Source organism: Tinamus guttatus, unplaced genomic scaffold (assembly GCF_059628265.1).
Source record: "Tinamus guttatus ecotype Peru unplaced genomic scaffold, ASM5962826v1 Tinamus_guttatus_pri_ptg000098l, whole genome shotgun sequence".
Taxonomy (NCBI): Eukaryota; Metazoa; Chordata; class Aves; order Tinamiformes; family Tinamidae; genus Tinamus; species Tinamus guttatus.
In genome coordinates, this window is record NW_028288632.1 from 1,195,809 (window position 1) to 1,259,231 (window position 63,423).

General features: G+C 42.2%; 2 protein-coding genes across 2 annotated transcripts; both read left to right on the forward strand.

Annotated features, from left to right (window-relative positions):
- Positions 1–13,230: 13,230 nt before the first annotated feature.
- Positions 13,231–14,428, forward strand: LOC104565653 (olfactory receptor 10AC1). Its single transcript, XM_010212351.2, has one exon. It carries the CDS (start codon positions 13,379–13,381, stop codon positions 14,426–14,428), a length of 1,050 nt encoding a protein of 349 aa, XP_010210653.2. The 5' UTR covers positions 13,231–13,378.
- An 11,350-nt stretch (positions 14,429–25,778) lies between these two features.
- EPHA1 (EPH receptor A1) lies at positions 25,779–60,683 on the forward strand. Its single transcript, XM_010212347.2, has 18 exons — positions 25,779–25,953; positions 29,126–29,193; positions 41,512–41,787; positions 43,416–43,806; positions 49,052–49,207; positions 49,403–49,735; positions 51,351–51,475; positions 51,574–51,733; positions 53,596–53,692; positions 54,284–54,339; positions 54,597–54,719; positions 54,821–55,006; positions 55,443–55,504; positions 55,861–56,070; positions 58,101–58,250; positions 58,922–59,115; positions 59,413–59,568; positions 60,136–60,683. The coding sequence occupies exons 1-18, from the start codon at positions 25,860–25,862 to the stop codon at positions 60,212–60,214; spliced, it is 2,916 nt and encodes a 971-aa protein (XP_010210649.1). The 5' UTR covers positions 25,779–25,859; the 3' UTR covers positions 60,215–60,683.
- Positions 60,684–63,423: the final 2,740 nt, after the last annotated feature.

Consider the following 63,423-nt stretch of genomic DNA (forward strand, 5'->3'; position numbering starts at 1 on the left):
ATGACAAAATGGTACCATTATAGTGAAAAGTACTAAGATTGCAGCCAATGAAAGCCCACATGTAAATGGTGATTTGTCTAAGGATTTTCCACACTGCAGCATTGCACTGTTTTAATTTAGGACTTCCCTATACTGCTAAAAGCTAAATAGATGCAGCTTTTTCAGCAGAAATCCTGTATCTCAGTAACCTGTGAGAGTATGGAATATGTTAACAGAACTAGTTCTGCTCATGTAGTATATCTCCCTCAGCTACCCAAGGAGACAGAAGTGTTTTGTAGTAGGGCACAACTATGCTGACCAGGGATGGATTTCTTTCTTATTCCTAACAGGTATAAGTATATTCCAGAATATGAGTAAAATCCTCACTCTGTGACTGACCAATAACCCAAAACAAACAGGGAAAAAGAGAGAGGCAAAGGGCGAGATGATCCTGAAGCTCAAGAATTATGTAGGCTGTAACTCATTGATCTCAGCTGTTGCACAGAGAACTGACTTTATAGGGCACCAGGAACTATAACTGTTCAATGGATTAATTGGTGCAAATATTTCTTCCTGAGTTGATCAAATGGATGTGAATATCTTCCTGAGATTAGCCATATCAACATGAGGGAGGTGTACGTGTGACTCAGCCCAACATAAGGTATAAAACCCAAACAACTAACAATTTCTGAAGAGAGCAATGGGCATGAGCTGGCTATACATTTCTTCCCGGTGACTGGGGACACCCATTATCATGATGATGAGTGTATTATAGACTTTGGTAATGGTAATCACATTAGTATTGCTATTGAACTGTATAAGTGCACACCTGTACTGTGATTTCAGTGTATTGGCTGAATTGTGCTGGTGAATATAAAAATCCTATGTAAAATCAAGTATCTTCAAAATAAACCTTTATATTAAACCTTGCACTCTCCGTATGTGTGGAATATCAGAAAGAATCTGATCAGAGAAAACTAGACTCTGAACCACTCTGACTCCCTGAGGGTAGCACAGGATTGCCACAAGTACGAAGAGAGGCCAGGGAATCTCAACCCTTGGAGATTACCTGGACAAGGCCCTGAGAAAACCAATTTAACTTTGCAATCAGACCTGCTGTGAGCAGGAGATTGGACTGGAGACCTCCAGAGGTCTCTTTCTACCTTATTTTTTCTGTGACTCTGTGATTCTGGACTTAAACCATCACATTTACTTGGTTCAAGCTAATTTTTCAGCCGTGTTTTACCCCTTTTTCCAACTACTCCACCTAAATGTAAAGAAAATTACAGCCCTACAAAGCTGTTACATCAAGAACATCCTGTGTATTTTCCACAATAGCATTTGGATTTCTTAGAAATTTTATTGCTGTAGATCTGAATTTGACTTTAGATCTTACTGCAGAGCAAAAACCATATCTTTAGAGCTTTGAAGGATGTCTTTGTCCAGGGCAATTCCTGCACAGAGGCAGACAAAAATTTCAGCATAACCAAGGTTGTTGTTTTCTGGATAGATACTTGAATCCTTGTCTAATGCTATCAGCACCATCAAACATTAAAGGCTCAATTAATTACAGGGAAAAACTCCTACTTCTGATTTGTTGTCTAGATTTTCAGACTTTAGATGTCTCCTCCTCACTGAATTTCAAAAAAAAAGATGTTGGTTCACTTATCTGCCTGCTTTTAGCATGTTATGCTGGCTGTTCAGCTTCCTCTGCAACCAAGTTTCAAAAATTCCCATTTTTTCCCCCAGGATTTCCCTTTTAAAGAAATACCCCATGAGATCAGTAGCAATGCTCAGACTCGCTCTGCTCCCAGTTTCCCCACTCTCATTTTCCCTTTGGCCTGATACTTTGAGGTATTTACAAATCTTTGTTCCCAGGGACTTTACTGTTTATTTTCAGGGTGTCCTTTTCGTTTTTCGTGAAATTCTCAGTCCTTGCACAAGGAGAGGCATACTTTGTATCTTGTGTTCTACCAATGATGTAGCATTTCCTTTACTCTGTAGTCCCCCATTTCTGTCACTAAATGGATAGCATTAAGTCTAAGATGAACAACGCCCCTTGAAAGGAAGTCTGTAGGAAAGCTCTTGGGAAAACAATGGTAATTTTGGGAACAGCCTGTGAGACTCCAGAATCAGGCAGACTTTATAGCTTCCTCTCAGACATTTCTAGCTGGAGTTTAAAGATTGCAGTAATTTCCTATTCTTCATGAATGGGCTATCCACATCATAACTAAGGCTATATGCAAGCTGGGGAACATTGGAATCACATTCTGCTGATTCAGCTTCATTATATTTTCCATTCATCAGACTGAAAGAACATTTGAGTACTTTGCTTGTAAATTTTCCTTTTCTTTCTTTCTTTCTTTCTTTCTTTCTTTCTTTCTTTCTTTCTTTCTTTCTTTCTTTCTTTCTTTCTTTCTTTTCTTCTTTCTTTCTTTCTTTCTTTCTTTCTTTCTTTCTTTCTTTCTTTTCTTTCTTTCTTTCTTTCTTTCTTTCTTTCTTTCTTTCTCTCTCTCTCTTTCTTTCTTTCTTTCTTTCTTTCTTCTCTTTCTTCTCTTTCTTTCTTTCTCTTTCTTTCTTTCTTTCTTTCTTTCTTCTTTCTTTCTTCTTTCTTCTTTCTTTCTTTCTTTCTTTCCTTCTTTCTTTCTTTCTTTCTTTCTTTCTTTCTTTTCTTTCTTCTTTCTTTCTTTCTTCTTTCTTTCTTTCTTTTCTTCTTTCTTCCTCCCTCCCTCCCTCCCTTCCCTTCCCTTCCCTTCCCTTCCCTTCCCTTCCCTTTCCTTTCCTTCCTTCCCTTCCCTTCCCTTCCCTTCCCTTCCCTTCCCTTCCCTTCCCTCCTTCCCTTCCTTTCCTTTCCTTTCCTTTCCTTTCCTTTTCCTTTCCTTTCTTTCCTTCCTTTCCTTTTCCTTTCCTTTCCTTTCCTTTCCTTTCCTTCCTTTCTTCCTTTCCTTTTCCTTCTTCCTTTCCTTTCCTTTCCTTTCCTTTCCTTTCCTTTCTTTCCTTTCCTTTCCTTTCCTTTCTTTCCTTTCCTTTCCTTTCCTTTCCTTTCCTTTCCTTTCCTTTCCTTTCCCTCCTTCCTTTCCTTTCCTTTCCTTTCCTTTCCTTTCCTTTCCTTTCCTTTCCTTTTTCCTTTCCTTTTCCTTTCCTTTCCTTTCCTTTTCCTTTCCTTTCCTTTCCTTTCCTTTCCTTTCCTTTCCTTTCCTTTCCTTCCTTTCCTTCCTGTCTCTCTCTCTTTTTTTTTCCCTCAGGCTGTTGCTGGGTCTTCAGGCGATACTCCTAAATTAGGAAAAAAACAGCTTTTCAGCTTTTTTTTTTTTTTCCTCATAAAAGTAACTTGCTAAAAACTGAATCTGTAGAAAGGTTTTCACACTGTTTGAATAAAAATGAATTGTCATAGATCCTCTTCTCGGATAGCACGTGCTCTAAAAGGAGTCTAAGTCTCAGACTTTGAATTTCATGAAAACAAGTCTTGGAAAACATTAGGGTCACACAGAAATATTCAGCAGCTCCACAGGTATCACAGTGAGGGTCTTCCATCCAAGACCTAGTTCTGCAATACTGGTGAGAAAACATGTGAATATGAGCTTGGTCTCTTGATAAAGGTAAATGTGCCCACAAGGGCCCTGGAAGGGGTTTGGGACCCTGACAGCCACAGGGTATTTGTCAGAGCTGCAGATGCCTGCCACACAGGGCTCTAAAGATCCGAGCCAAGCACAAGTCCTGTGTTATCACCATATCGTCACTCACCATCCAAGAAGATGTCCTCCTATTTGCCCTGTGTTTGCAAGGAAAGTTCAGTTTCATTTCACCTGCCACTCAATTGCAATGGGGGAATTCCCAAAATAAAACTGAATTGAAATGGCTGGTAAAGCTGACTGGTTTAGTTTGGTTTCTCAGTAGGAGAATAATACATCTATTGTTCCCTTCTTCTCCTCCACGTCTCCATTAGCATGTCTCAACATACTTCACTATGCCGTTGTGCTATGCACAAGGCTTTTCTTGCTCATCGAGAGCTGTGAAGAAGTTTAATACACGATATATCTCTAGGCCAGGACCTCCGTAGGCTGAGATTCCTATCTCCTGTCTCTAGCAGGTCCTCATGCAGTTATTTAAACTCTCTCTCTTTTGTATTCCCTTGTCTAGAAACTATTTTCTATTGACCTGTGTTAATGCAGATCTACATTAGTATCATTTTAGTGCAACTAACTCTTCATTCTGCAATAGTGCTGCACTATTCAACTTTGTATTATAGAACAGAGACTTGTTTTAATTTTTGCTCTTATGCCACATAAGTATAGAGAGACATGGTAAACAGGTAAGCAAGAAACACTGAATAATGGCAGTGGTTAATATGCATAACCTTGTGTGAGAGAACAAGTGTAACAATGTAGGCAATGCTGAAGTCAAGTGCTGAGCGGCTCTTTGGTCAAGTTTTTTTTGTCACTTGTGGATTCACCAGCTATTATTTGATACAACAAGCAGCTCCTTAAGGTTTCTAAAGCACACCTTCTGTCCACCATCAGTGACATATTGACCTTTTACCTTCTCCACATAACTTGCTCTATGAAATGTTGCTGAAATAACCTTTAGAGCTGAGAGTTGGTTTTTCTGCTTTCCTGGTTTCCCTGATCACACATACACTGAGTATCATAGTCACTCTGTCTAGATGAGCACCAGCTCACTTGGAGCTTGTGCACTCAGTTTGCAATGTTGGTTGCCTTGGTTTACTTTCTGCAATGGTCTTCTTTGAAAAAACATGTAGTGCAAACAGTTATGTGTCTGACTCTCTGCAAATTTCATGAAAATGAAAAATATTTCCATTTCTTGGGCTCCTAAGTTGCATACATCCAAACACTAACCTACATGGCCAAATGTGGGATGGAAGGAAGAAGAAATGAACAGTACTCTGACTAGGTACATCAGAGTAAGTAAGGTGTATGCAGCTTCATCTTGGGGTGATGTCTCCTGTAGAAAACTTCATAAGAAAAAGAGCTCCATTCCTCCCAGGGGCTGCAGTTGCATCAGATCAAACTAAGTAAAAACAAATCATGTTCCCAGGTGAACTGCCTCAGCCACTACCACCCTAAGGAAGAGGTCAGGTGGGACAATACTTCATTTGCAATTGCACAGGAGGCAATCATCATCTTCAGATGTCAACATCAGTGCATCAGTGGGTTGCAGCAAGACCCCATGGTGTTATGATCCCAGTCCCAAGAGGGACTGAGTACTGCTGAGCTTCTGCAAAGACCTCTGCAGTTGCTCCACTGCTCTCCAGATCAACCCCCTTGGCTGAAGGTTATCACCTGCATGTTACAAAACTTTTAATTAGATCCACAGAGACAGTTATAGGGTTGTCCAAATAAATCTAAACTTGCTTTTAACCACACAAAAGTTTAACTCCTCAGGTATCTTCTCTGAAAGCCCACTAACTCATTTTGAACCCTCGGAAAAAACTTCCAGCATAGCAGTGAAGGGCATTGCAGCTGTCCACTAACATCCTCTAGTGGGATGTATACACTCTGTTCTCATGACTGGGGCATGCTTTTGCAGTTCTCACTCTCTCAGTGGTCCAGCTCTCCCTTTCCCTTCTTCAATGTTATTCCAGTATTTCTAAGGACATTGTTACTGCACTGTCATTTTTCTCATTTTGTCTATTCTTAGTTCAGATATGCAACTATATTATGCTTGTCTTGCTGGCCTGCAGCACTATGAGTCTTTGTCATTCTGTGTCATTCAGTCCTGCCATTTTATTCTCATGAGATTATCTTTCTGAGGGCTTCAATGTCAGAGAGTGGTCAAGATGTGAAATCTAATGTGAGGGACTGTCACATACTGAGAGGAAGAGTTGAAAAGGACAGCTCACAGGCACCCCAAGTTTTTTAGAATTAATTAAGAGTAATGGATTCTCCTTAAAGGTTGTGAAGAGCTGAGAACATGGAAAGAAGCTAGATGCCCAGGCTAGATGCTTCAAGATAACTATGAAGCAAGTTCTCAATCAGATAGGAAAATTTAGATCTGTCTTCAAACATCAGTGTTCCATATTTCCATTACTCTGTTTTTGGTCTTCAGGGATTTAGACTAATATTTTCCAATACCTGTAGGTTAATTTTCCTGTCTGTCATTTTGAAAAATTTCTACTTGCTGTTTTCCTTTTAAACCTTTTCATTCTTTAAAAATTTGATCTATTTATTTATTTATTTATAGATGTGTCCTTTCTCTCTCTAGCATTAAAACTGTTATCTTTTTGTGACTGCATTTTGTTCTGACTAGGAAAAGCTTCCATTGTTATTATGACTATTAACTAATACATATAATCATTTTCCTAGTGCAGATGCACAGCAATACCTTTCACTTGGCTGGAATACGGTTAGGTACAATTAAATGAAAAAGAAGCCTTTCCTTTAATGAAGTAAGAGGACAAGTCAGCTTCCGGGCTGCCTACCAGTTCTTAGAAAAATTTGTTATTTGGTTCAACATAATTTCTCAGCCAAAGTTTTTCAAGCTACACAATAGATAATGAGAGCAAGGAGATGCTTTTTCTCATAAAGCCAAAAAGTCATTTCACTGCTATCACTCTGGCCAGCATCAGTTTCACAACAAGCTATGACCACGACAGAAACAGGAAAACACACGAAACTGCTTATCTTGCTGTCAATATCTTGCCTCTGTGAGAGGCAGTTTCTCGACTCCTGTTGAGTACAGACAGAGGGATAGAGAAAAGTGTCTTTATGCAGTGTCTATCTCCTCATGACACCACATCCTGATCCTAATCAGCGTACAGGATATTTTTGGCAGCCAGTCTTTAGGCTGCCGGCCATTAGTGAGCATGCTTGCACAGTGTGTGAGAGATGCAAGCCTGATTCTTCCTTCTGCCTGGAGAGTATCAGCCATGGCTGGGATCTCTGCAGAACAGAGCCTGGGGTCATGGTGAGGAGAAAGATGAACATGAGCCAGGAAAGGGCCTGTTCAGAAAGGGTGACTACTTGAACCCTGAGCTGTACCTGCCAGCAAGAGAAGGCAGTGAGGTCCTCCAAAAATCCCTTCTCATCTAAATTTTGATATGATCTATGTTATTTTTAGTTAATATTAGCTAATTTATTATGATATCTTTCTTACTGGAGGAAAAAATCTGCTTTCTCAGATGACTAGCATTTGTTTTTAAAATATCATTGCTACATTGCCATTGCAATGAATCTTGCATTTCATTACTCACTCAGAACAGCTCAAGATAATTTTCCTAATCGACTAAATCATTAAAACAGTAGCTTCCATTGGGGAACATACCTGCAGCAGAATGTTAGGGAAGTTTCTAAAGCCAAAACCTCTGCTTTCTACAATAGAATGCCTCCATATTGATACCAATGTGGTTTTTGTATGTAAAGACGATTTTCTAGGCAAGAAAACAACTTAGATGAATCTTGATGTGATCCCATTGTAATTGCCTCTCTTAGGAGACAGAGTAGAAATGTGTCAAACAGCCATGGGATACTCTACTCAGAGACCAATTTCCTTGTCTTTTACTGGAACCAACAGTTCCTCTCATCCAGAAGTCATCCACTCTCATCCTGATATGTATGCTAGGGTTTTTCATTTTTGCACACATTATGATTAGCTTCACAGTCATACCCCCTTGGCCATTTTATTATTTTCTTGCCTTCTTTGGAGCAGGCTGGTGATTCACAGTTGTGGATAGGCAAGCCCAACACAGTTCTTGTTTTGTTTTGTTTTGTTCTGTTTTCCTTTAGGACTGGGAGGAATGCCCCCTGAAGTATGTTGCAACTGTTGACAGAACATGGTATGATGTGATTCATTAACTATACCTTGATTCCAAGAAACTCTTTATTTAAATTTGTGTTAAGGAAGTCCAATTCCAAAGCCTCGCAGGTGCGTAATGAGAAAAAATAAAAAGAGAGAGAGAGAAAAAGAGATCACAAACACAGCTACAGAGAATGCGGGGGAGAAGAGCAAGGCCAAACTTAACAGTAAGGAATAAGGGACTTACCTCCATCATGCTCCAGACTCAAGAGAGATAAGCATTAACGCTAGCAGGCAGCTTTTATTAATCTATCAAGAATTTGTCTGTAAACTGATGTGATGAAAATGGGCTAGATATGGGCTAGAGAAGGAAGTAGGGAACCACTTCTCTATGCACATTCCCACCCTCTCCTGCTAGGTGTTTGTCTTGATACTGTATATTCTGGCACTGCAATATTATGTATAATATTACTTACTCCAGCTAACTCTAATCAGTCAGTGAGCCATCTTCTGGAGAGAGTACGTAGGCGTGTGTTGAAAGGCTGTGGAAAGGGGCAAGTTACATGTTAGTGAGTGACAGTTAACCTGCACAGACACAAACTGAACAATAATTTGCTTTATTTATTTATTTCAGAAAAAGGCTACATACTACAGTTAAAAAAAAAGAAAATTACTTCATATTACTGCTGACTGTGTGGTCCTGGTTACTAGGTTTATGCTGACTCATCTATATTCACCTCCAGTCTGGTGGCAGAAAAAGGTCAGCTAAAGATAAGAAAGTACTAAAGAGTAATCAAATTAGTTTCTTGCAACTATTTTTATATTTTTACCAGGGTAGCAGATTTTCTTCTATAGTTTGGATTACAGAAAATAACTGAGAGAAAAAAAATAGTTTAGATCATAAAGAAAACCTAAGCATCAGATTAATGAGCTGATGTTTTGAAATTCTCTCAGAATTTGCTAGATGAATCAATCTTACCCCGTTTAACACTGCATGAAAACTGATTCTTCACTATTAATATTTGCTTTCACTTATGCTTTTCCAGATTTGTCAGGTGAAATTTGTTCTTGCTCTTGTTACAGTTGCAGAGACAATAGGCCATGGAGAAAGGCTTCAGAATTGATGTTTTATTTGTAATTACACAACAATATCTAGAAATTTTAGACAGATTCAGAAATTGATTTTGTAAACACTGTTAGGATATTTCCTGTCCAGTATAGTTTGCAGCATACTAAACAGTACGAGCATAGAGTGAAAGTTGAAATAATAATAATAAATACATTTGAAAGTTAAGGAAGAGAACTGAGGTGCAAGAAGACAGATACCACCGACATATCTTTATTAATTCCAAGAAGTCATGGGACAGGAGTTACTCTCTTTAAAAAGAGAGTAAACTTTGGCATTTAAGTTCTGCCTAATACAAAAATTATTACGCTACAGCATCCCAGCTAGGGCCTTAACTCTACATGTATTCCAGTCTGTGACAACAAAGTTTCATGAAGCTTTCATGAAGGTCATAGATTCGTAGAAATATTTAGGTAAGAATGGACCTCTGGAGGTCTTTAATCCAATCCTGCCACTCATGTCACTACTAACTCTAGTTTCTGTATTAGTATTAGTAATTTAGTAACTGGCATTTGTTCTCTCTGGGAAGATTCACCTTGATGGACATTTTCTGACATTTCACTGCACCCCTCTGAGATGGCTCTGCTTCCTTGTCTCTGTAACTCCCCAACAGATAGTGGAAGTCATCAGTTACATCCCATTCTGGCCTCCTCCATGATGAACAAAATGAACTTCTTCCACCTCTCCTTTGACATCATGTCCTCCATCCTCCTTCTCATCTTTTTGGCCTTGTTGCCATCTGTTTTGTATGGGGGACTCCAACAGTGGACTCAGTATAACAGACGTGGCCTTGTGTGTCAAGTAAGGGGGAAGAGTCACTGTCTTCACCTGCTGGTTAATGCAGCTCAGTATGCAAGTAAACATCCCTGCTGCAAAGGTCCTGGGTCACATTCATCTTTTCTTCATCATTCATCTGTTCTGCAGAGCCTCTCTGAATGCAGTCATTCCCTAGACTGTACTGACATATAGGATAGCTTTTTTTCCAAACTGATTATGCCATATAGATAAAATAGGATAGAAAATTACTTTAAAAGGTAGCCTTCTTAATCATGTCCTGGGAAACATTTCAGGGTATCATATTTACATACTTCTGCCAAACTGGTTTAACAGAAAATAGTTCCATTTTAGCAGCCAAAAAAAATTGATTTTGCCTCTTGTTTTCTACTTATATATAAGCCTACAGGTCTCTTTAATGATTTTAGATTAAGTGATCAGGAATGGATGTAGCAATGGTCATAGACATAAATTTGTTCCAAATAAGCTCAGTCTAATCTGTTGGTGAAGAGCGATTTCATCTGAGTCAATAAAAAGTAATATTTTTTCTAAAGTAGTGAAAGCTCTATACTAATTGTACAGATTGTTTAGAGCTTTTTATATCAGTTTTCCTTTGTCTGTAGAATTATTCACTGAGTTCGACTTACCTAAAGATCCTCAGAACCATCTTAATTTAAGAGTACCAGTGCATTCTCCTAGGCAAATCAATTGCTGTTTATGGTACACACTTGTCCTATGAATGATCAGCTCTTTCCAGATGCTCCAGCGGAAGGAGCTAGAATCTTTCAGGGATGGTTCTTTAGGAGGTACGCTCACATTCTGTTGCTTGATTCATGGAAAAACTGTAACCTCCCTTTCCTTGATAGGGATGGAACTGCCTGTCATTCATGCAGGGTGGGCAGAAACAGCAGGAGAGGAGGAAAGAGCTCTATTTTATATTGTGTATAAGGAGCTGGGTCTTGTAGAGCAGAAGTGAGAATGTTTATGAAAAGCTAACAGAAAACTTAGGCTCTAGGGAACACTCACAACCAAAGGGACCCCAGAGTGGCAGAGAAACAGAATCTCAGCCAAGACTGAACTGGGCGTATCATCGGGAAGGACTCTGTATTTCCCTGTCTTCTAACCCAGAGAAGGTAAGTTGTCATAGATCAGCTCCAGGTGAAAGGAAGAGAAACTCCTCTTTCCTTCCCCTTCCTTAATCTTGTCCTGTTTAGTCAAATTCTGTTAAAATCTCATTACCCGGGGTGAGGGAACCACAAATAGAAGTCTTGCGATTACGTATCTGCTCTTTACTCCTGTTTCCTGTTAGGAACTGTTATTGCATACAGTGAATTACATACAGTGTCAAGAAAGTTTTATAACCAGACTTGTTAGCCTAGCTGTCAACGGGAGTCCTGGATCAGTAACAGACTAAAGTAGGAGTTGGCTAGGACTTTACAAGCACTGGGAAATGTGCCAAGCCCTGTTCCTGTTTGAGGTATCTGCTTTTGTGGACCACTGCTATTCTCTGACCTATTCTCTGACCCTTTTGGTCTTCACCACTCCCTTTTGGTCTTCACTGAGCATCCATGATTTTGTCTTTGAGCTTATGGTAAAATTTCTTGCTAACATTGTCATTTGCTGGTTTATGCTACTGCAGGACAGAGATTTAAGTCCTAGTTTTTCATGTCTGGTAAAAGAATTGTAGATGTTTTCATTATTCTTCTGAGTCCCCAAACGTTTTGAATCCTGTTGGGATATTATATCACAGAAAAACCTTGAGGCAAAAAGTTCCAAGGATTGCAGTGACAAAAATAATGGCCACAGTCTTTAGGCCTATCACATTCACCTCCACTACCTTATTTATTCCCCTCTCAAGCTATTTTGAGATGTCTTCTCCTCCAGGAAAATCTCTCTCACCACTATTATTTTTTGTCATCAACTTCATACACCTTCTAGTTATCCTTGATGAAATGATGATAGAATGCTTGAGATAAAAGAATCGAGAGGATTTAAATAATATCGCTGGAGTATTTAATGTATTTTTTCCACCTGCTTTATCTAATCATACTGCTGTATGATTAGATGTAAGCAGAAGTTTTCAAGGAATCTTAGCTCTCATTCCTGTTTTACAGTAAAGTATAGAAACAGCTGAAATTATTCCTTGTAGTAAGTATTGTATTACATGATACACATATGAATAATGAGCACTGACCACCTGTGACCAGTAAATGTAGTTAATTATCCTGTTTTCTATCTTTACTAGATATCTACAATTTTAAAAGTTTACATCACTCTACATTCCTGTCCTTCATTATTCTCACAGTTTTTAATCAGTACCATGAGCTCTTGCTCAAGAGCTAATCAGTGTTCAGATTTGGCCAGGTTTTCATTCAGGATAGAAATTTCTCTCTCAATCTTGCATCCGTTCTTGAAGACATACATAAATCATGGCTTAAATCTTGTTGTCACTGTGGGCAAAGATCAAATTTTGCAGAGGAAAACCAAAGTATAATCGGTATGGCAGTTAAGAGGAGCAGGGTCAGGAAAAAAAAAGAGGAAAATACCTGGGGACCTGAGAATGGTAGTGGTGATGGTGGTGTGGAGTGGTTCCTGCTAGAATCTAAATATTTGTTATAGTTGCTCTAAGAAAAACTATTCTTCCCACTTTCTATTTGGTCCATTTTATTTTTCCACTGCTCACTTTTCCCTTCTGATTGTTAATTTCTAACTTAATCCCTTTTCAAATAATTTCAGATCTATCCTCAAACATTCCTAAGAATTTTGCATCCCTCCTGCAAAAACCACATTCTCCTTCTCTTTAAATAGAGGATATTAGTTTTGTATTTTTATATAAAAAAAGTTATACAGACTCTCTGTTTTTGATCCTGGAAGCATGTTTGCTTTAACTCTGATGCCACAAGGCTGAGCAGAGCATAAATACATAAGCAGCAAAAATGTCAAGTTAGAGCTAAGAATCCTCATGGCTAAACCACACTGATCCCTTCCCTTCGAAGACATGTCGAGTGTGGACTCTGAGGCAGATCCATGATGGGGAAGAGGAGTCCATCAGTGAAGATCTGAAATCTTTATTAAATGAGGCCAGAATATAAACCAGAAAGCTCCAGCCCAATGTCTGCTTCTCCTTGCAGATCTCTGGCACAGATAGAAAGAACTGCAATAGGAACGTTAATAATGGTGTGACTTGAGAATGAATGGGTCTGATTGAGAGTGGAAGTGCCAGAAGGAACAGAAATGGGAAGTGTGGAAGAATAACAGGTGCTGATGACACTTAGATTGGCAGGTCAAAATCCAGGCACATCCAAAGGCAGCTTCTTAGGACACTCAGATCAGGACAGAGAGAACAATGAGTAAATTCTGATGACTTTCAAAGACAGAATAGGACCGAAATACAAATCACTGTGAGCTCCTAAAGGGTAACTAAGGCATAATCAAAAACTGTATGTGTTTACCAACCTCAGAATAATCCAGAATCCATAATCATGTCATGGTGAAGAAAACTGGGCAGTTCATTCAGACACAAACATCTTTCTGGTTGTAAGAATCATGTGAGGGTTTCCCTCACTACAAATGTGAGGGAAATCTTTTTTTTCTTTTTAATAACCTTCCTCCCCATAAGGGCATAAGGTTCCCAATTATACTTCATTACACTGTTGCTACACTTCTGCAGCATTATTTCCAACATGGAGTTGGCTGCCAAGCATCAGATCAAATTCATCTATCTTCCTTCTGTTTCTGTCCCTACAGATGCCATGTGAAGGCTGTGCGGAGAGGGACAATGGAAGCACTGATGCAACCATGGGATTTCTCTTGCTCGGCTTCTCTGAGCTGCTCCGTCTAAGGGCCCTCCTCTTCCTTATCTTTCTTACTGTCCATCTGGCCACACTGGCAGGGAATGTGGTGATTTTCTTGGCAGTGGTTATGGAGCCTTCTCGTCCGCCCATGTTTTTCTTCCTTTGTCAGCTCTCTGCCATAGAGCTCTGCTATAGCTTAGTCATTGTTCCAAAGACACTCCTCGGTTTGACAACGGATGGCAGCACTATTTCTTTCATAGGCTGTGCTGTCCAGATGCACCTCTTTGTGACGCTTGGTGGAGCTGAATGCTTCCTTCTAGCAGCCATGTCCTATGACCGTTATGTTGCCATTTGTCAGCCTCTTCACTATGCGGTAGTGATGAGTGAGGGGCTTTGCCTCAAGCTGGCTGGTGCATCCTGCTTGGGTGGCTTTGCTGTTGCTCTGGGATTGACAGTGGCTGTTTTCCACTTACCTTTCTGTCAGTCACATCGTATCAATCACTTCTTCTGTGATGTCCCAGCAGTGCTGCACCTTGCTTGTACTCAGAATTACACCCCAGAGCTGCCCTTGCTGGCTGCATGTGTGCTCCTCCTGCTCCTCCCCTTCCTGCTAATCCTGACTTCCTATGCTTGTATTGCTTCTGCTTTGCTGCGTGTCCACTCCTCCTTGGGAAGAGGGAAGGCCTTTTGCACCTGCTGTTCACACTTGGCCATCACCTTCCTGCACTATGGGTGTGCCACCTTCATGTACATTCGTCCTAAATCGAGTTACTCACCAGCTCGTGACAAGATGGTATCTCTGGTCTACACCAATGTCACACCATTACTGTATCCCCTCATTTATAGCCTGAGGAACAAGGAAATCAGAGGAGTCCTGAGGAAAATGTTGATGAGCAGAAGAATAGCTCAGCTCAGCTGGGATACCGTCAGGACTGTGATGTGTGGGTGTCACAAATTTTGGAAGAACAAGAATGCGTTTGGTGGAAAACAGCCTTATGACTAGGTCAGGACCAGATTCTCTCTAGACTTCACAAAAGACTTCAGCTGAAGTTACCAACTTGTGAGGAGGAAAAACTTTGACCAGTTTGTAATCTTATTTCTGTGATCTGCTCAGCATGATCAAAAGATCAGCATAAAATTATTCAAGCTGCTGTATTGTTTTCACTATTTTTCTATGAATTTGAAAGTAGATTTCAAACTGAGAAGATGATAAATATTCTTAGGTGGATAGGAATTTGACAAGAATATATCTTTACTGTGTCCATTTTGGAGAGAACAATCTTTTTTTGGTATGGGGAGGTATTTTTGATATTTTTTGATATTTTTGAAGAAATTCAAATTTGTTCCTATGGCAGCATAAGGTAAGATACTGGTCTCATCACATTACTTTTATCAGGAAAGACTGTATCATGTAAGTAAGGATGCCCAAAGAGTGTTAGAATCTATCAGCATAAGTCCACCACAGCTGCCAGTTATTGTAATTTCTTTAAGAATACCAGTGAGAGAAGTATGCTAGACTGCAGCAGATCTATGAGCCTGAAAGGTGTAAGGCAGTGTTATGTTTTGTTTCTTACATTTATGTGGAACAGGATGATTCAGACAAATTGGTGAAGAACAGTTGTGGACAAGAACAGGGAGAAGAAAGAAACTTCACCATTTTATTTAATATTTAATTCCCCAGTAGCTCTTCAAAGCACCAAACACATCCTATAGTTCAGTGTCCACTTTGTAACATATCAATTATTAAGAAAAAAAATAAAAGGTTTGCTTCTGTTTCTCTGTCTAATTCAAAGGAAATTCAGCACCCCAGCTGCCCTCAGATCTTCCTGTTGGCAGATTGAGAGAACAGAGTGATATTTGCTTTCTCTGGGCTACAATCATTAAAAATTATGGTAAGTGGATTTGACTAATGAAAAAAAATTGGCACTGTAACTGAGGAAGTTAACTTGGAGCCATCTGACAGAAGAGAAATGTAAAATTTAGATCGCACATTAAAAGCAGTCCTACAGTTGACAGTCTAGCCAGGCTAAAACATGAACACAGAATATTGGCTCTCATGTCATGGATACTTAATTACTGCTATGAGCAAAGCTTGAGCTGTGTTATTTAAAATGATCAAAGTTGTAGTGAATATTTTAATCACCTGCCAGGTCTGCCAAAAAATGAGAAGAGAGAATCTCACCAAACACATTAGAAAACTACTTTGAGGCAAATAATTATAGAATTTAAAGATCGCGAATGATTTTAATGAGTATGGAACAAAATTGTAGCCTGAAATCCAAACCTTGGCTTCTATTGAGCTTTGAAGCTTACCCCTGCTGTAAGCAGAGAGCTGAACTAGGATATCCAGAAGATTATTGCAGAAATTCCTAATTTACCTTGTAGAAGCTATTGATGTGTTCATATACAGGACAATAAATTAAGAGAGGAAAAGACACTGAGCTCTGTAATGCTGATAAGGATCTTGGAAGGGATCACAGAATTGCACAAAATCACAGAATGGCTGAGATTGGAAGGGACCTCTAGAGATCATCTAGTCCAATCCCCCTGCTCCAGCAGGGACACCTAGAACATTTGGCACAGGGTGGCATCCAGGTAGGTTTTGAAGATATCCAGAGAAAAAGCCTCTACAACCTCTCTGGGCAGCCTGTTCCAGGGCTCTGTCACCCTCACAGGAAATAAGTTCTTCCTCACATGGAGATGAAACTTCCTGTGTTTTAATTTGTACCCATTACCCTTGTCCTGTCACTGGCCACCACCGAGAAGAGTTTAGTCCCATCCTCTTTACATCCTCGTACGTTTCTGTCAACTCTGGGAATTGGGCAGCAGAAATGCAGACATTGCTTTCTAGACTGCGTGGCTGCTGCTAGACAGAAGAGGGTAGCAGGGCTTGTCTTGAACTACAGATGTTCCTCAGGGACAAATGCTGGTTGAGAGCACTTTAGAAGACCTGTCCTCATTATGAAGATGTGGATGATCCCTTGGGCAGAGATGACATGGCTGAAAGCGTAGCCACGCTATATTCCTCACTCTTCAGTTCTGAGATACTTGTGAGGAGCACAAGAAGGAAAGGTCCATCCAAGGCCCTTGCAAATGAACTGAGGGAGGAGATATTCTTCAACCTAAGACCATCACCCCACCCTATCCCAGCCAATATTTCCACACCCCTCCACAGCACTCTCAGTTTCTCTTCCACGCCCGGCAGGGCTGAGTGCAGGGTTTTCTGTATAGATTTACAGTGAAGATCAGGAGAGAGAGTGGCAGGATAGAAATTTATGATTCAATAGCAGCACCTAGCTTATTACTTTCAGGAACTACTTTCAGGAACTGTATCAGAGATCAGAATTTCTCTCTTTTTAAACATCTTCTTCCCAGTTCCAGAAGTCACCTAAGATCTCTTTCCTCCAAACCTCCTTTACACTTGGCCAGTTCAGTCCTGTTGACTTCACACAGTATGTTGAGAGCTGGAGAGATCCTCTAAGTGGAGTAAGACAGGAAAATCCCTCAGGTGCAACATGAGCACAGGGAAAAAAAAATAAAAAAAGAGAAATTTGAAGTCTTTTTTAGAATTTCACAGGAAACACCAGGTTCCAGTCAGTCTGAGGACACTGATAAATTGGCAACCAGTCATGCAGTGAGTCTGACTTATGGCAGTGATACAAGTGTGTGTTTCCCTTCCAGCCAAAGGTGGATAGGGCAGAGTCATCTGTCTATGGGCATCATAGTTGTATGGGTTGGTTAAGGTTGCAGGGCTGCCAAGGGTATGAGTGTGACTGAGGACTTGCATCCCATAAAAGATCTTGTCCTTTCTTGGATGGAGAGTGCCTACAATCACAACTATGCACAGGCTGAAGATATGTCAAACACAGGTGTTACAGGATTGCCTTGTGAAACCAGCTGAAACCCCCCCCCCTGTAAACCTCCCTAAAGCTTTAGAGATCCATGCCAATAGAGAGTTCATCCTTGCAGTTGATTTTGTTAAGGTGACCCTGGATAAGGCCTACAACTGCATGAGAAGACAGATTTCGTCGGTGTTTGAGTGGAAGAGCAAGGGCTTGTAAGCCCTCATCAGTGTTGCCCATGTGTTCAAAAATGAAGAGAGTTTGGAGGATGATGTCAAACCTTGAGTACCACTTGAAGTATTCAAAGTCTGGGGAAATATCCTCTTCACTGGTGTGAAACCTGTGAAACCTTCCCCATATCCCCATCCGGCTTGTTTTGCTGGCAGTCCAGGCAAGATGTTTCAAAAAATGTTTCTTATACATAATCTTCTTCCTGAAAAACTTACATATATTTTGGGAATTAGGGAAAAAAAACCACAACAAAACAAAGCTTGCTTTTCTAGGAGCCTAAATTCAAAAAGCTCAGTAAGAGGATGTATTTCTGTTGTGGGTTAAGAGAAGTTGAAATTCTTCTGGAAATCTAATTTATCAAGTACACTGAGGAGATTTTCATGCAATCATCTCCCTTATACTAAACGATATTGTCACAGCCTATCCATCTTGGTTTACATGCAAAGTGAGTCCACTAGTATCCCTGTTTTGCATTCTTTAAAAGCTTAGGAAACCTGCAGATAATCCTACAGTTATCCAAACTTAATTTTTTTTTTTTTTTTTTTTTTTGTCCTTCCTTCTGAATCAGGAGGAAAGCATCAAGGTGAAACTAATCTAGATATTTACAACAGTGGAAGGGAAGCTAATGTAAATGGATGCATGGCTAGTATTAAATCTAGACAGAGGGCCTTGCTATGATGATGGTTGAAATCTGCCAGAGATGGTTTTGCTATTTAGAGAAAGGATTCTTGTTTTCCATATGCTTATCATCTGGTGTGCATTGAGAAGTAGCTATATTGGCTTTAACATGATGAAAACTAAAATCCTATAGGATTTCCTGTGAAATCTTGCACATACATAATGATATGGTAGATAAGCCTGTCCTGGGATTGTTTTGTACTATAATGTGAAATTACCAAGCGTATAAAATCTGATATGATCTGACAGAATTTCAAAAGACAAAGACGTGTCTTTGTCTAAGCAGTCTAACAAGGAACAAATACGCTTAAAGTTTCTGGCCTTTCCCTCAGAATCAAAAATGTCCAGACTCTAAAAGCTTTTTATTTTCCAGCTAGGAGATTGTGCAGGCCTTCAGATCTTAAATGAATGGACTACCTCAGGGAGCAACTAAGAAGATGGGACAAGAAATAGTCAGGAGACCAAAGCGGAGTTGAGGAAGGAGGTGAATGAAGCTCTGCCAGCTGGTTTGTTTCAAAGGCAGTTTCACACATCTCTGAAAGGGACCCCAGATCAAAAAGCCAGCTGAACTGGTTGGTGATAATTCCAGCATTGTATCTCTAGCCCAGTGCCAAAGCTCTTGGCTTGAATTTAATATGTTGCCATATTCAGTTACTTCCTAAACAAATTAAAGAGAAAGTGGAGATGAAAAGGTCAAGATCCAGCCAGTTTATACCCTAGGCTTGACCCGCATAAGCTCAAAAATAGAAGACTGTCTACAGATTGCTACGTAAAGCTGATGGAAGACTAGATGGCTCAGCAGCATTTGGCCTTCAGCCTTGTTACTGCTAAAAATCTGGACTCCCAAGGCCTGTGCTGTGTTCTGCTTTGTTTTTGGGTTGCAGGTGCTTTCAGCATTAATTTCTGTTTTCATGGTATAATTAAGAGTTCAAGCCTCAAAATTCAAATGGGAAGCTCAGCTGGGAAGAGAGATGATGCAGAGCTGGAAAAATGTTATTATCACAATCAATTCCCTCATCCTCCCTGCGAGAGAACAAGGTGTCTGATTCAAATATTTTCCCTTGATATCAATACTGAAACCATTTAGGATGAAGTAAGGTTCTTTACACAGTGCCCAGATGCAACTACTTCATTTATGCACATGACAGGAAGGGTGGCAACACTACAACAAGATTATGCTGTAACATCAGATATAAGGGCAAGCTTATTGTGTTTAGATTGTTGATGCATCTGTAATTCATCAAGAAGAGGACCATAAAGATAACCTCAAATTTGAAACAGAGATAAACATAAAAAAATCTAATCAAGAAATAGAAATAAAAAGCTTCATTAGCTCACACCTTTAACTATGATCACAGAAACAAATAATTAAAAATTACACTATCAAACTTATATGGCTCCTTGCTGCATGTTATAAATGCTAATGGTTTTTTCCAGTATGGCAGAGATATTTTTGCATTTAACTCCAAGCATAATTAATCAGAGAGTGGGGAAGAATAGACAGAAAATATGAACAAATGACAAATCAGAGGTATGTACTTGCCATGCAGAGACTATTTTTGATATAATAATCTGTGAATCAATTCACCCCACTCCTAAAAATGATCATGATCATTTCTAGTAGAAATCAAAGTTCTCTGGGTGAGATCTCATGTGTTTATGGTTTGCATGCTGTTCTGTTAGTAATGCTCAAAGAAAAAATGAAAAAAAATATATTTGTGGGCAGTAATATAAATAGCAAAATAAGAAAATGTATGCCGCCAAGATAAATAAATATCTCAAATATGTATAGAAAGCAGATGTGATCAAAAAGAAGTAAGTGCAGAACTATACTTCTTGGTTTATATGTGTATATATATTATGTGCTGTAAGATCTGTTGGAAAGTAACTAATTCTTGTGACCTAGGTTTTTTCCACTTGGACAGTTTTAAGAAATGAAATGTGAACATTCATTTATTAGGCTATGTTATAGTTAGATTTAGTTTGTCTTCCTCTGTTTCCCAAAATGTAGCTGCTTAACACAAATAATGCTCTGGATATTTACACTTTTTAATAGATTCCCCAGTCCCTCAGCCTGACTGTGGCCAAAAAATGCTAGTTTGGAACAAAACAAAATCATTTATTTCACCAGAAGAAGAGGATTACACCACTTCTAAACATTACTGATGAGTGGGTTCCTCTCTGCTCCTGATGCAACACAGGCATTAAGAATCATTAGGGCTCTAGATGCATTCTACCACCAGAGGGAGCAGAATTGGTATATAAAGGAAATAGGATTTTTTTCAGGCGCTGCTGAGAAGAGAGGTCCTCCTCATTATCAGAAAACTACAATAATTGAGCTTATTCATGTTTTGCAAGGTCAATAAAAGCATGACATAATTGGTGCAGGAGAGGTTATCAGGAGACAACAACCAGGGTACCTGCATTTAAACCAAAAGCTTTAAAAAAGCCTGAGTTTGTGTATGAAAAAGTCACAGAATCACAGAATGATTAAAGTTGGAAGGGACCTTTGGAGATTATCTAGGCAACCCCGCTGTGTAAGCAGGCTCACCTAGATCATGTTGCTCCACAGCCTCTCTGGGCAACCTGCTCCAGTGCTCTGTCACCCTCACAGTCAAGATTTTTTCCTCACATTCAGGCAGAACTTCCTCTGCTTCAATTTGTGGCCATTGCCTCAATGTCCTATTGCTAGCCAACACTGAATAGTTTGTCCCCATCCTCTTGACGGAGGTATAAATACCTCCCTTAAGGTATTTATATACACTGATAAGATCATCTCTCAGCCTGAGCTCAGGGGTGAGCTCAGCCCCTTCTCATAGGACAGATATTACAGTCTCCTAACCATCTTCACAGATGACCACAGATGATACTCTCTCTAGTAGTTCCCTGTCCCTCTTGTACTAGCGAGCCCAGAACTGGACACAGTGCTTGAGATGTGATCTTAACAGGACTGAGTAGAGATGGAGGATCACCTCCCTTGACCTGCTGGCTAGACTCTTCCTAATCCAATGGAGGATACCATTGGCTTTCTTGACCACAAAGGCGCATTACTGGCTCATGTTCAACTTGTTGACCATCAGGATGCCCAGATCCTTCTCCGCACAGCTGCTCTCTAGCAAATCAACTCCCAGTCTGTACTGGCGCACAGGGTTATTTCTCCCTAGGCACAGAACCTTACACTTTCCTCTGTTGAATTAATGAGGCTCCTACTACCCAAATCTCCAGTCTGTCAAAGTCCCCTTGAATGGCAGTATAGCCATCTGGTGCATCAGCCACATCTCCTAGTTTTGTATCATGAGCAAACTTGCTGAGAGTGCACTCAGGCCCTTCATCCAGGTAACTGATGAATAAACTGAAGAGAATTGACCCAATACTGATCCCTCGGCAGGGATGCTGCCAGCTACAGATCTCCAACTAGACTGCACCATCGATCACAACCTTCTGAGCTCTGCCATTCAGGCAGTTCTCAATCCACCTCACTGTCCACTAATCCAAACTCTGCTTCCCAAAGTTGCATATGAGGATGTCATGGTAGATAGTGTCAAAAACCTGCTGAAGTCAAGACAGACAATAGCCCCAGCTCTCTTCTCATCTATACAGTTAGTCATCCCATCATAGAAGACTATCAGATTGGTCAAGCCTGATTTCCCCTTGGTGAATCCAGACTGAGTACTCCCAGTCACCTTCTTGTCCTCCACATGCTTAGAGACAACACCCAGGATGTATTCCATCATCTCTCCAGGGACAGAGATGAGACTGACTGACCTGTAGCTGTCTGGGTCCTCACTGCCTTTTTTGAAGACTGGCGTGACATTGGCTTTCTTCCAGTCCTCAGGCAACTCTTCTGTTCCCCATGTTGTTTCAAAGATGTTTGAGAGTGGCATAATAACATCTGCCAGCTCCTCCAGCACTCATGGGTGCATCCCATCAGAGCCCAAGGATTTGTGGGTGTCAGGTTTATCTAAGTGATCTTTAACCTGATCTTCCTCAACCAACGGCAAGTCTTTCTTTCTCCAGACTTCCTCTCTTGTCTCTAGAGTCGAGGATTCCAAAAAGCCGGCCTTAGTAAACAGTGAAGCAAAGAAGGTATTCAGTAACTCTGCCTTTTCTTTGTCTTTTGTAACCAGGGCATCCACCACATTCAGCAGTGGACCCACATTTCCTCTAGTTTTCCTTTTTCTACTGATGTATTTAAAGAAGTTCTTCTTGTTGTCTTTGATATTCCTTGCCAGATTTAATTCCAAATGGGCTTTAGCCTTCATCACCACATCCCTGTATACTCTGACAACATTCCTATATTCCTTCCAAGGGGCCTGTCCATGTACAAAATTTAACAAAACAAAATTTTAAATTTTCAAACCACTAGATGGGAGTGAGTAGGAGTCTTTTCTGCAAAAAGACTGCTCAAACCCAGTTAGTTGAAATATTCTAAGATAATTGCTGGTGGGATTAGAGCCAGAAAACTTTCCAGTTTAAAAAAAAAAAAAAAAAAAAGGATAACCTGGAGGGGACAGTGTGTTTGATGTTTCACCTGCTGTAGAGAATTAGTGTCCTTTCTTATTTTCACGTCCATGAGCATAGTTTAATTTTTCTAGAGTGTCCCCTACGTTCCAGGGCTGTCACTGAGATTTTTTTTTTTTACAGTTCTGGAATTAGTGGATAAAAGGAATGAATCAGAGGCCACAGAATAAGGGCCTGGTTTCTTCTCCCAGACATCTCCAAGGAAATTTCCTCTTTTAGAGTGAAGTGGGTCTGAAGTGTTGCAGAATGTGGCTGGGGCCTTGGTGCACTGAGTTATTTTTTACTATAATCTCTTACTGAGAGACAGTTCAAGATGCACGGATTCAAGCTAAAAATATGAAGAGCTGACTAATGTAAGGATGCTTTGTTCACCTGGGAAGTAATATCAAGGGAGGGCCCCCAGAGATTTTTCATAGGTTTAGTTTCATTCATCATCTTGGCAGGCATTTAACAGTATGTTTTTGAAACTCACAGCTCTTTTAAAAATGTGAAGAAGTGGTGTAAAAGAAACCTAAGAGTACTGCAGTCCATAAGAAGCACCTCCCAGCTGCACCCCCAACAGGACATCAAAGCAAGACCACGGTGCATACAACTTCTCCTCACTAATACTACCACAAGTCCACATTTCTGTAGGAAGAAAGGCCAGGTGTCTTGCGTAGTGGAGTATTCCAGAAAGAAAGCTAGCCTCAACAATACATGAAACAGAACACAAGGGATACAAAAGCAAGAAAATTTGCACTACAATAGAGAAATACTCAGAGGGATTAGAAACAGAAGATGGCCCAAAGAAACATTGAGATGAAAACATGCAACTATCCTCATATCACCAAATAGTATCCCAGAGAAAGTTAGGAAGAAGTGAAAATGAAAGGGTAGTGGAGTGTGATGATTTTTTTTTCATTAGACATGCAGGGAATTAGCTTTGTCCAACAGTTTACATGAAAATCCAATCTTGTCATGCACATGCAGAAATGACCTGTCAGTGAAATACTTAACAGAGCTGAGCAGTGATCTCACCTGTATTATTCTAATTTACTGGGCAAAATCTCTGGGTAGAGGGTCTATTTTTCCCACTGGATCTGCAGTTCAATGCATGGGACAGATGGCAAAGCAACACAATGGAACCTTTCCAGGTATCAGTAAAGTTTCAAGCATCTGGGGTTTTTTGGATAATTCCCATTTGTTTATAGTCTTGCTGCAAATCTTTGTTTGCTGTGACATTAGAACTCTTTTTTTCCAGTTAATCTTGTGCATATTCTACGAGGAGCTGAAATAGATAGCAAACAAAAAATGAAGACCAGCCCACAGAATGATGAAATGCTGTATATGATTTCTGATTCCCATCAGCTGGAATACCCGCTCAGACAATGCCAAAGGAGAAAAAAGAGGAAAATATATCTTCTTGAAGCCATCCTGACCAATAAGGCCTAATAATCTGTCCCTGCATATTGCAAGTAGCTTGGACCAAATGTGTGGAATAACTGACAATTAATGAAATGGAGATAGAAACTCCTCAGGTTCTTCACCTGAGGTTTTGGCACTTTAGATACTCTACTGTATAATTAAAGATATATGCAAACTCTGCTAGCCCTGTGGAACTGCATACAAGTGCTGAAGTTTCAAGCCTTTAGCCTTAGAAAGACTGTAGGTTCTTCAGCTATCTCGGAACCTTCTCTTCATATTGCAAACGTTTCTTTTTTTTTTTTTTTTTTTTTTTTCCCATTCCTATGTCTATGTGGGCTTTATTGCCCTATCATGAAGAAGAAGTAGTTAGCTATATGTCCATCTGTCAGAGTGCTACCTAGTAGGATGAAGAAGGCCTAGTGTTTCACAACTTAAGACTGAAATACGTATATCCCATTAGTGCAGGCTTAAGCTATAGGATATGGATAAGGAAGCCTTATACTGGTGCTATGATGGAAGTGGTTTAAATGGAGAGGCATAAAAAATTGAGACTAATATAACACTGCAGACGAGAAAGAGCTTCAGATAGGATTACATTTTAGATAGGATTAAACAGGAATCAATTTAAGGCATAACTGCTCTGAAAGACTTCAACATCTGAATTATTTGTATTTATTATCTTACTTTGTGTGTTATATTAAACTTAAAGCTTAGTATTTTGACTGTTTCAACTGAAAGGATCCTTAAATTCTATTGCTTATGTTCGACCTGCTTGGAGTAGAGGTTTTTTTTTTTTTTTGCTATTGTTGTTTGATTTTTTAAGAATGTCCAGTCGTAGATTCACAGGCTTTCAGAAAGAGTTAGGTGCAAGGGATCTCTGGAGGTCTACAGGACCATCCCCTGCTCCAGCATTAGATCAGGCTGCTCAGGGCCTTGCCCACATGAGTTCAGAACATCTCTAAGTGTGGAGATTCCTTAGCCTCTCTCAGCAATTTGAGCTCTCTTCTTTGATCTTCCTTGAGGAAGAGGAAGAAGAGAACAGGAGAAATAGAGTCCAACAGCAAATGTGGGAATATTACCATGTCTGTTTTACCAGAAGGGGTGCATGAGGGGAGTAACATCCTTGACAACAGAAAAAACGCTGGAATGCAGAAGAGCTACCATAAAAGGCAGTAGTTTCATACTTATGTCCCTCAGAGAAGAAACCTGAGGTTCCGTGAAGTATTCCTACAGAGAGGGAGGACCCTGGAGGATCCAGGTGCTGGATCATCCTCGGCTGAACTGTCTGTGGAGCTGGGAGCAGAGTTTGGAGCACTGGGCAAATCTGAGGAGCCCTGGCCAGCCATGGGGCCAGGCCCAGAGCACTGCTCCATGGCAGTCGGCCTGGAGCAGGCGCAGGGATAGTAGCAGGGGCAGCCCAGGAGATGGCAATCGGGAGCCTTTTACGGGACTGGAGCAAAGGTAGAGGGAGGCTCCCAGGAAAAAAGGGTGGCTGCCTTTAAGGTGGGTTTATTTGCCTGCCAGATGGGAAGTCTGTGACCAGCCCCTTTAAAACAGGTAAAGGCAGTAAGGCTTCTCCACCCACTTGCCTTGGTCTTTCATCATAACTGTGGGCCAGGCAGGGAGGTTGTGCAATGTGTGCGCTCCAGTCAGAAGGGTGCGGGAGAGGTTCATGCGCTGGGAGCAGGAGCCAAGGCTCAAGGCCCTGAGCCAGGAGAGCAGGCAGGGGCTGGAACTGAAGCCCCTTCTACAGCCAGCATGGAGCTGAGGGCCCCTAGAAGCAGCATGGAGCTTTCCCTCAGCTTCCTTCTCTTTTGGGCTCTCCTTCCTCCTGAGGTGCCGGGGAAAGAAGGTAAGCCAGGGACCTGGTGGTCCCTCTGCCTGCAGTGCTGGGACTGGAGCGGGAGGGCCCCACCAGGGGAGGAGTCCTCCCTGAAAGGGGCAAGGAGAAGGCCCTGGCCAACTTGTGTGGGACCCCAGGGGCATCACAACCCGCAGCAGCACAGCTGGGGAGGCGCTGCAGGGGCCCTGGTGTTCACGGAGGGCAGGAGTGTGTGGGCAGTAAAAGGCCAGGAACAAGCTCCATTTGACTCTTGGTGGCTCTGTGTCTGCAGCTCCCGTATATTCCCCCCCTGTCTCCACTCTCTCACAGTTGAAACACAAATGCCTTGTCATAGCCAGTGATCCAGGAGAGGTCTGCCTCTGTTTGCTTTTAATACAAATGCTGCAGCTAAAAAGTTTAAATGCAAACTTGGAAGCTTCCTGCAGAACACCTCCACATTTTCCTCAAAAAAACATAATGAAATTATCCCTTATGAGCAAGGACAGATTTTTTTTTCAGAGGCTGGGAAGGTGAGCAGCCTCGTTCAGCTATCTCAGTGTTAGAAGGCAGAGCTGAGCTTTATAATTTCCTCCTCCACCTCATCTCTTAAGCCTCCCCTGCCTCCCTTCACTGTCTCACTTAGTCCCTTTTGTTAGACGTAGTAATCTTTTTTTCTTCTGTCTTGGCAGTTCCACAGTGGTTGTGAAACTTTCGGTGAATGAGAATTTCAGTTGAGAGATGAGGAAGAATAAATCTCTGTTATTTTCCCCACTTTCTTGTGCAGTTAATTACTGCCAGAGACTTCTTCTCATAACTCTGTTTTGCACAGTGAGAGAGGTTGGGGGCTTTTCCATCCCAAAGGTGGTTCTCTACTTTGGCTGCTCCAGGTCTTCAGTCTAGAGGACTTAGTCATAACTGGCAGTTTAGCCATGGGCTCATCTCAGACTTTGTATGCTGAATGCTCTTTTAAAGTGTTCTTGATTAGCATGTTTGTATTAAGGATTTGGCTAAATGAATGCAGATAAAAGATATTGTGGAGAAGGCCAACCTAGGTGAAGAGTATTATAAGCTGGCTCCACACAGACTCTGGTTTCCAAAATTGTGACCAGTAGTTGGCAGTAACACTCAGGGACATCTCCCTGGCAATCTCTTACCCATCTCAACCATCTCGTTTTGTCTGTGGCTATGATCTGCTTTTCCTGAATGTGTCTAGCAGGAAGCAGTCCGTTTTCCTGGCACCTTCTTTCACCTGAAGTTTTTCTTCTTCTGGGGAGACCTCCTCCCTTGAGATTGGATAGTGTGATTCCTAGGAGTGAAGCTATGATCCAAAGAGCCAGTGACCCTAGAGTGCTTATATTTTCTATAATCTCATAGTCTCACTGACTTAATCCTCCTTTCATTGCAGTGTTTCTGCTGGATATTTCACTTTGAGAAAGCTCTTTCTTGGGAATGGATTTTGCACACCCCAGTTACTTGGTAGCTGAAGGAACAGCTGCATGGCACATGGGCCATGGGAGATTCCCCTCCCTGCCTTTCCCGAGTTTCTTTCCTTTTGCTCTCTACTGGAACTTGCCATGCAGTCCCTCTCACTTCCATATCACTGCTTCAGGTCTGAAGTACGTGGGATAGATACTATCTGGGTGATGGTTCTGGAAGGACAAGCTGCCTCACCCTGAGAGTTTTTGGAGTTAACAACACAAGAGCAGTATCTCAGACATCTCAGAGAGATTGAAGAAGGAGCGAGTGAGGAGCCTTGCCTGGACAGGGTGTCTGTGGCTAGGAAGGTTTTGCCGTATGATCATTCTGGGCAAATGCAGCAAACCTGCAAAACCTGGATTCCTGCCTTTCCTTTCTACCAATCCTGAGCGGGTGTTTCAGAGGTGAGAACAGCAGTGCAATCCCTCTTATCTCTAGTTCTGGGCCCACAGCCTGCTTCCTCATTCCACAGGACTCTTGCTGATTTGCACTTTACACTCTATTAGTTGGCAGGCAGTATTTGGAAAGCAGTCAGACAAGGAGGAAATCTGGTTATTCAAATGCCATCTAAATATACGCCTCCTACTTTTTACCCCCAAATTCTTTTCTAAGGTATTTTAAAATGACCCCTGTGAATATACCTGGAAGAATCCAAAAGGAAATCCAAGGATTTTTTCCCGTTTCCTAATTTTCCAATAGGGCTGCAAAAGTGCACTGAGACCAGTACTATGTACTGGCAACACTATGTTTAGGGGGGACCCAAAGCTGCACATCCAGCAGTACAATTTATCCCAACTTCTCTCCCTTTTCTCTGTTGTCCTAAGAAATGTTAACTTTTAATTTCTTTTTGTGTCAAGACTTCAGGGCAAACTCTGATCACATTCTCAAATTTCTTTAAGAGATGACAATGAACAGAAAACTGATTTTCTCTCTAGTTGTGTAACTCCAGCAGCCAAATCATAACACACAGGCAGGCAATGCAACTCTGCAAGAGGTGGTAAGGCTGTGCCCTGGAGCAGTTATTCCCTTGCTGTGACAGGCAGTGGCTACTTATGGGGATGGCGAGGTGGATGGGGAGTGAAAGAATTTCAAGGCTGGGATCAGATGATGCACAGCCTGAATCAGATGTATAGGGGTAGGCAATCTGAGAAACTGAAGTGTCTCATGGCTTTTGGGTACTGTGACACAGTGGAAAATCCCTTTTTCACTCAATTCTCTGTACTTTCCCATGTTTTCAGCTCCCCAGCACTGAACAATACCTTTAGGCTACACTGATTGATCTTTTGCATTGGTAATTTATTTGATCATCCTCCTCTTACATTTTTTTTTCCTGCTCCTCTTCTATGGCAAGGAAAGATTTGTTCAGCTCCTAATATTGGATTCCCATGTGATTAGGTTTTAGCCTCCTGCTGTCATATGGGGCAGCTTTAGAAAGCAGAGTAGATTTCTCAGGGCTTAGTCTGGAGCTGTGTTTTTGAATATGTGTAGGCTGTAACTTGCTTGAGCAGAAGATAGAAGGCAGAGTGTCGCATACATTGGGAAGAACTTTTAACTAACAGCATTGTCGTATTTCTTCCTCAAGCTATGCTGTTTGACAGTAAAAGAAGACATTGGATGTGGGGTTATGAGATCTGAGAGGAAGTACAGGCTTTGCTTTGTGTGACAAAAACAGGATATAGGCTATATGAATTGGGTCCCTGATTTGGTTTTCCTTTTCTGTTTACAGTGAACCTCCTAGACACAAGCACTGCACAGGGTGAACTGGGCTGGCTTCCAGATCCTCCAGAAGTGGGGGTGAGTATATACATTCCCAGGAAGGGGAGAAAATGGGAATGTGATGGAACTCAGTTTCCTCTCCTCTCCTCTCCTCTCCTCTCCTCTCCTCTCCTCTCCTCTCCTCTCCTCTCCTCTCCTCTCCTCTCCTCTCCTCTCCTCTCCTCTCCTCTCCTCTCCTCTCCTCTCCTCTCCTCTCCTCTCCTCTCCTCTCCTCTCCTCTCCTTTCCTTTCCTTTCCTTTCCTTTCCTTTCCTTTCCTTTCCTTTCCTTTCCTTTCCTTTCCTTTCCTTTCCTTTCCTTTCCTTTCCTTTCCTTTCCTTTTCTCTCTTCTCTTCTCTTCTCTTCTCTTCTCTTCTCTTCTCTTCTCTTCTCTTCTCTTCTCTTCTCTTCTCTTCTCTTCTCTTCTCTTCTCTTCTTTTTTTTTTTTCTATTTTTATGATCAGCAGCTGAGTGAATAAATAACTGTAAACAGATGAGGTAGCAATGTGGCCTATTGGGTAGATGTCAGCATTCTGGGACTTATGTCCAACCCTGATACTGGATAAGTGAAGCACATTTGATGAGTGAAGCATTTCCTTTTGTTTCTTGGCTGTAAAATTGAGTTGAAGGAAGTGCTTCAAAATCTATTCCTGAAACCCTGGCAAATTTGGATCCGAAGAGGCATATGAGTTTTCAGCTATTTTTGCTCAAGTAGAGACGAGTAGTCCATCCAGCATTGCAATTTATGTTAGTGAAAAACAGAGTTTGAAAGACGGCTTCCTTCAGACTGTGGCAACGGAAGAAGGAAGGCACAAAGAAAAAGGGAGCTTGGGCTATGTTGCACTGGTTAGAAAGAGGTATGTTAATACATAGTTCCAGTTCCTCATCCATGCGCTCATCTGTTTAGCAAGCCCAAGCTCTCCTAGGGAGGAAGAGCTTTGCCTTGGCTGCTCATACAGTAATCCTGTGTTCAGCTTATTCCAAACTCATTTTCATAACTTTTCTCCAATAATATGCTGTGGCTGGTTTGAATATGCCACAGCCTCCTCCTACTGCCAGCAACCTTGCTGGGTAAACTACAGACAGATAGTGAGGTTCTCCATAACTGCACTTGTTTCATTTCTGCAGCTGTTTTGGGTATTATTACATCCTACCCAAAACAGGTGCCCCAGTGAAACATATACATAGGTCACATTTTGTCCATCGTTTCCTTTGTTGCCATCATCCATCTGTTTGGTGATTTTAACCCAATATTAGATTCCAGGCATATGCAGGATGAAGTCCACATCCTGCAGACGGAGAAAGGAAAAAAGACTGAAAAACGTCTTGTTAAAATAATATGATAAGAAGACAAAACTTTTATTATAGAGCAAGTAATTTTTGCCAAGTGGGTTTCCTGTGGTGCTAGAATCTGTAATACACCTCTGCTTATGCTATTTCTTTTTTTTTCTGCTTTTTAATAACTATGTTTAAAACACACTTTAACTGAGGATTGTAGAAGATTCTAGAGAACATGGCCTGAGAGCAATCTAAACTAATACATCAAGATACTGATGACAGATGAAGAAAATAATGGATGATGAAAATAGATTTATCGACTTCTACTGGGCAACTGTATTGTAGAGATTTGTCTAATCATGTCATTTCTCAATAACTGTTAGTTGAAAGGCTGACAAATTGCTACAAGCAGAAAGGGAACAACAGGTGATTCTCTTGAAATAAGAATTTTGAACTACTCTCTATGAAATAGTTTTTCCAGAATGAAGAAATGAATATGTTTGAAAGGGAACTGAGATTAATTCAGAACATTTTCACACGAAAGAGCTACGATTAATACTAAATACTCTGATTGGCCTTATTAATAGCTGTCTGGAAACATCAGACCTCACAGAGCTTGTAGATTCTGTAGACTTTACAGAGTTTGAGGACAATCTGGATTGCAGGTAACAGTGCTACTTGCATATAACCTCAGATGCCAGAGATCCCATCTGTGAGCTGGATTTTTGTCAATATACTTATCACACAGAAGAGGAATGTCCTGTGAGGAATTGTTACGTTTTATCTGGATAAGGGCTTTGAGACATGGTTCAGAAGGTAGATACTTAAGCGGAGACAGAATTACAACTTTGTTTTCTGCTTCGTTTTAGGATGCCATGCCATGTGTGTTCATTTCATGGTCATACACAGTCTAAATCCAGTATGTAGGATACACTCATCTTAGCAAAATCAAGCTGTAACTGTCAATTTTGGACAAGATGTATGATTTTAATGGACATTTAGAGTTCATTTACTGGCAGTGCAATCTTGTCTAAACTTAAAGGTGTGATATAAGACAGAAGTAAAATGTTTGTAGAAGTTTGTTTGGTAAAAGGTCTGTGCTAACTTGTTTTGTAACAGCTGTTTAGAAAGTGTTTCATTTATTTTAGGCTACTATGGAAAACCAGGCCCTTCAAAAGACAGACTGTAGTTCCTGTTTTACAATCTGCCTTACCCCTGCTGCCCCTGTTCCATTATCTAACAAATTCCTTGCTAAAATTTTTGCCTCCTTCTGTCAAATTCTGAGAGAGCAATACCATTTGGATATGGGGAGGTGTATCACAGTAGTAATGATAAATTCCCCTCTTCTAACATGCATTAGAGAGCTAATGATAGATCACCTCTTTGAAGGTGTTGAGAATTCTCACTCTGACATTTCCTTAACCCTCCTCCCACCTGGCAGCCTGGCTTACCTAAACTGTTTTGAAAGATAACTGAATCTACCTAATAGGGATTTTGAAACCCTACCATGAACAAATTCAGCTGCCAGGCATAGTGACATTGCTACTTGGCAGGTTGTACAACAACAGTATAGAAAAATTATCATCTGCCTCAATATTGCTTTCAAGTGTAAATGCATCAGTTTTGAACAGATGGTGATGAGAAGTCTCACATGACTTTCATTGTCTTCTGCATTTTACTTTTTGTGGACAACACGAGCAACATGACCTAAGTTTGAAGCTAGCCTTACTGTGAACAAGAGTTTGAAGTAGCGGTCCAGACATCCCTTCCCACCTAAATCTTTCTGTGTTTCTGTGATAGTTTTGCATTTGCTTATTCATTAGAATCATGAGCTTTCATTTTTGGCCAGGGCACAAAAGAACCTCCCAGGTCTATCAAAGTAAATATTTTGAACTGTGTGTAGTGTCTATCTCTATGGATTTGCTATATCGATTTATATAGGTCTATGATACAAAGCACTGGGCAAACCCTTATTTGTGGTTAGCTGCTACAATTATGCCACTCTCAATTTATGCACCTGTCTTCAGGTTTTTCTTTTATCCACTTATTTCCAGTTTCTTTTTGTGAGAGGGCGAATAGCATTTGCATAATGCAGTCAAATGTTCATGCATATATGTGAACACTTCAGGCTGTGTCTGTTACAATGGCATTCTGTCTCTATGCAGTTGTATAGATTCTAAACTCAACAAAATTATATTCTTTGGTGGCTGACGTTGTCTGAGGAGGCATGCTTTCACCAGTCCTACAACTGCTTTTGCTTGTGGAAGAGTAATTTTTCGTACTTACTTTGTTTTTAACATGGGATATCTACTTTTCCTTCAGAAACCACAAGAGCAAGGCTGCTGTTACTAATTGCCAAGTCATGGCATCTTTATTATATATTAAAGATTCAGCAGTGCTCTGTTCTCAGCTTGTAACTAGTTTATGGAGTTTATTTTTCTCAAATGATATATTGCATGGATCAAAGCAGTACAAAAGTTTCCAGGTGATCTCCTCTCTAGATGGCCATTGTTCTCAGCCTACCGCACATAGCGAGGTGGAGGACATCATTTTTTATTCTAATTCCATACTATTGCCTACCTCCATGCATACTTAAAAGTGTGTCTACTAGCTACTAACTTTCAGCCAAGCCTCCCGGTGGGAATGGCGCCTGACCTGCTCAACTTTTCCAAAGCCTAGCTACACACAGGAGTAAGGATGTGAACATAATCCCAGTGACCTAATGTATCCCAGAGGCTACTCATAAATTTGCTGCTGACTGCAGTTATCATGGCTCCAAAAACATCTGAAGAACTTTGATCTTGATGGAATATTTCCTTGTCTCTGCAGCCCATTGTTTCACAGGAGGTTTGCTTATGATTACAGTGGCTGATAAATCTATGTGGATGCAATTTGAGTGAACCAGTGTGCTTTTTACATCTCTAGTTTTTGAATCTATCCCAGGCATGGCAACAATTCTATGCCGGTCCATTATTTTCCTTAGGTAAGAGACTAAGATAAGGTACCTGTCACCTGTCAGCAATGATATAAAAGTATCATTGGCCACAAGGTATTGTTTACATGCCTTCAGGTTTTGGCAAGGTTAGCTAATGCTCAGCTCAACTAAGATTTCCAAAATGTTAATACCATATGATGGCTGGGTTCTGTTGCCACTGCTCCTATTCAGACCCATATGCCTCGCCATGAAGGAAATAGGCGTTATGAGCCACAAAGCCCTCAACCTGTAGATGCAGTTTGGCACTTCTACTTCATTAAACCTGGGCAGCTTGCTTCATCAGATTTCTTCGTATCTAACTGAGAGTCCAGCCTCGGTCAGTCAGCTTTTTGTAACATCCAAAGATAAAAGTTGAAAAATAATCTTCATCAACATTTCTGTGTATGTCTGTCCCACAGCTACTAAGAATGCATACTCTTTAAGATCTAACTCAGAGGGATGTCAGGACCTCTGAGACCCTTGAATAGAGTAGCATTATATACCTGCTCCCAACTTAAGTATCAGGCCTAGGTGAGTAGCTATTGCAAGTGTTCAGGGTCTGCACAGAGTTATAAGGGACAAACACCGAGTAAAGTCCACAACTAACCAGAAATGGAAAAATCTCTGGCTTCAGGGTGATACCCTGTCACACTTTGCTGCTGTTGATATGCAGATCAGTGGGGAGACTTACTGCTGATATTCTGTTAAGTGAAAAAGTTATCTTTTGTGCATTTGGAGAGAGGGGAAAAAGTTGTAATGCATATCCAGGTATACTTCAGTTTACTCAACTATTGATCAGAAAGTGAGAGGGGAAGTATCAAAAATGAGATGAGAAGTAAGTTAAAAATTTCACAGTGCACCATATTGCATGAGCCACAAACAGATAGCCCAGGGTGAATTTACTGCCCCAGCTTCTCAACTCAGTTCTGTGACTTGAAGGGGCAGAAAAGACCATGCTTGGAGCCAAAGCAAGGACCCTGTATGACCATTACATCATCACTGTAAAATCTCAGGCACTGAAGTAATGACAGCCATGTTGCCTAGCAACTTCAGCAAGCTGATTCACCCTTTTATGGCTGTTGAATGAGAGCGGACTGGGTTTAGTGAACTTCCTTAGATCAACAGGAAAGAACCACAAGTCACCTGGAGCTTAAGACCAAGAGGCTATTTAGAGTTAAAAACAAAACAAAACAAAACAAAACAAAAAACTCTTTTATTCAAATATTGACTGGAATACTTGATATCAAATCGTCATGCAGTTTGCCGGCCGGCAGGTTAGAAATGAAAATGCCTTATATCCCTTTTTCTCTGCTGTGTTGGCATGGGCTCATGCTTTGAAATGTGATTTTTACCAGCCTGGAGATTGAGTTGTAGAAAATTTTGCCCTTCCACTCTAATTGCCTGAATGATTATTTTTGCTTCTAAGGTCTGGATCTTGGCTTCTCTTTGCTTTAAGTACAGGCTGCCAGCTCCTCACTGTGACTTTCATGCTACCACCTGCAGATTCTCTCCCCTAAGCATGTCTGATCATCCCACAGATAAGGCACAATTATGCTATCCCTCTGTGGGATTGTACCAGATCTGGTGCTCATCTTTAACAGGAATTAATATAAACATACAATGCACTGTGCATAACAAGTGTACCTGACATTATAACTGTAACACCATGCAGAGCCCCTTTCCTAGAAAAAAAAAATCACTTCCATTTATGGTTGATAATCTGCAATCAGACTTCTTCGTATCTAACTCTGAGAGTCCAGCCTCAGTCAGTCACCTTTTTATAACATCCAAAGACAATGTGAAAAATAAACTTCAACATTTCTGTGTATGTCTGTCTCACAGCTACTAAGAATGCATTCCCTTTAAGATCAAACTCAAAGGGATGTTTGAGACCCACCCAGCACACTCAGCACAGTGCATGAGTAACATGACAGGTATCAGTTGTTTTATTGGAAATAAGATGTTAGTTATCAATTCTGAAATCTTAAGATGCACCTTGAGGTGGTTTTTGCCTTCTTTCCTTTTTGTAGTCATTGACATTGTTAGTGGGTGTTACCAGAATAGGTGCATATGAAATGAGACTTCCAAACTACCTCCCTGAAATGTTGGACTAAAATATCATTCTTCCTCACCTAGTAGCATCTGTTGCAAGCACAATGGTTTTCCTGCAAAACCTTATTGTGGACAGAAAAATCAGAGAAACAGCAGACAGCAGAACCTGGATTTGATAAACAGGTTATATAATAATGCACCAAAGATCTATCATGCAAACTAGCACCTTATCTTCCTATAAGGGCATGAATACCAGTTAAATTTGAAGCAGGTGGATGGAATGTAGACCTATGTGCTAGTGCCCTAAAGGACAAGTCATTACCTAACAAAGTTGCTCCTCCCTGAAAATAATCAATTGTGGGGAAAAATGACATCCCACCCAGAAAGATATTGCAGATGAGTAAACATCACTTCTATGTTCAGTTGTATCAAAGGCTCCAGGATGATGTGATGAAATCAAACTTTCCTGACCATTGCCAAAAGATCAAAGAAATAAAAGCAGACTCTACTGTTCCTAGATCTAAAGTTTAACGACTCATGAAGTTAAGTGTCTAGGTGTCACCATACTTCTTTTATGATCATAATCTAAATTGTCTTCCACACCAACAAAGAATGTGCAAGAGCACTGAGAAACTTTCAGTAAAGGGTCACAGCAACTTCATTCTGATTTTTTTTTTGATACACCAGTGTTGTGATGCTCTTTTTGATTTACCAGACTAGCATTACCTATTGATAGATTTTTGTGAGATCTATTCAGCTGGAGCCGTTCACTGTATCACAGTAGGTGTCAGCAAGATGTCTCTACTGTCACAATCTTTTCTGTGAGACACTGAGAGAGTACAGCTGAGTCTGTAATGTATGCTTGCCCTTCAACTCTGAATCATAGAATCATAGAATGCTTAAGATTGGAAGGGACCTCTAGAGGTCATCTAGTCCAAACCCCCTGCACATGCACCCTCTCCAGGTGCATGACCTTGCCCTTGGCCTTGTTGAATTTCATGAGGTTTTCACCACCCAGTTGTCCAGTCTGTCCAGATCCCTCTGGATGGCAGTGCAGCCCTCTGGGGTATCAGCTACTCCTCCCAGTTTCGTATCATCAGCAAGCTTGATGAGGGAGCACTCTGTGCCTTCATCCAGGTCCTGTTCCTAAATTGAACAGGACTGGACCAAGGACTGACCTCTGGGGGACACTGCTAACTACAGGCCTCCAACTAGACTCTGCACCGCTGATCACCACTCTGGTGATCCATGCCATCCAGCCAGTTCCTAATCCACCTCACTGTGCACTCATCTATCCTACACTTCCGGAGCTTGCCCAGGAGGATGTTGTGAGGGACGGTGTCAAAAGCCTTGGTGAAGTCGAGATAGACGACATCCACCGCTCTCCCCTCATCTATCCAGCCAGTCATTCCATCATAGAAGGCTATCAGGTTAGTCAAGCATGATTTCCCCTTGGTGAATCTCTCCCAAAAGGCAGAGTTAACAACTCTTTTTTTTTTGGTCATGATGTCATGCAAATGCCATACAAAATTCAAAGAGACTGTAGGCAAAATGTAGTCATTTCTCTCCTTTTTCTGGGCAAACAGAGGGAGGAAAGTGGAGCTGTTATGTGATGCGTGTTCTGCTAGTGGGCTGCAGGCTTGGCACCCAGCAATGTGTCATTGCTGAGAAAGATCGTGCCTTTTGGGCCCTGAGATTTTTCTTAGAGAAGAGCGTGATGAATTTAAATAGCCCTTTGAATGCTGTTGCAAATTAAATGGGAAAGATATAGTTTGCTAAGGTCAGGTAAATTGCAGCAGGCTGTCCTAACTCAGACTGTCTTTTGATCTCAGTACAACTCTCTCACCCTAAGTCAAACAAGTCAGTGTTTTTCAATATATGAACTCCTAACTTTTGTAGTGGAGGCATCTTAGTTAAGGAACTTTAGGCCCACTGGCAAGATATTTTCTTTGTTATTACATTTTGTTAGTCCCTTAAAAGTAGCTTTGTGTCTCTCCCTGGGAGTCTGCAGGCAGCAGATTGGAAGCCACTCTGCATATATAAACTGGAGGTGAATGAAAGCTGCGTCATAGGAGGCAGGACCTTATCTGAAAGGAGACAGGGCAAATTCCTTGGAAGCTGGAGATGTGGACAGCATTACTGCTGCAGTGCACAAGCTCTTATAACTCCTGTCTGAGTCTAAAGATTTGCAATACTGTCACAGTCTGCTGCTTCTGACACTGGTAGCCTAACTCTTTATATCAATGATGAATTTTTTTATTTATCTTTATAATATTTTTTCATAAAAAGACCAAAAGAGACTACCTTACTGATGCTCGCAGAGACGCAGACAGTGGCCTAAAGATGTGCAAATTATCTCCATTCATTTTAATCTTATATCTTAAATGCAGACCCTTTGAAGCTTAGCTCAAGATGGAGGGAGGAATCGTAGGTTGTCCTATACAAGCTTGTTGACACAGTCCTAACTCACAGAAAGCTTATGGTTAGAAGAAATGGAGTAGCCCTTCCTTCATCTCCAAAACTTCAAACTGTAATATCAATTCAGAGTCAATCAACACAGATATTAACAGGGCCCTCTCTTATCTTTGGACCTTTAGCCACAAGGCAGACAAAACAGATACTGCTTACACCACATTGATGTCCTTCCAGTTTGTTCTTCAACTCATTCTTAACTGACCTGCCTCATAATGACAGCTCTTCTTCCCCGCTTTTGTTCATATTGAATTTGACCTGTCTGTGGAAGAAAGTAGCCTTCCTTTTCTCCAAATTTGCAATGTTCTGAGGTCACTGAGATAGTACTTTTGCTAAACTGTCTTTGAGGCTTTCATTCACTTCATGCTAATTGCTCTACTAAGCTGTTGTAGCCTGATTTGCTAGTGGAATTTTTTAGCCTGTATTACACCATCAGACTGTGACTTTCAAGAGCACATTTCTGGAATTAAGTGCCTGTGTTAGTGTAGGGGTTGATGAGAAATACAGAATACCTTTTGACCTCAACTCATTTTTAGGCTTTTTAGAAAGTCAACCAACTAATTTGTGGCTCTCTTGAACGCATTGTCCTTTGCTTTTTTTGCAGTTGTTTAAAAATTCTAGAAGCTTAAGAATTTAAAGAGTAGTTTAAAGACAGTTTAAATTTGAACTTAAGAAAGAATTTCAATGTAAGAGAGTTTAGGAGGAGTTTAAATAATAAAATTTAAAGAGTTTTAAGAACTTTTTAGCTTGCTTGGAGAAGGGGATTGGATTAGATGATTGCTAAGTGTCCTTTCCAACCTAAATCTATGATTCCAAGTCTTATGAGAAAGTTTTCTGTAGCATCATAACCACATTTCATTCACAGCTAAAATAAGAGTCTGACTCCTTCTCTCCCCACACTTTTTAATCATTTCTTCACATCCTATGACAAAACTGTTACAGTTGGAATAAGGACACAGCATAGAAGTTAATGGGTTGAAAGTTGAATATTCAACGGAGATGGATTCGATATTGGCAGAAAAGCTGGAGAGTCAGGTAATTCATATTGATTGAGCCAAACTGTCACAGACTTTCATTAAGAATATTACATTAAAAATCAGAGGCATACATTTTGATTTTGCAGCAGATTCTTTGAGGATGTGAGACAGTTGCCTAGACTCATCACCCTTTCATTAAGTCCTGTATGTAACTGTTTTTATCCACTACTTTGAATTTAAAAGCTTCACTGGCTAATGAAGTCACAAGCATATTTAATAATCATTTTGTATTGTTAGCATAAATAATATCCTCATTTTATTTCCTATACCCATCAGCAGCAGAGTCTAAAAGAACCAAGTGTGTCTCCCTTGTTATTTTTTTGCACCACACTACATATGAGACTGCACAATCAATAATGCCCTGAAGAGCTCTGTCTGGAAGAAGCTGAGCTGAGCTGAGCTAAGAAATGCAGCAGTTGGCAGTTGGATTTTTTCCAGTAGTAGAGTTTATAGTTCTTTTTCTGCTAGAGATGTAAGTCAGTATTGAAAATGAAACTTTGACCTCATGTCAGTTAGTTTTGAAATTAGTACATTTAGGACATGCACCATGACAGCTCATGTTTTTTGTTGAGTGATTATGGTAAGTGACATTTATTACAAGACCAGACATTCTTCTTCCTGTAGAGAATATTTCCTAGAGGTTTACATGCGTTTTAATGACTTTCTAGTCTAGTGTTCAAAACGTGCAAAATTGTTCATCTCTCTGGTGGCATTGCCTTAGGATAAATTGTTAATGGCAACTTGTCTAACTTAAGGACTTAAGTGCAATCATGTGTTTTCCACCAGCTTGGTGGAGGCAGATGTCCATGGAAAAAGGCTTCTAAAAGACAGTGTTAACATTAGCAATTCCTTGCATTTTTTTTGTTCTTATAAATCTTTATAGTTTCATCTCATCTTCTATTTCAATGTATTTAAGGATGTCTTGTAAATTCAATTCTTTAGTGTTTTTCATAGGTTTTTCCATGAAATGGTACAATGAACACTTAAGTGATTATGTCTTCTGATAGATCAGTTTAGATCCATTTATTTCTCTCTCATGGTATTGTAAGTCCCATGAACTGTGTAAATGCAATAGTTGTAAATCCCATGTGGTCACATTAACAGGGCGGCGTAACACTGCAAATTATGTGGAGAAATAGGAAACAAGAAGGGACACATAGATATCATCTGCAGAACTTCCTAGGAGGAGATTGCTAGTATGCGTGTAGCTAAATGGCTGTAAACAGCTAGATACGAGCCAATGTTATCATCAGGGCTTGCTAGCTTGGACAATGCAGTGGCTGTTTTCAGAGTGGAGCTGCGCAGGAGGCAGCTAAGTCATGGCGTGAAACCAGAGCCACCTTTAGCGCTCGCTGGCTCCATCTCTCAGACTCCACTGGTTAGCAGAGTGACCAGTGGGGCTGCACCTGGTCTGTAGGCTGGCAAGAGGCGGGAGAGGCTATAGGGTGGCACTGTAAGGACAGCAGGTTGTGGTGGGAGACAAGAAAAATGTTTAAATCTCATGCTCAGCCCATGGGACTTGACAAGCCTTGTAATATAGAGACTGAGGCCTTGTTTAAATTGCATCTTGACTTGGGGTGTGATGTAAAACCAAGAAGCTTAAACTTTTGCCAGTACCTATGCGGGTACTTGTTTCAATTTAATTTGATTAAACATTTAAAGCATAATGAAAAACGTGTTCTTCATATGGATGTAGAAAGAGGAGCTAAATTATTTTCCTTGTGGACAAATCTTCCTTTCCCAGTATTCATGTAACTTACTCTATAGTGAACATTTTTTGCATTTCATGCCTGATCTATAATGAGGAAACAAAGCTAGATGCATACAAAATTGAGCAAAAGTGTATATTAAAATACTTGTTGAACCCTACTGGATTCATACAAATAAGAACGGTGAGATCAAGTGGCCAGCCGTTCATGCTTTCCTCCCAGCCCTTATTTACCTGGAGTATAAGCAGAACCTAGTATGAAGTCAGGAAAATCAACTGGATTTGCAAAGATAAATTAGAATTTGCAAAATCTCAGACTTAATGAGTGTTTAGCTCTAGTGTGGTCCTCCTGCATTTGACCAACCCATTGTGGCAGACCTTTACCCCAAGGTGCTCATGTCTTTGGAAAATGCTTCTGCATCTGGTCCTCCTGCAACACTATTTTCAGGGGCAGGTCCTGCTCTAGCATCTCCTATCATATCTTTTGAATATAAAAAAATGGAAGAGAGAAGCTGCCAACACATAGAAGTAGGTGGATCTTTTTCTAAAATGAGAAGAAATAAATCAAGGTAGGTAGAATAGGATAGATGAGGGTCCACGCACAGTGGTCCCTTTCAGTTTGGCATGAGTTGCATGAGAAGTTTAGGCAGGTTTGGGCTCTGGACTATTCAGATGCAGCTCTTGCCTGGCATAAGAGACTTTTCAGCTAGATAGGCTTTCGGCCCTGGATGCTGTATGGGACTGGCTCTTATAGGCTATATTATGTCATATTTGAAGTTGAAACTTGTTTCTCGCATCTGCCTAACAATGCATTTTTTTCTTCTGCCCTGGGAACAGTGGAGTGAAGTGCAGCAGATGATAAATGGTACTCCTGTCTACATGTACCAGGACTGCAGTGTACTTTCTGAGGGTGATACTGATCACTGGCTTCGCACAAATTGGATCTATCGGGGTGAGACAGCCTCCCGCATTTATGTGGAGCTAAAGTTCACTGTGAGGGACTGCAAGAGCTTCAGAGGTGAAGTGATCACCTGCAAAGAGACCTTCAATCTGTACTACATGGAATCTGAGCAAGATGTCGGGATCCAGTTTCGACGACCACTGTTCATCAAGGTCTGTAGTCCTGGGGGTGAAGACTGGTTCATATCTCTTAGCTTACACTAGGTATGTTCTGCTGGCTGGGAGAGGCCAAGGGAACCAGGATTGGAGGGTGGGGAAGGGAATGGATAGTGAATATTGTCCATACAACAAACTCTATTGCCAGTGCCTCACTGTTACACTCCAAGAAGTCATTGCTACAGGAGGCAATAGTTTTTATATGAGATCAGACCTCTGTTTCACTTAGCCATGTGTTTAACTTGACATGGTTATGTAAGGATTCTAAAGAATCATAACAATACTAGATTGTTACACCAATTTCACAAGTAGAGACCAAAGGAATTTGACTTGCCTTAAGTATTAAAGCAAGATTAGACCAGGAGAAGAATAGAAACCAGCCCAGCTGTGGGCTCCTGATCATTTGCTGTGATTGCTGTATGTTTTCTTTAAAACTGGAGCTGATAGCTTCTTATAATGTAATATTTCCTTGTGTAAAAGTATCTAGCTCCCCTCTACTTTACTTGGAGTACTTGCTGCCCTGATGTAGTGGCCTCTTGTCACAGAAACATCTAAATTCCAGAACAGGGAACTTCAGCTTTTTTGAGGATGAATTTCTAGGACCCATTTCTGTCCTAAAAGAATCCATATCCCTAAATTATTTGACTGCCTTTTCCTCTGAAGTTTAAAAGACATGTTATGAAAACAAAAAACTGCAAATGTTAACACAGGCTAACAGTAAGACTGTTGTATCTGGCTCTCTCCCTTCTCAGTACTCCGTCACCTCCCCTGCAGCTGAGGCCTACCGCATGAATTTGTGTGATACTTCCAGAACTCCTAAACATGCTCTGTGATCCCACTGCCAGATGCAGCTGCTGAGCAAATCCTTTAATCTTCTGTGGGGGGCAGGTGGTGTCAGGTAATGGGGAGTGGCCTACAGCAGAGCAGATCTGTTAGCAGTATGTCAGAGAAGGACGGCCTCACCACCTGCAGCCCTGTTCTTCCATATAACATGATGCTATGGAGGCATCGCCCTCCTATCACAGTGTATGAAGGATATCTCACTCATTTTTTTCTTTACTGAGGCAGTGGGAATGTAAGAACTTGGAAACATTTTTTACTGTATATCTGTAGTGATAAAATGTGTTGAACACTGATGACAGTTGCCTTGGTGCAGAAGACCTGATCTACACCAAGCGCAGCCTGGAAACAGTTGGCTGTACTTCTCTGGTCAACTCAACACAACTAATGGTTGCTGTGATTTTACTGCACACAATTTGCAAACAAAGAAGAAAAACATAACAAAAGAGAGATGTACTGCCGATGTGTTCATTTCTGTTGAGGCAGTACTTAAAGACCTCTGAGATCAGAAACCCAGAAAATGGAATACTGAATAAGACCAAAGAATGACTGCATAGCAATTGAAATGAGATGGTGGAGAGTATGGAAGCAAGAGAGGAGAGGGAATCATTGATATGTTAACGCTTCTTCCAAGTGTAAAGAAAGACAGCATGCAGTGCATTGGCATTACAAATACTTGACTATGCAGACTCTTAAGGGCCTTAGCATAAAAATAGTTGGGCTATCTCCCAGCTGCTGCTGCCTGCTCAGATGCTGAAGTTGCTTTCTTTTTCTCTTCTGCATAGCTCAACACTGTGGCAGCTGATCGAAGTTTCACAAGCAGAGACATTGAATCAGGGGCTATGCAGCTGAACACAGAAGTGTGCCCCATTGGGAAGCTGTCTCGTCGGGGCTTCTACTTGGCTTTCCAGAACTCCGGAGCCTGTGTAGCAATGGTGTCTGTCCGAGTGTATTACAAGACATGCCCAGAGGCAGTGCGGGGCCTTGCCCGTTTTCCTGAGACCCTGGCCGGTTCAGAAGGGCTCACAGAGGTGCCTGGTACCTGCGTGGAGTTTGCAGCTGAAGAAATGGGATCTCCCCCCAGGATGCACTGCAGCACCGATGGGGAGTGGCTGGTACCAGTGGGTCGATGCCTCTGTGCTGTGGGGTTTGAGGAAGTCGACGGGAGCTGTGTAGGTGAGTGTGCACACAGATGCTGCTTAGGCCATGAGAGGGGTTCGAGGGAGCCAGAGATCTGTGTGCTGAAAGTGGGATTGGGGAGTTACTATGGTGTATCTCTCTCTCTTGCCAACCCTCTGTGCTTGCCAGACATTTCTTAAGGCTTTTCCCCCTTCTTTAGATTCTCTTTCTCAATTGATTTTCTCCTCCTGTGTCAGGTGTAAGAACTGCACACACCTCTCCACTCCCTCTTGGGCTTCATCCAGGAGCCTTCAGCTTTGGAGCTAGTTTCTGCGAGCAGTAACTGTGATTGACACTGACTCACTCAACAACTAGTTCCCAACCCTTAAATGGCAGCCGTGTTCTCCCAGGGCAGATGGGTCAGATGCATGGAAAAGTGCGTATGTTCAATGACTAAAAAGCTCAGAGCTTTAGGGGGACAAGGGCAAAGTTTCTCCTCTGTGCCCCCTTCTCCGTGGACCACGATGATTCTTCTTCTTTCGTGGGAAACTGTAAAGCACATTGCACAATACCATTGGTGCCTGTCTCATTTCTGAAGAAGAGCAATTAGCAGGCTTAGGAGTAACCACTCTACTGGAGCTACAGGGTGAGCTAGGAGTGTTGGACCAAGCAGTACAGGGTTCTCCTTTTGCTGTAGAAGGGAGAGGATCCAGCTACTTACAGGAGCTTGATGGGTATGCCAGGAGTAGTGAATGTGTGTGGTATTATGCGTTACTGCAGAAAAGGAGGTAAAAGGATAGCACACTCTGTTCTTGTTGTCAGAGCCATCTGTCAAAAGGCCGGCTTAGTTCAGAATGCAGAAGGACTCCATGCACAGTTCTTGGGGTCAGCACAGGGGTGTATCTCTCTGCTTTGTCCAATCTTTGCTCCAGTACAAGGATCTTGTGTCTCTTTCAATTCCCACTGCTTGCTCATTTTGCTTGGAGAGTTGGCAAAAGTTGAAGCACAAGATCCTTGGCCTTCTCCAGCAACCCCCTTTCCTTCCGCAGCTCAGCCAGTTTTTCCACTTAAGCGCTGCAGAGCTCTCCCCACCCTCCTGAGAGTACTCCCCTGGGAAGGGGCAGGGAAGCTGTCATGCCTGGACAGGTTCTGACTGCTATCACAGGACAGGTTCATTCTGCATCTGTGCTTTTCTCCCACTCCGCCCAACTACAGCTGCAGCCAGAAGTATCTTTTGTAGGATCACTAAGGACAGGGGAGGTCTCCCAGGAGAGGAAGGGAAGAAGGGAGAACCTAGAAGGGGTAGGGAGAGTCAACCTCATGTCCAGAGCAGTTTCTTACTGGAAGATCAGAGAAGAAGGTGAGTGTAGGTTGCCTGTTTGTGGTCATCTTGGGACCCGCTTTCCAAGGGAAAGACCAGGAACTGTGCAAAAGACTGGGAGCAATCTTCGTCAGGATAAAGGTTGACATCAGGACTTCTACTTTGTTGTTTGGAAGATGAAGGGCTTATCCTGGAAATATGAAAAGGGGACGAGGGCAGAGGATACAGACTTCCTGGCAGAGTCCTTTCATTCTGATTTTTGCCTTTAGCAGGAACAGAAAAAAGGGAAAGCTGAGCTATGACCCTATCCCCATAACAGGCAGGAGAGCTTGACCTCTGCTGCAGGACAGGAAGCAGGGGAAAGCCAGAAGTGCCAGTTCTGAACTAGTTCCCTCTCAATCTCTGGGTGGATATCCAAGCACATAAACCTCTACTGGGTTTAAGAGTTTAATGGCTCAGCTGTCCCATGTTCATAGAAAAACTGTGCCTGCCCACAGGGGTAAGTCTCACCTTATCAACGTAATCCAAACTTTGCTGCTGACAAACCCAGCTCTCTGTCATTAGCTTCCTCAAGTTAAGTAATTTATTGTGATGCCAGCTGCCATCTCGTTTCTGGATGGGCTCTAACAGTGAGTGAGCAGTTGCTCTCACCAAACTCTCCATTAGCTCAGCTCTGGTGTCTGAAGGCTGCCCAGGGCTTGCTGGCAGTCTCCAGATGAACACCGGTAGGCATAAGGAATGAAGGGAGGGCCAACCATTTTCTTTACCCTCTGATGCCTGGGGAAAGCAGTGCTGAACAGGCTCTTTCCCAAGCCTGTTTTTCCCATCTTGTTGCCTTGGAGGAGGAGGTGGGCCTGAGGCGGCTCCCAAGGGCTGGGGAATCAAAGTGCCTAGGGCGAGAGCAGGGCCCAGCTGCTGCGGAGACTGCTGACTTGTGCATCTCCGCGGGAGCGCCGCGCCTCGCGCACGCCTGGGTGAGCTGAGGCCACGGGCGTCTTTCCCTTGTGCCTAACGAGTCTCGCTGCAGCTCCGCAGGGCGGGACCCGGCGGCGCGGTCGGGAGAGCGGGCTCTGCGCCGCGCCGCCCCCCGCCAGGGCGCCCCGCGGCTCCCGCCCCCGGAGCCGGCGGGCCCCGGCGCCGCCGCACGCCCCGCGCGCAGGAGGGGGCCCCGGGCGCAGCGGCCGCCTGGCCGGCGCGGTGCCGCCCCCCAGCGGCGGCCACGGGCGGCCGGGCGGGCGGCGGCAGCGCGTGCGTGGGAGCGCGGGCGCCGGCGCGCCGGCAGCGCGGCCCCGGCGGCGGCGGCGCCCACGCGGGTCCGCCTCGGGGAGCGGCGGCGCCGCGGCGGGGCTCGGCCCGGGGCGGCCTCTCCCTGTGCGGGCCCCGGGGCCCCTCTGGCTCCGGGCCTCCGCTGTGTCCCCCGCTCCTCCGGCCGGGAGGTGTGGCCTCTTCACCCCCGCTGAAACCGACGGGCCCGTGGCCCGGTGGGATCAGCCACTTGCTGTCCTATCCCCCTAAACATACTTGGGGCGGAGGCTGCAACCCAAACTAACAGGAAGCATGGGAGTGCCTAAACACCACAGGCAGCGTGTGCTATGAGTCCAGCCTGCACCCTGGTCCCGCTTAGTTTACCTTAGTGTTCTCTAGGCATGGAACCGTTCAGGCTGGCTGGTGTGTTTTCTGTTACCTCCTAGGTTTATCCCTCACCCAGATGTCCCTCGTGCAATTCCCTGCACTGTCTCTCACTGATAGGCTTACTGTGTGCCTCTAAATTAGCTATCCCACTTGAAGGAATTTACCCCCACTGTCGAGTGAAGCAGAAGCCCTGGTTGGTTTTAGTCTGTGCAACAGATGGGGACTGAGGACCTGGAATAGTGTTCAGGATGGGTGGAACAGGGGAAAGCTTTGGAGGATATCTTGGGGTAGGAACTAAGTCTTCTTGGAAAGATTCTTAGACCCAAACTGCCTTTCCAAGTTTGTCTTAGCTGGATAATAAGCAGATATATCTGTGTTATATTTATCTGTGGCTCTACTCTTGTTTTGCTTTTCATATTGTTGGTGTGTATGTTCTCCCACTCCAGACTGATCCCTTGTCAGGAAATTTGAAATCTGGAGCAATGGTCACAGAGTTTTCTTCATGTCTACCATACAGAAGTTTTTAGTCAAGAGTGGTTTAGGGACCCAAATAATGCTTTTTTACTGCCTGTGTCTGAAGGAAGTGATATTAAGTAGAATATAAATGATTGTTTGGGCTGGTGATTCCTTTCCTAGTGTAAGTGTGTGGAGAAAAGAGAAAGAGTGAACATTGGCACTGGTGGGTTTCAGCCAGCTGGTACCTACCAGTTCCATACCCAACAAGCAACCTCTCAGCTTCAGATTTTCCTAATCCCCGTCCTCTGAAAAAATTGCTCAACTTCTTCAAGACTGTGCTGTTTTCACTGCTACAAAGTTTACTTGTAAGAATCAATGCTTGAGCCTTGTAGATGTTTAAACAGCTACATAGTTGCGTGATTCCTTTGCAATTCGAAGCTAAGGATGATAGACTGTTTCATAAGTGGTCTATTGTTTCCGGAGCTCAGAAGGCGCTGGTTGCTTATACCTTTTGTGATCTGGTTGCTTATACTTCTTATGATTATCTGTTCTTTTTCATGGTTCACATCCTTTTGGCCTATCTATACTGGTGAGATGGTTGTGTGATGACATTAATATGTAACCCGTATGTTACATATTCTGCACAGTCTTCCTGCCATCTGAGGACAAAAGAGAGAACCAACAGGAATGACGTGGAACCACTTCTCTCATGATAATCTAGAGAGAGGTCTCCATGTATGGTGACTCTTCTCAGACTAATGGAGAGGAGTTGTGACTGGCCTTTGTTTTTAGGTCCCTAGAGTTAGAGTAGCTGGGTATTTCTTTTTAATTTCCTCTATAAAAGACTATTTTCACACTGTCTCAACACAGTCATTTTTGTCTGGATTCTGAGCTAATGAATTTGGAACATCTTCATTGGGATGTGCTGAGGGATTACACAGAATATTGTTGCTGTTATAGTGCAGTGTGAAAAGGTTCATTTCTTCTATGCTGATGTTAAATGTAAGGCAGCAGCCTGTGCAGAATATCAGTTTATCCATTCTTCTGCCATCTGGTTAGTGATAACTTTTTGTTTGCTTTTAGTTTAAGGACATTTGGTATTCATTTAGTTGCTCCTCACAAGTCGATAAAACATCAAATTTGCAGGATACTGCAGCTTGCCGTATTCATTTCCCTCCCACAGAAGTGGAACATTACTCTTAAGATAGCTGAAGAGAGAGGCAGACAGTTCAGAGCTTCTCTAACTCAAGCTAATAACAGTGCAGTAAAGACTGAGCATCAGATGTTACAGCTAGAGAAGGATGTAGCTGCTTACTTTTACAGGAAGCACATGGCATGTGTTTTCTGCAGTCTGTGTTGGCTCCATGAGCAGCTGCATTCAGTGCTGTTAGGTGAACTGATATTAGCTGGGTGTTCTCCAAGGCCCTGCTAGGTAATGCCCTGGTATAACACTAGAAAAAACAGGAAACATGATTCTGCTATACAGCCCCAGGCTTCCACTTAAGATTTCAGTATGCAGAGGATTCTCGGGAGTACAAGGAAAGCTGGGAGGGGTAAATTGAAGAAGAGCCTGAGTTTAGGTTGTAAATGGAATTTCTAGGGCTGACCAGCTTCTGTTTTCATATAATATCCCTGAGGAATGAGATTCCTTGATCTGCAGTCTACAGATCCTACCATAACGTTGATCCTACCTTGAATTTTCATCTACTCTTTGCTCCCATTAGGAGGCTTGTCTAGGTGATTTCCAGGAGCCTCTGCCAATCTGAGTTTTCATATGATCTGAGAGAATGGGAAAGAAAAGAGAGCAAGAAAATAAAGGAATGCTTAAGAAGTTGAAAAAAAAAGGCAGATGGTTTCTGTTGAGCTTAGTTAATTCATCTGTCTCTCTACCAGCTTGCAAGCGAGGATTCTACCGTCACTCCCTGGAGACTAACCACTGCCTGAAGTGTCCCCCAAACAGCTCATCCAATGAGTCAGGGGCTACATCTTGTTCCTGCAACACAGGCTTCTACCGGGCACCTTTGGAAGGCCAGAACATTGCTTGCACCCGTGAGTCAAGGCTATAAATAAATAATGAGAAAATTAGAGGAAATGAAGTGTTGGGAAATGGGGATGAGAGACCAGGGAGGGAGAGGTTAACAAATCAGAGGGAGAACATTTGAAATGCGTTAGCAGAAGGGAAACTGCCTCGGTACTTTGGGTATTACTAACTGGATCTAATACTTTCTTCCATGCTTCTTGTAGGCCCTCCCTCAGCTCCTCGTAATGTCAGCTTCTCCCTCATTGGCACTCAGCTCAGCCTGTGGTGGCAGCCACCCAGTGACCATGGTGGGCGGAAGGACCTGACTTACACAGTCTTCTGTCAGCGCTGTCTTTTCCTGGCATGTGAGCCATGTGAGGCTGGTGTGGTCTTCTCCCCCAGTGCTTCTGGTCTCACTAAACCTGCTGTGGATGTGGAAGGCCTAGAAGCTTATACCAACTACACATTTGCTGTGGAAGCCCATAATGGCGTCTCAGGAATGGGCCCTGCTTCACAGAGGACTACTCCAGCTGTCTGGGTTGCGGTTGGACATGCAGGTTAGCAAAAACAGAGAGAAATTCCTCTTGTGCATCAGGAAAAGATTTTTTTTTTTTTTTAAGATTGCTCCATCTTTCCTTCTGTCTTCTGCATGTAACAGCATGGTATGACTCAGGTAATCTAAGGTACCCCTGCCTCTGACATTTAAAGCCTATCAGTCATACTGCTTGCCAGTCAAAGCAGCAGAAAAAAAAAGCTCACCAAGAGCTATGAATATACCAAGAACTTTACAAAGGCAAGGAGGACAAAGCACTCCCTGTGATATACTGCTGTAGTCCAACTGGCTTGTTCACTGTGTCCTAGGAGGAAGAGGGCCTGTGGCAAGAAATATTTCTTGTGATTTAGATCTTGAAAAAAAATCAAACCAAACAATAGAAATCCTGATGTAACTGAAAAGTAAACATTTTCAAGCAGAGCGAAATGAGGGTGCTAAAAATTATCAGTTCTCCCTGACAGATTTATGTATAGCTTAGTTGGAAATTGGCTAGTTTGACTGTCCTGTAAATACTTTACAGTGTGCTGTGAAACATGATTGTGGAAAAGTGACATGTAAGTGCTCAACAGGCCTTGGTACACAATTTTGATTTAGTGACAGAATAGGAGTTTTTTCTACCTTTCTTTCTGGCCAACCCAACCCTAACCCTAACCCTAAACCCTAACCCCTAGCTCTAACCTTACCCCTAACCCTAAACCCTAAACCCTATACCCTAAACCTAACCGTAAACCCTAACCCTAACCCTAAACCCTAACACTAAACCCTAAATCCTAACACTGATCCTGACCCTACCCCTAACCCCTAACCCTAACCCCTAGCCCTAAACCCTAACCCCTAACGGAAGATTATTAGAAGGGGGAGATGTATTTTATGCATATAAAAACACTTCAAAATAAAAGTGGAAAGTGAATTATGATCTATCTTAACATAACCCTAAACCGTAACCCCTAACCCTAAACCCTAACCCCAACCCTAAACCCAAACCCTTAACCCTAACCCTTCACCCCTCACCCCTAACCCCTAACCTCTAACACCTGGAGCTACTTTTTGGGTCATTCCATCACTTTGTAGTGATTATGAAAACTAAGGAAAGTGACAGACTTGACTTTTCAGTTCCTGCAGACCATTAAGAATTACTTTTTTTTTTTCCTTTTTTTTAAAAAAAATCAAGAACATGGCACATTTGCAGTCAATTGAGAAATTTTTGAATGTGGAATCTCATAGTCAGCTCTTTTCTGACAAGGAGTTGCATTCATATATCGTATAGGAGAGTAGTGCTGCTTTAAGAGCTGAAAATCTTTACATCTTGATTTCAAGCTGAACACTTTCAATACAGTGTTGCATTAAATATAATTCCTTAGAACCCTGATTTTGTTTTGGGGGTCAAACAGAGTTATGCTTCTACTATTGGTGTATTCAAAACAAGTATTTACAACTGAAGATCTCATTTCCCTTTCAATTGTCTCAAGAAAGATAATGGAACAGAAATTCAGCAGTGGCAGTAAGAGTTAGTTCCAGTTGCATGACCAGAATAGGAAGGATAAAGCCTCAGGTGAAGGGAGGGCCTAGATTGCATTACATTTGTATTTCCTCTGATATTCTCTGTTCTCCCTCTGCAGCTCCAGTGACAGTGTCCCAGTTTATCCTGACACAGAGAGATGACAGTAGTCTGTCCATTTCTTGGCTCGCTCCACGGCAGCGCAGCCGGACCTCAGTGGAGTATGAGGTCATGTTCTTTGAGAAGGTGAGACCTGCCTCCTCTGTTCTTCCCCTTTCACCTAAAGGTGGGAAAGTATCCTGCTTGTTCTACGCATGTGTGTTACTTGACTCTGATTCCTTCAGGGAGAGGAGGCACGTTACACAGTGAAGCACCTTCTCGAGCCAAATGTCACTCTGACAGACCTGCAGCCTGACACAGCCTATCTTCTTCGTGTGAGATCCATCACACCCCTTGGGCCTGGACCATACTCCCAGGAGCAAGAGTTTCGCACCCTTCCACCAGGTGAGATACAAGCTCTAGTTTCTAATTTCTGATAAACCCACTACGCCATCAGATTGTGCACATGGTAGACGGACTTCTTTTGGTCTTCTACTAGCTGTAAGACAAAGCAACCACACTCATGAGCTCCCCGTCAAATGGGACAAGCCTCTTGCTTTGTAAAAATACAGAACAGGGAGACATTTAGGCTGTTCCTTTGCGGTCATACCAAATACTCTTCCATTTGGAGCTGATTTCTTTCAGATTTGTGTAATGTACTGCTTAATTATGTACTCTGTACATAATGTACTGTTTAATTATGTCTCTTCATCTAGTTCTCCTGAACTATTTTTAAATTCTGGCTAGTAATGTGCCTAATTTTGAGTGTTAGCAAAAAAGATTTTTTTTTCAAATTGTTCAAAAAACTTCAAGGCAATTTCTTTCCAGCTTTCTTATTTCCACTGTATGTAACCAAGCCCTTGAATGTAATCCCAGTGATGGCTCCGCCTAAAAGATGGTAAATGCTTCTGAAAAAAGTTTTTTCCCAAACTACAAAATGCAGAAGGCCAAGTTATTGAAGCCGCAAGAAACACCTCTCTGTACAGAGACCACATCAAATCTCCCCTTTTCCAGGATTACTGTGGAACTATTCTTTTAACATTATTTTCCAGAAATTTCCCCATTCTTAAAAGTCTTCTGTAATGGAACTTCCTCTGTCTTTATTCCATGTATTCACAGATCCTGCTTTTCATCCTATGGATGTTCCTAGTGATTACAGAAGTATGTTAGTTGGAATGATGCCTAAGAAAGGCCAGTTTTATTTTAATGGAACAAAGACTCAGAAGAAATCAAAGACAAAATTTAACATTACTAAATAGTTATATGAGTAAAAGATAATAAGAACTTTTGTCACCATGGTTGGAATGGCATTTAAGATTGCTTTTTTTGATACCAGGAGTTTTTGATAAGATAAGGACATGTTACAAGACATGTTTATGTATATATATATACATATATATAGATAAGCATTATGTAAGAATAAAAGATTTTTATTTTTAAAATATTTTAAAGTTTCTTTAAAATTATGATAAATATGGTTTAAGAACTGATGCTATTTAGCGTTTGTTCTGTTAAACTCAAATATACAGTATGGAAATTAACAGCTTTAGCTTGAGAATACAAAAGAAGAAGACAATTCGAATTACCTGAACACTATGCAAACACAAAATGAAACCATCTGTGAATTTTGAGAAAGTAGGATCGTGACATTAGATTTTTAATTTATAAGTCAGTTCCTGCTAAGTAGCCAGGATTTTCTGTCAAATTAATTAGTCAGCAAAGTAAAACCATGATCTTGGTGTGTGAGGGAAGGGAAAACCAGAATTAACTGCATAAACAAGAAATTAGGCAAGCTGGACTGCCTGAGAAACTCTTTTCTTATTTATGTCATAGTCCTATACTCTAAATCAGCTACTGAAGAGGAGGAAGGATTTAACCTGAAAGAGTAGTTGGAAAGGAAGGGGTGAGGGAAGAAACAACAGTCCTTGGGCTTTTTTAAAGTGTCATGGAGGAATGTGGGAAAAGACCTCCGGTGTTCTCTACTCCAACCCACGTGGGGCTTATTTGAAAGCTAAATCAGACATAGGGATAAATTACTGAAGTAGAAGATCAGCATCATAGGTGAGTCTCAACCACATATCCACCTGAAAATTCATGATGCACATGAACAACAGCGTCACAGGACGCAAGTCTGGTAGCTCTGCTGCTTGGATGGCCAATGACCATAGCTTGTCTAGTAACACTGGCTGCTAGATGTTGCTGGCTATATTCTAGTGAAGTAGATCTTGGTCTTTTGCATGATATGGCCTGTCTCTCTGTCTCTGCAGACACGGGAGCTCTCTCTGATGGAGTCATAGTTTCCATTGTTTTTGGAGTTCTGCTGTTTGTAGGGCTGCTTGTGGGAGTTTTCATCCTCAGGCAAAAGTAAGTGCTAATCTTTGTATTTATAAAAGTGCACGTGGAGGGGTAGGAAAAGCTGAGCTATGGGAGCTTGATAAGAAGTTAGGGAGGGAGGACCCGATTCATTACTAGAAAATAGTGATAGGGTGGTTAGTTAGAGGAGAAAGAGGAGGATCAGCATAATGTAGCAAGATGTAATGAGTCTCAGTCAAAAACTATAATTAGCAGGATTGGAAGTACTATGTAAGATCATATTTTCTGCTGCTGTCAGAGGAAAATATGGTGATTTCTGTTTTTCTTTTAATATAATCCAGCACAATCATACCATAGGCATCACAGATTGATCAAAAATATTGTTATGACACACTCATTGAACAAAACAAAGTACATGGAGACGAAGCTCCATCTTAATTGTAACTGAAGCCACAAACTTGAAATTGAAGCCAGCTATATACTATCTAATACGTGCAGTACCTGGTTCTACTTTGCCCTGCACTACTGAGAGCTGTGATCCTGACAGACAGGGCAGATGCCCTCAAAGTTTTACTTTTCTTTTTGCTGTCTGTTGGTCATTTCTGCTTAATGAATATTTCATAATTATTTCATGACTTCCAGGCGGGCTCGTCAGAGGCAATCACGGCCAGATTACAGTACTTCAGGCTTTGATCGAGGTGAGCTCAAAGGGGTTGTGCCCATTGCTAGGGACAATGGAACCATCAAGAAGCTTGGAGTGGGTTGAAAGAAATGAAAAGAAATAGTAGCTTCAAACCAGATGCTCGCTTGGATCTTCTGATGTGATTTGTCTCTTTCCATGACATGTTTGGTACATTTGTCCACTTTTCTTGTAGCAAATCTGTGCATGCAGCCCTGCAAAGTTTGCCCAAAAAGTTAGCAGGTTAATTTGCTCTTCTGTTTTCTTTTGCCATAGAGAAGGTCTGGCTGAAGCCCTATGTAGACCTGCAACCATATGATGATCCAAGCAGAGGAGTGCTGGAATTCATTAAGGAACTGGATGTCTCTTGTGTCACCATGGAGAATGTAATTGGGGAGGGTGAGTTCCTTGTGTCTCCCCATCTTTCAGCTCACCCACACTACTATCTGGCTTTCAGTTCCTCAGTTTCTCTTTGACATTGTGTCTTTGGTTGTCCACAGGAGAATTTGGGGAAGTCTATCGTGGGTCCCTACGCCTTCCAGGGAAAGAACGGATTGTGGTTGCCATCAAGACCCTAAAGTCAACATATTCAGACTCTCAGTGGTGGAACTTTCTGCGTGAGGCAACAATTATGGGGCAATTCAATCATCCAAACATTGTGCATCTGGAAGGGGTTGTTACCAAAAGTAAGAGTTCAGGGAGAGAGTTCTGGAATAAGAGCAGAAGGCTGAAGAAGGCAGAGCCTTTCCTAGAGAGACAGCTGTCAAGGAGGCCGTGCTGGGAGAAGACAGGCACTGTCATGTGGCAGAGAAAGAGGAAGGGAGAGGTATAATTTTCCAATGGAATCATGAGGTTCTGTTAGCAGAGGTTTTCTTGGATTGGTGAGTGGATGAGGAGGTGGGATAATTTAAAGGATGGTTTAAGGTCATGTGTATGACAGAGAGGGAGGAGTACAACATCATTTGGGGAGTTTTAAGGGGGAGAGAACAGCCAGCTGTGCCACTGGATGGGGATGTTGGTTGGGATTGGATGTGGTTCTCTGTTTGGGAGGATTGTGGAGAGTGCTGAAAGGTAAGAGCAGGAGAAGTGCAAAAAGGATGATGTCTTCTTCTCTTCCGCAAGGGAGGCCGATGATGATCATAACTGAATATATGGAGAATGGAGCACTGGATACCTTCCTCCGGGTGAGAGTCTCAGATCTGTAACAGGCCTGTAAACTGCTGGAACTTGCACTTGACCTGGGTTTAGGTCCCTGGGAGAAAACTAAAAATAATGTACTAACCTTCACTTAATTTTTGCTTACTGACAATTGCATTTCCAGTTTCAGCAGTTGAAGTTGCCTTACCATTTGCTCCATGTCCAAACTGCTGTCTTGGGTAGCTTGAGTGCCTAAAGATGACTCCCTTAGCAAGCACCTGCAGCGCTGCCTTTCTGCTTGTTCGCCAGTGTCCTCCTTAGCAAGTTGTTAAGGACAGTAACCAGAAATCAGCAGATTGATGTCACTTGACCAGAGTCTTCTCTTGTTTCTTCTTCCATGCAGGAGAATGAGGAAAAATTCAGCCCTGTGCAGCTTGTGAGCATGTTGCAGGGAATAGCCTCTGGCATGACCTACCTTTCAGAACACAGCTATGTGCACCGCGATCTAGCTGCTCGCAACATTCTTGTAACACGCAGCCTTCAGTGCAAGGTGTCTGACTTTGGCCTCTCCCGAATATTGGAGAATGATGCAGAGGGAACCTATGAAACTAAGGTAATGCAAAAGTAATTTCTGGAGATAAAAGGTCTCAATCTTGTAAGTGTAATTGCAGTCTCAGGGGGATGGGGATTTTGCCAGGTGAGAATGACAGAATTTCTTCACAATGAGGAATATCAGGCCAGGGGAGGATTTGGATGGAAAATCTCAGAGGAAAACCCAGAGTAAAATTGCAAGTCATTCTGTGCCTGATTCAGAAGGTAGTGCTTTTCTGTCTGGAGTGCATGTTATTTTGTTTCCTAGCAGATTACTGGCACAGGGAATGCTGTTTTTGAGATGAGAAGCAGAACTAGGAATCTGATGTTAACTAGATCTGACTTTAAAGATAGTCCTGCTGGGAGAAGGGCTCTGGACTAGAGATATCTACAAGTCTCTTTCACAGAATCACCAAACAGTAGATGTTGAAAGGGAATTTTATGGATCATCTGGACCAATCCCCCTGCTCAAGCAAGTTCACATTGCTCAGGACCCTATTCTGTCAGGTGCTGAGTATCTCTAAGGAGGGAGACTTCACAGCCTCTCTGGGGTGTTCCAGAACTCTGTTACCTTCATGGTAAAAAAAAAAAAATTCATCTTGTTCATGCAGAATTTCCTATTTTTCAGTTTGTGCCTATCGCCTCTCATCCTGCCATTAGGCGCCACTGAAAAGAGTCTAGCCCCATCCTCTTTACATCCCCTCTTCAGATATTTAAACATATTGATAAGGTCTGCCCCAGTCGTCTTTCTCCAGGCTGAACAGTTCCTGCTCTCTTAACCTATCCTCAAATGAGAGCTGCTCCAGTCCGCTAATCATCTTAGTGGCCCTTTGCTGGACTCTTTCCTGTAGCTCCCTATCTCCCTCATATTGGGAAGCTGGACATAGCTCTCCAGTTGTGCCCTCATCATGGCTGAGCAGAGGTGGAACGATCACCTCCCTTGACCTTTAGCAACACTGTGCCTGATGTACCCCATTGATCTTCTTTGCTACAAAGGGCATGTTGCTGGCTCATGGTCAACTCATTGTGCCATTGTGCACCAGGACTCCCAGATCCTTCTCTGTGGAGCTGCCTTCCAGCAGGCCAGCCCCTAACTGTACTGGTGGATTCCTAGCTAGGGAAGGAATCTGCATTTGCCTTTGTTGAATTTCAGGAGGTTCCACCCCATGCAACTCTCCAGTGTGTCAAGGTGAATGGAAGCCTTCCCTGTGCTTCTGTATCAGCTACCCCTCACAGCTTTGTATCATCAGCAAAATGGCAAGGGTGCACTCTCTGCCTTCATCCAGGTCACTGATGAATAAATTGAGCAGGATTGGATGCAGCATTGATCCCTGATGTACACTGCTCTTTACTGGCCTCCAACTAGTCTTGTGCCACTGATCATAATCCTTTGAACTCTGCCATTCAGTTTTCAGTCCACCTCCCTGTCTGCTCATCTAGCTCTTACTTCATCAGCTTGCCTATGATGTTGTGGGAGAAAGTATCAAAAGGCTTACTGAAGTCAAGGCAGGCAACATCCACTGCTCTGCCCTTATTAGCCCAGCCAGTCAGTCCAACAGAGAAGGCTATCAGATTAGTTAAGTCAGTTTCTCCTTTGTGAATCCATTCTGACTACTCCTGATCATCTTCTTGTCCTTCATATGCTTAGAGATGGCATCCAGGATGAGCTGCGCCATCATCTTCCCAGGGATCAAGGTGAGGCTGACTGACCTTTAGTTCCTTGGGTGTGTAGTTCCCTGGGTTGAGCTTTCAGCCAGAGCTCCTGTGATTCTAATGTCTGGTGTCATTTGAAGGTGGACTGTGATTGGTACTAGGTTCTTAATCCTGCAGCAGTGCTTCTGTGTAGCATTTGACAGAAGAGAGGGCTTAAACTCATTTACTTTCCAAGATTGTTTCTGTTCTGTTGGGATTTTTTCCTAGAAGTGATTATACATCATTTGGAGTGACATAGTCCCAGTCTATAAAACACTTTGCAAGCTCCTTGTTCAGAAGTACTGGAAAAGTACAGCTTAATGATAAGTGTTGGCTAAGCATGTCTGTGCTCTTTCACAGGGTGGTAAGATTCCCATCCGATGGACAGCCCCAGAAGCCATTGCCCATCGGATTTTCACCTCAGCCAGTGATGTCTGGAGCTTTGGAATTGTCATGTGGGAGGTGCTGTCTTTTGGTGACAAACCATACGGGGGCATGACCAATCAAGAGGTAACAAATTTTGAGTTGAAGTGCTGATTTAAAGAGATAAAAAAGCATGTAGACCTCTCTCTACCTGGCCTTCCTTCAGAACATAAAACTATTATGTCCCTTTCTCTGCTAAAAATCAGTGCAACCAAGCTAAGAATGATAGGTTTCTCAACCCCTGACCTAGGTTCAGTCTTTGACAGCAAAAAGCCAAATTAAAGGCTAGGTATACCAGCCAAGGCCTTTGTCCTGGAGATGTTCTCTGCTGGTTACTCTCTCACCTCTTCCCCTGTGGTTTAGAGTGTTATCTTTAGCCTCATACTCTTCTCAGGTATGTTCAGGACTTCAGTGAAGTTAGGATGTGCTGCTGAAATTACTTCCCAGAACCTGGTTCCCCTTTTCTCAATGGATCTGTCTCAGCAATCTCTTGGTCCTCACTTCTCATGAATAGATGCCTGAATAGCCAAAAAAAAAAGTAATAAAAAGACTGAAAACAGCTATACCTGCCACTTCACTTTTTGACACCCCCTGATCCTTTGCTGTGCTGCCCAATATCTTAGTTTATGCACATATAACCGGTTTCAACCCACTTCCTCACTGCAAAATGTTAGCTGCCTGCTCCTAGCCCCTGAGGTCTCTGGTTCCTCTTTTGTACCTGCTCTTTTTGGTAACTCTTGTCCCTGTCCTCTGTACAGGTGATGAAAAGTTTAGAGGATGGGTACCGGCTCCCACCACCTGTGGACTGTCCATCTATCCTCTATGAGCTCATGAAGAGCTGCTGGTCACATGATCGATCAAGGAGGCCTCATTTTCAGGAGATACGGGCACAGCTGCAACATTTCATCTCTAGTCCCCACCTCCTCCGGCCCGTTGCAGATTTTGATCCCAGGTAACCATATTGTCTTTGGAGGAAAGATTATCTTCTCCCTGGCTCCAACAGAAGGAGAGATAATGCTGGCAATGCAGGCTGGTGAGAGGCATGCTGAATGCTCTATGTGAAGAAGGTAGTAATCTCTCTCCTGTGTGACACAGGGCACAGCTGTTGCCCTGGGCAGTCTGATCTCACTGTGCAGAGCAGATAAGTTGGCCTAGCTCTGACAGGAGCTGTTTGCCCTCTAGCTACTGTCTCATGCTACTGGCCATTTGAGATAGCTGCCTGGCTAATGAGCATTTTCTCTGTCTCCAGGGTAACACTTCGGCTCCCCAGCTGCAGTGGGTCAGATGGCATCCCCTATAGATCCATTCCGGAGTGGCTGGAATCCATTCGCATGAAGCGCTACATCTCCAACTTTCGCACTGCTGGCCTTGACACCATGGAGTCTATCCTGGAGCTCACTGCTGAGTAAGGGCAAGCTAAGCTCTCACAAGGCATCCTAGGTTATGCCAGTAACTGTTGCTGCTCTTGTGCTGTCTGATCAGGGACTTATATTTACCTGGAAAGTTTCAATCCACATCCTTCTCTGAGGTGTTATATGGAAGTGGACCAGCCTCTTGCTCTAAAAGGAAAGAACCAGGATCAGCCCAAGCTGTGGGACTAATTCTTTAACTATCCATGCTTGAGTTTCTTCAGGGGCCTGAGCTGCTCTGCACTCACATCAACCCATATTGCAGCTGAACTGGATGTAATGCTAATTCACTGGGAGCATAGGCTTAGCTTTATAGGCAGGAGAAACCAACTGACTGGGTCCAGATAGACAGCCATTCTCTGAAGAAGTGGAGTAACACAGGGAGATTTCTTCTCTCCAGGGAAAAAGTAAAAGGCAGTAGGAGGCAGAAGGCACTGAGAGGAAGGAAGCTGTCTGAATTAGTGTTTGATAACTGTTTCTGTCCTACCCCACATTCCAGTCCACATGAAACAAAATCAGCAATTCATGTTTTCTTTCTTTATTTCTTTCCCCATTTCCTTCAGAGACTTGAAGCAGATGGGAGTGTCACTTCCAGGCCACCAGAAGAGGATCCTTTGCAGTATACAAGGCTTTAAAGAGTGATCCGTCAGTGTTCTCTTAAGCTTCACAAATGCCCAGTCCTAGCAGACATCACTTGGAATCATTCCTATGGCAATTGCTTCCAAATGAGTGACTGAAACAAGCGGAGGAAAACAACCAGGACTGAAAAGACTCATGAGAAAACACCACCTGCTCTCATTTCTGTTCTCCTTGCTTTAGCACCAAAGCATCTGGCAGTCCCTTTTCAGGGCACTGGTCTTAGAATCTGTTACCAGCCCTGTCTTCTGTAATGTGGTCTGTGCAGCACTAAATAATCCCTGTAGTCCACATACAGGAGTTTCAGTGAAATCACACACAAACATAGGACTATGAACAATTAAAGAGAATGATGTTTTAATACTGGAGACAAAGCTTCAGATAAAGTGGACCTTCAGGGAACATGCACAGGGACACAGACCCATGGAGACTGTGCCCATTCACTCCCTAGTGTCCTTTCTTCATCATTTCAGCAGCCTTCCATCTTCCTTATTTCATAATGGGAATAACATAAGTCTTCCACAAGGCTGCTGCTAAGGGGTATATTTTTTATTTCATTTATTATTGCCTAAAACACCACCAAGCCATGGTGTACTACTTTTTAGGGGGGAAAAGGGGTGGGGGGAGAGAAGGGAAGATGGTAAGTAGCAGCCCACTCTGCTTTAACTCAAGTGATTATGTAACCTCTGCATATTGCTGTCCTGCACATGCACACTTCAGCAGAGAAATTTGCATCTCTCCAACCTGCTTAATACCTTCCTTGTGCCATGACACAAAACCCTTTAAGTTCCCATTTTTTACTGACTCTTTTTAAAAGAGGGAATAGCAATGTTTGGCTGGATAGGGTTTTTGTAACATGTGCAGAGGTGGTCTGTCTTATTCCTTCTCTGTGGAGGAAATATTATTTATCAGAGCAAAAGACAGAGGTGCTATAGACTGTAAATAATATTTTGTAAATAAACTTGTGGCAAAGCAATCTGTGTTAGCGTTCTTTTGCTTATCTCAAGTATTATTGGGAACTTTGCTTTAGTGTGTATGTATATGCATAATAAGCTCTAGTGGAGTACTTAGATCCATGTTTAGATGGTTCAGCCAAGATTGTGTATGATAGCCCCTTTAACTGCAGTTTTAATGTGCAAATGGAGTATCAGTAAGACTAAAGGATGCATGTACAGCCGATCACTTTGTAAAAAACAAACAAAAAATAACAAAAACAGTTACAGCTGTATCCATCCATTAGCCAAGACTATCCTTGTATAGCACCTTTATTTACCCCTAAACAGTGATAAGTATTAGGAACTAGCTCCTATATGACAATGAAATACATACAAGCAATACTGCCAGCTGCTGAAGGAGACACTGTTCAAGGAAAAAAAAAAAATCTCATTCTGATGATCCTAAGACTGCGTTAAAAAAAACAACAACAACAACAACAAAACTCATATTCTACCTAGGAAATCAGCTGCACTCACCTCAAGAATCATTTTCCAGCACCTGAGCTACGTCTAGGCTGGTGAAGCGGGTGAGTGCATCACAGTACCGTCAATCACAGCTGTAGATGCCTGTCAGTGTTTTCAAAGTTGTATAATACTTCTGCTCCTGGGAAGATCTTCCTTACCAAGAAAGGATAAGAAGCAAAGTAACTAAAAACAAGAAGGCTGTTTTCTGTTCACTAAGACAAGTAGAAGGCATACACAAGGAACCATGAGCTACTTGCTCTAGCTCATCTACTCAAGTCACTGCAACTATAGAAAGAGACACAGCTGACAGGATTAGCTCTTATTACAAGTCTTGTTAGTGTATCAGTAAAGTTTGATCTTGTTAAATAGGTGTTTTGAACATGAAGTATAGATAAAGTTGCTGCATGGCAGATACCAAGGCTAGAAGATAAGCTGCAATGGAGCTTATGCAAGATATGATCATGCCTCACACATACATAAACTTCGTCCTAGCCTTGCAGATGATACAATAGTGGAAGGCGTGGTTGATACACCAGAGGGTTTAGCCACCATTCAGAGGGACCTTGACAGATGGGAGAACTGGGCAGATTCATGAAGAAAATGCAACCTCCCCCGCTCTTGCCCCACCCCACCCCACCCCCCCCACAAAAAAAAAAGAAAAAAAAAAAAGAAAGCAAAGCTCTGCACTTGGGGAGGAATAACTCTATGCGTTGATACATAATGTGGGTTGAAAAGCTGGGATGCAACTCTGCAGAAAAAGACCTGTAGGTCCTGGTGGACAACTTGAACGTGAGCCAGTAATGTGGCCTTGCAGCAAAGAAGGCCAGCAGTATCCTGAGCTGTTTTAGAAAAAGCCTCTACAGCAGAAGCATATAGACTCAGTAATATCCCTCCAAAATGAAAAGAATTATGGGTGCAAGCTGAAATGCAAGGAATTCCATTTGAATGTAATAATAATAATTAAAAAACTTACTGTGAGGATGGTTGAACACTGGACAAGTTGCCCAGTGAGGCTGTAGCAATTCTGTCCTTGGAGATACTGATATCTAACTGAGCACAGCCCTGAACAACCTGTTTTGATTGCACCTGCTCTGAGCAAGTGTTGGACTGGAAGGTCATCAGCGGTCCTTCCAACTTTGACTGTTAGGAACTGCTGAATCTATAGCTGGTAGAGGTGAACCTGCCCAGACCCACACCCCCAGGTACAGCCTGTAGGAAGTCTGAGTGTGTATTCCCAGTTGGGTGCATATGTACACACCCATCTCTTTATATACACACATATATGCGCGCACACACACACACACACACAAAACAGCTAGCCACACAGAAAATGAAGCACTCATGCAAATAGAGACAGCATAAATGTCAAAAACTTGTTCTCTAATTGTTGAAAGCCTGATGAAAGTCTGTTAGTAAAAAATATATACATATACACAAAATGGGTCTCTACAAGTAGCTAGTCTTAACACAGTCTCACAGTCTCTGCAGTAGCTAGCACCTGGATCCCTTGGTCTTCCCACCTGCTGACATCCAGACATATGAACCCCTGAGTCCTACAGCCCCATTCCAGTGGCTCGTACTTAGACCCCTTCATGCATGCATATGCATGCATACAAACACTATGGATCCCATCAGTAATTGGCCTTAACTGTTCAGTCTAGCCAGTACTGGCCCTGTGATCCCCTGGGATACCAGTGTGTGCCTCACATACTGACACTCCCACACAGTAGTAGCTGGTCCAGAGTTGTGACCTGG

Bases quoted from the DNA above. Each gene is read 5' to 3' on its own strand.
- EPHA1 (XM_010212347.2), top strand. From the start codon at position 25,860: ATGGAGCTGAGGGCCCCTAGAAGCAGCATGGAGCTTTCCCTCAGCTTC. The intron at 49,208-49,402 runs GTGAGTCAAGGC...TGCTTCTTGTAG, and splicing joins CCAGAACATTGCTTGCACCC to GCCCTCCCTCAGCTCCTCGT. The intron at 54,340-54,596 runs GTGAGCTCAAAG...CTTTTGCCATAG, and splicing joins TACTTCAGGCTTTGATCGAG to AGAAGGTCTGGCTGAAGCCC.
- LOC104565653 (XM_010212351.2), top strand. From the start codon at position 13,379: ATGCCATGTGAAGGCTGTGCGGAGAGGGACAATGGAAGCACTGATGCA.